Source organism: Vulpes vulpes, chromosome 6, assembly GCF_048418805.1.
Source record: "Vulpes vulpes isolate BD-2025 chromosome 6, VulVul3, whole genome shotgun sequence".
Taxonomy (NCBI): domain Eukaryota; kingdom Metazoa; phylum Chordata; class Mammalia; order Carnivora; family Canidae; genus Vulpes; species Vulpes vulpes.
In genome coordinates, this window is record NC_132785.1 from 122779886 (window position 1) to 122851198 (window position 71313).

General features: G+C 49.2%; 1 protein-coding gene across 2 annotated transcripts; it reads left to right on the top strand.

The window, feature by feature from the left end:
- Positions 1 to 6958: 6958 nt before the first annotated feature.
- On the top strand, positions 6959 to 55591 carry TUNAR (transmembrane neural differentiation associated intracellular calcium regulator). 2 transcript variants are annotated; one of them, XM_072762244.1, is made up of 3 exons: positions 6959 to 7588; positions 7813 to 8163; positions 53149 to 55591. In XM_072762244.1, exons 2-3 carry the CDS (start codon positions 8152 to 8154, stop codon positions 53332 to 53334), a joined length of 198 nt encoding a protein of 65 aa, XP_072618345.1. In that variant the 5' UTR covers positions 6959 to 7588; positions 7813 to 8151; the 3' UTR covers positions 53335 to 55591. The 2 variants fall into 2 exon arrangements, with proteins under 2 accessions (XP_072618345.1, XP_072618344.1); XM_072762243.1 differs by lacking the exons at positions 6959 to 7588; positions 7813 to 8163 and adding an exon at positions 26515 to 26537.
- Positions 55592 to 71313: the final 15722 nt, after the last annotated feature.

The window sequence follows — 71313 nt, forward strand, 5'->3', positions numbered from 1 at the left end:
AAAAAAACAAATTTCTGTTAATAGCGTTGAGCTGCAATGTTGCTCTGCTGGATAAATGCACCTGGCTGAGTCTCTCCCTGCCTTTGGGATCTACCAGATTCTCATCACATTCCGGCAGAGCTAGCTGGGGCTTAGGTGACTAGCTCTTCAAGGGCAGGTGCTCTGCCTGGTTCAAGGTCTGGCACTGAGTTTGCTGAATGACATCCCCAGAGACCCCAACAGAAGGCGAATGCAGCTAAGTTAGCTTATATGGTAGCTAACCCCTCCTAAACACGTGGTAATGTGTGAGCCTCGTGGCATATTGGTGGCCTGGAAACGATCCTCACAGTTATTCATCAATGAATTGCCACGTGAGTGCATCTTTCCCAGTGGGAGAAGCTTGGGTGTAAAAAGATCTCCAGCAGGTGTTCACCCTTGGGATCGCCTGAATTTGCACTTCATCTGTCTCAGATGAAACAGGCAGAGAAAGCTATTGCTCTCTCATCATCAGTCCGGTGATGAAAACCTTACCCCGTGTGGTCCTACTGAGGCTGCCTGATAGATGGATGACTCATCCAAGGTTGCAACTATTGGGATTGGCAGGTAACAAATAAGTCTGAATAATTAATTGAGTCATTTGAGTCATTAACTGCTGGACTTTAAAGGTCACTTGGGCACTTCGCAACATCACTCTTAACAGGACTTCAGCTTTTGCTTGAAGGCTACAAGAGATGGGGAGCTCACCACCTAATGAGGCAGCCCATTGGGTATTGGAGTTGCTCTCACATAGGGGTTGGCAAATTGTTCTGCACTAAACCCGCTTGGCTTACTTAGTAGGCCCTATAGTCTCTGTAGTAAATACTCGACTCCGTTCTTCTAGCTCGAGAGCACCCTAGACAATACATGAGGGAACGGGCAGGAGATGTTCCGGCAAAACTTTGTTCACAGAAGTAGTGAGAGGGGCTGGATTTAACCCATCATTGCCCTGCTGTCATTCTCCTTCATCCCGAAAAAAGCCACTGTCTCCAAGGTGGTCTAGATTGACCCTCTGGAGCCTAAAACTGACTCTCATGGGGGACGCCCTCAGCTTCTGGAAGTTGGCGATGCCCTCTTTCCAAGTTGTCTGTTTCCTTGTCTCCAGATGTTTCCTCTATTCTCAACTATCCTGGTCAAGTCTCTCACACCCTCTTGAGCTTGGTCGCTTGGATGATCTCAGTTTGATAACCACTTTAGTATGGGTGTCGCAAAGGAAGATTTCAGACCCCAAAGCCTCCTTTCCTACACAAAAACGGTTCTGGATCCTCCTCTGGTTCTTCTTACTTGTTCTTTCTGCCCCCTCCCAGGCCGTCCTGTGAGCAGAATGCAGAGGGTTCACCCTACTGCTCAGCCCAGGGTCCACAGCCTCACTGCATGAGCCCAGCAAGCCCCGCTTTAGGCCCCTTCCTGACCAGGAAGGCTGGAGATGCTAACACAGTCAGGTGACATGGACTGTGGGAGGCAGGGGTGTTGGGTGAACCCTAGGAAGTCAGAATTATTAGGGGCTATCAGGATCGGATCACCCAGGGAGTAAGCCCCAGGTTCAAGCCGTGGGGTCACCCAGGTATCAGTGCTGAGGCTGAGGGACCATCTTGACGCAACTCCCTTGTACATGATGAGGGCCAGTGAAACAGAGGATGTGGAAGATTCTGGAAAACCGCAAAGCACTGTAAATAACCAAGATGTCGTTAACAAGCAGAGGTATCCATTTTTATTTTTATTTATTTTATTTTATTTTTAAAGATATTTATTTCTTTGGGAGAGAGAGAGCCTGGGCAGCGGGGACTGTCAGAGTGAGAGAGAAGCAGACTCCTCGCTGAGCAGGGATGCCACCCCACCCCCACCCCCCAACGTGGGTCTAGATCCCAGGACCCTGAAATCATGACCTGAGCTGAAGGCAGACGCCTAATCCCCTGAGCTCCCCCAGACGCCCTGATACTCATTTTTAAAGAGGAGTTATGCTTTGGACTTTTCCTGAACCTTTTTTTTCCCCCCTGAACCATTTCTAAGGAATTCCTTCCTTCTTCCCTCCCAGACCTGATTCCCGCGCTCCCACATCGATGCTTATCTGGCTGGACTACACATGGTTGCTCTCTACGAGTTACGGCTAGGTTTGACATTTCTCAGCAGGCCTTAGTTTTTAGTATTTGGAGTGCCCCACAATTGCCCTGCAGGTCCCTGCCAGGTTCCCATCCCTGTGCATGGAACATTCCCCGCTTTCTCAGTTCTCTCTCCCCTACCACTCCGTTTCACTTAGCTGACTCCCTCCCATCTCAGAAAATTCTCCACCAGGAAGTCCTCCTCAACCCCCAAAATCCAGGGAAGGGCGCCTCTTACAACCACGCAGTCTGAAGGCCCCACAGCACTGACCCCAGGTCCTGCCACACATCCTGCTGACGGGTCTCTGTCCCCTTTAGACTGTCAGGTCTAACAGGAGGGCAGGGGCCTCAGGGTGTTCCTGGCTGAAGCCTGGAGGCTGCAGAGGGCGGGCCACATAGTAAGTGCTCAATACGCGTTTATCAAATGAATGAATGCACAAAGGAATGAATGAGTGGTAGGAAAAAACCTGAGTATGGGTGAACCAATCAGGCCTCCCACGCGTGCCATGTACCCAGTACAGGTGGCCAAGCCCTGTCTCACACACAGTGACCCTCGTGGTAGACTCTGGCCGTACAATGGCCCTGCAAAGTGCTGAAGCTGGCAGGGATCATGACCCAATTGTCCCTAGGAGTGATAGGACACCAAGCATAGCTGGTTGTCTGGCGGCCTGCAGGCTGGGATCTGTCCTCTGGCTCCTTGTCTGCTGTGTCTCCCCACTTGCCACCCCAGGGATCCAGCCCAGTGGGTGGCCTTGCCTGCAGCTCCCCGGCACTTGCAGAGGCCATGGCCTCCTCTAGTTCCTGTCCAACCTCTTGTGTTCCTGTCCTGGGTCTCTCTCAGCCCCAGCCCAAGTGGGCTGCTGTTCACAACGCTGTGCTTCTCCCACCTACAAGCCTCCTGATCCTGCTCTCTCCACTACCCAACACCTACTCATGCCTAGAGCCCCCCCCCCCCCCCCGCATTGAGAGGCCACCCGCTTGTGTGTAGCCAGCTGAGTCCCTGCAGGTAGATATAGTCACTTTTGTCTATGCCTCCAAACGTAGCACTCCGTCATACTCATGTGACCACGCTTCTCAGGGTGCCTGGGTGCCTCAGGCAGTTAAGCATCTGCCTTCAACTCAGTTCAGGATCTCAGGGTCCTGGGATGGAGCCCTCTGCCCCACATTGTGGCCTCTGCTCCCCAGGGAGTCTGCTTCTCCCTCTCCCCTACCTCCACTTGTGTTTTTTTCTCACTATCTCTTTCTCTCTCAAATAAATAAAATCTTTTTTTTTTTAAAAAAAAAAAGATGGAGCTTATCACTTCAAAGCAGAATTGAGGGTCTAATGACAACGACAGTTACCTTTGTTGAGAGCTTAGTCTGTTCTAGGAACTACCCTGGGGGCTTGACACACACATCTCATTTGTAATCCTAAATGTCAGGTAGCCACTTTCTATATTTTTATTGTCCCCATTTTCCTTTAGCCTGGGAGATAAAATAAGGTAATGGCTAGGGACGTGGGCTTTGGGGTCAGGGAGACCAAGCTGGAACTCCCAAGTCCATTGTTTGCCATCTGTGTAACTCTAGGGAATCTATGTAAGCCTTTAAAGCTTCCCTCAAAGAAGGAAGAATGGACCTACCTGATATGCTTCAGTGAGGTTAAAATGAGCTTTTGTCAATAAAGCCGTTGGTGCCTGGAGCATCTGTATGGGTTCAGCCCTCCATAAATGCCCCGGGGAGGACCCAGGGGACAGAGGGCTCATTTGGCTCATCTTAGCATCCCTAGTGCCTAGCACTGTGCTGACTTCAGTGGATGCTGCTTACAAATCTGGGGAGATGTTCCTCCACTGCATTGCTGATGGACATCTCGGAAAGATGTGGCCCTAGGGATTTGTGGGCCTCCTTAAAATCAGCCTCTATGGAGAAAAACATGCACCACAACGATGCAATGTTGCCCCTCCCCCACACCCCATACACAGCCCACAGAGAACCGAACGTGTTCACTTTGGCTACACCATCAGCTGGCGTTTCTCAAATCTTTGTGTCCTGTGCATGAGATGCTCATGCCATCAAATCCCATTCCCCACAGGCTGTCTGCTTTCCGGAATAGTGGAGGCACAGATACTGGTTGCACGTGGAATACAAGCTCTGAGGTCTCATTTGGCGTTGGGAGCACTGGGTTCTGTGACCCATTAGGTATCAGTTACACTGGCACGTTGGGAAGTGTGTGTGAGGAAGGAACCTGGTGCCACCATGGCACTGGGACACCGTCCTTCTAGAGTCCAGTGGGCCAGCTATCTGGCTGTCGTCAACCATAATAAAAATCTAATTGGGGATTTAGAGGTGTTGCTTCCAACTTCACTAGAAAATGTTGACTCTCACTCCTAACTCTGGGAAACAAACAAGGGGTGGTGGAAAGGGAGGTGGGCGAGGGGTGGGGGTGACTGGGTGACGGGCATTGAGGGGGGCACTTGATGGGATGAGCACTGGGTGTTATGCTATATGTTGGCAAATTGAACTCCAATAAAAAATTTTAAAAAAAGAAGAAGAAAAAAAAAGAAAATGTTGAATCTCAACCATTGCACACGGCTCAGATGCAAAGTGGTTTTCCCAGGAGAGCGTTGCCTTTGACCCTGGTTTCTTAAGATACAGGCTTCTGTTTGGATGGGGTTGCAGGGTTTTTCAACATGAGTTACGGCATCTCAATGATGATGATCATGATGATGATGATGACGATGATCGGAGGAAGTATCCTGTCACTGGGCCATCAAAACCCACTCAGGGGATCCCTGGGTGGCGCAGCGGTTTGGCGCCTGCCTTTGGCCTAGGGCGCGATCCTGGAGACTCAGGATCGAATCCCACGTCAGGCTCCCGGTGCATGGAGCCTGCTTCTCCCTCTGCCTGTGTCTCTGCCTCTCTCTCTCTCACTGTGTGCCTATCATAAATAAATAAAATTAAATTAAAAAAATAAATAAATAAAAAAAAAAAAAAAAAAAACCCACTCAGGCCTGATATTACCCGAAGCCCCTAAGGGAGGGATCTGCCCTGTGGAGATTCAGAGCTGGGGTATGGGTTGTTCTTGGGTAGGTAGGATCCCCCTCATCCTCTGTAGGGTCCATCTTCTGCTCCTTTACCCCCACATCCATATCAGACAGGAAGAAAGGACAGCAGGGTGGGGAACAGGCATGAGCTTGGTCCTGTGGATGAGGTGGCAAGTGGTTCCTATTCTGTAGCAGGAATGGGAGGAATTCTGGGAGCAGAGAAGTGAGTCTCCCTGCACCCAACTGTTGAAGAGGGGCCAGTGGGAGGGTATGAGAGTCTGGAAACCAGGAGGCCTACGTTTGGGCCCAGCTCTACTTGGAAGCATCCAGTGGACTTGGGCAAGTTACCTTGTAAAAGCAGCAGTCCCCGCCTGCTATGTCACAGCACCACATCCTGGGTGCTGGGGTGTACTTTCACGAGGTCCCAGAAGATCAAGAGATGGGCTGTACGTGCCTTACAGCAGACACATGTTCTCATTCTTGGAGCACCTTAGATGCTAATACTTAGGTAGGAGTTTTGGGGACTCCCAGTTTATTTATTTATTTTTGGTTTTAAAATTTTTATTTAAATTCAGTATTTTTATTTTAATTCAGTATTATTGGTTTCAGAAATAATTCAAGGATTCATCAACTGTATATAACACCCTTTGCTCATTCTGTCACGTGTCCTCCTTAATGTGCATCGCTCAGTTACCCCCTTCCCTCACTCCCTTCCCCTCCAGCAACCCTCAGTTTGTTTCCTATGATTAAGGGTCTCTTATGGTTTGTCTCCCTCTCTGATTTTGTCTTGTTTAATTTTCCCTCCCTTCCCCTATGCTCCTCTGTTTTGTTTCTTAAATTCCACCTACGAGTGAGATCATACCATGGTTGTCTTTCTCTGATTGACTTAATACGCTTAGCATTATACCCTCTGGTTTCCTCCATGTCGTTGCAGGTGGCAAGATTTCATGTTTTGATGACTAATATTCCACTGTGTATATATATATATATATTCCACATCTTCTTTATCCATTTATCTGTTGACAGGCACCTGGACTCTTCCCATAGTTTGGCTCTTGTGGACATTGCTATAATAAATATTGGGGTGCAGGTACTCCTTCAAATTGCATTTGTATCTTTGGGGCATGTAATGCAATTGCTAGGTCTAGGGTGGCTCTATTTTTAACTTTTTGAGGAAACCCCATACTGTTTTCCAGAGTGACTGCACCAGCTTGCATCCCCACCAGCACTGTAAGAGGAGGGTTCCCCTTTCTCGGCATCCTCTCCAATGTCCGTCCTTTCCTGACTTGTCAATTTTAGCCATTCTGAGGCGGGGTGTGAGGCAGTATCTCAGTGCAGTTTTGTAGTTCACTGACAAGCACTCCAGGTGAGTGAAGATGTTAAATAGCTTAAGGAGCATCCTACACACTGCAGACAATTCAAAGAGCCCATATGCAAACCCCAGTCTGGAAGGCCCCAAATGCAGACCCGGGAAGGTACCCCAAGGCAGGGTATAGGGTCTCCAAGGCGTGCAAGGGCACACGGGAGGTGGGGGGGGGGGGGGAAGCATCACCAAGGGCCCAGGAGGGGACCTGGTGGTGGCGGTTTGATCGCCATGCAGATGCCCAACCTCCTGTTCTGGGAAGGTAGGAGGAGCTCAGGGCAGGGAGCTGAGCGACCTGTGCTTCCATGATAAAGGGACAGTCATCCGAGGAGCAGAATGTCCAGGAAGGAGGGAGGGAGACCAAGGAAGGAGGAGGCTCCTCCTTCACTCGCGTCCTCAGCTCCCCATGCACGCCACGTGGGTGGGAGCGTGTCACACACACCCACGCGCCCACAGCCACGCTCGCCGCTCTCCCGCCCCGGCCGGGCCCATCTCCGCGCGACTCGGGGCGCTGGGCCTCAAGCCGCCACGCCGCCACCTGCTGCTGCTGCGTCCCCAGGGAAGGCGAAGGAGCATCTCCGCGCCTCCCGGGTCCGCGCCTGCCCCCTGCGCCCTGCGGCCCGGCTGAGGCCGCGTCTTCCCGGGGGCCCCCTCCCCAGCGCCGGTGGGGAGGCGGAGGGAGGAGCTCCGGCCGCAGCCGCCCGCCTCCTCTCCCCCTCCCCTCCCCTCCCCTCCCCTCCCCTCCCCTCGGCTGCCGCAGCCCGGCTCGTCGCGCGCGTCAGCGTGGGCTCCCCGGAGCGAGTCGCTAGGTAACGGGGCCGGCTCCGCAGACCCGCGGCCGGGGAAGCCCGCGCGCAGTCAGCAGCGGCGCCGCGGGGCGCGGGAGGGGCGCACCGACCGCCTCCCCGCGGGGCTGCAGACCCCGACCCGCGCGCCGCCCCTCCAGGGCCCCCTCCCCCCAGCCGCGCGGGGCGCCGCCGCCCAGGTGCCCCTCCCAGGCGCGGACCCCGCCGCCGGCGCCCCCCTCCTCCCCAGCCGGGGCGCACCGGGTGGGCGCCCCCCGCCGCGGTCCCCGGGCGCCGTGGCCGCCGGTAAGCTGGGCTGGGGGCCGCGGCGGGGAGGGGGCGCGGAGCCGGGCACCTGCCGGCCATGTGCTAAAGTTTCTGGGGCTCTGCGCCCCGCCGGGCGCGCAGCGGGGCGGTGGGTGGGGCGCGCGGTCCTGCGGGGCGCCGAGCCCCGGCCCCCGGTGCAGCCCTGCGCGCTCTCACGCTCTCTTTCTCTCTTCCCCTCGGCGCTGCCCCCCCCCCCCCCCCAGGTCCTCGCGCCCAGCCCCTGCGCGGGGCATGAGGAGCCCCGGGGCGCCGCCCGGAGACGGAGAGGACCCGGCTGCGCGCACACCTCGCCAGCGGCGCACGGGGACATGAGCGGCGCGCGCGGGCTCCAGCGCCCGGCGGCCAGCCCCAGCCCGCGGCGGCCAGCGGGTCGGCGCTGCCCGGGAGAATGAGGCAGGAGCCCGCGGCAGCCTCCTCCTCCTCCTCCTCCTCCTCCTGCTGCTGCTGCTGCTGCTCTTCGCCTTCCTCCGGCTCCGGCGCCCCGGGCCCCGGCCGGGCTGTGGCTCTGCTGCGTGCCCCGCGCGCCCCCCGCCCGCCTCCGGATGCGCTGCTCGGTAAGCCAGGCCCTCCGCCTCGGGAACAAAGCCCCTCAGCCCGGCCCGGAGGCCTCCCCTGAGCCCCCTGTCCGGCCCCCACCGAGAGCCTGGGAGCCTGCGGGGCTTCCCGTTGAACCCCCTCCGTTTCTTCTATCCCCAAAACCCTGCCTGGGAGGCTGAACCTCCAGGGCGCCCTCGAGACCCGGGGCTCTCCTGTGCCATCGGGGAGGCCGATGCGGGCTTGACACGCAGGCAGGAGACCTGTTTGGTCCAGGGAAGGATATATGCATCTTGGTTCAGACTCCCCTGGGGGGCGGGGTGGGGTGGGGGGGACACCTCATTTGTGGGGGAGACGACTCGTGTATAGTGGCTACGTAATGGGTGTCCGAGTTGTGCTGGGTAGCGTGCCTCCGAGACACCCAGGGAAGTCGGCTCCCCGCGTTCCGTGGCTCAGATTTGGAAACTGAGGCCCGGAGAGGTTGAATGACTCAATCAAGGTCACAAGGCCAGGAGGCGAGAGACCAGGGTTGGAAATGAGGGAACTCTTTCTGCCAGCCTGACCCCTTTGAAGCAAGCACACTTGTCCCAGTTCTACTAACTGCCTCCTTCTGGAGTGGTTGCATGTGTGTGGAAGCACTTGTGCCGGTCAGTATCTGCTTGGGGGGAAATAAACTGCCCATAGCATGTATTTTTTTTTTATCCCTTCCTCCATCACGTGGCTAACCCCTCATGTGAACTATAAGCATAAGATTACTTCTCTTAGTTAAGGGGGGGGGGGTGGATAACATGTTCCCTGGGTGCTCTCTTTCCTGTGATCCTGTTTCTCTCTGGCCTCTTCAAGGAGGCCAAGGGCAGGCTTTGGTTCCTCTCCCGAGTCCCTTCTAGGCTGTGCCTGCCGGCACATGCTCAGCCTCAGAAGCATGTCCTAAACCTTTCTGTGGGGTGAGGGCTAATCAAGGCTGCCTGCCCCTGATTGTGTAAGTCTTAGAGATGGTTACTTAACAAGCACTGGGGCTAATCCCAGATGGCCACCGTTCCAGAGCCGACCCCAGCCGAAATTCTCTCTCGGCTCACGCTTGCCAACCCTCTGTGGCAGCAGAACTTCACACTGGCCAGCCCAGAAGAAACAGGGAGGGGACTTGATGTAGACATGGGGCTTTCTGCCTGTACCCAGTTCTCCAGCTTGGAGCTTTTCAGTTTGCTTAAGTGCCTTTGGGCCGACACTGAAGGGGGGAAACCACCCAGAATTGTTTGGTCCAGGTCTGAGCGACTTGTTTAATCGGTCACATGTCCAAGTGTTAGGCTTGGTGGTGGTGGTCTCCACGACAGGTACAGTGTTGGTATCAGTGCAGGGAAAGCCTGTAGCAGACCGGGGGCTCAGTTTCCCCATTCCCCAGAGTCGGACTGGATGACCTCTCAGTTCTTTTCCAACTAAACAGTCCTGCAAGCCAGAGGAGAGTGGGTTACTGGCCTGAACTGGGATGTGTGAGCTCATGAGACATAGACATTTGGACGAATAGCTCTGCACTGAATAAGCTGTTGATTTCCAAGAAGAGGACGTGGTCAAAGGGGGGAGCTGCAAGATTCAGGTTCCACTCAGAGGAAAGGAAGGCTGAGCGGTGCTCTGGTGGGTTATTTATTGGTCTAAAGCATGGTGGCTATAAAATGTCCCAAGGTGCCAGATTAGGGTTATGGGATAGGTTAGGCTTTTCATTGGGAGAAATGACATTGGCCTCTAGGAACTGATAAAATACAATGCATCAATTAGAAGTCCAGCTGGCTAGAAAGTGGCAAGCTGGTGAGCCTGCCTGTCCCTTCCAGCAAGAATCCATCTTAGTTGAATAGGGAAGGCCTTCTCAGCCTAAACAATTAGCCACGTAAATGAAGTAATTTTTAGAATCCCCCCACTCCATTGATTGCTGGTTATATTAGTGACAGGTGCAGCCCACCTCAGCAGGGACACAGTGGGACTGTGACAAAAAAGGTGGCCATAAGGATGTTTAGACTCTGCCTTGCTCTGTGCCTGTTGCAGCTACATCCATCAACTTGACCTATGGGCCCTTGATAGGGTTGTCATAGGTCTTTTAAAGATGTGGATTAATGAGCCTTTTAAAGTGTTACTGAATCCCAAGTGAAATGGGCATGTCTCACCTTTTTCTCAGAAACTAAGCTCCCAGTGGGTTTTGTGACTGCTTCAGATTCACAAAACGAGAGCAAAGCTTTTATTTTGACAAGCTCATAGGGTCTGCAAACAGCAAGTAATGCATCTCATATTGGGCTTAATCTCCCAGCATGGTGGGTGTTGTGTGTTTCAGCTCAGAGTAGCTGGCTGGGCAGGTTTGTATAAACAGGAATGCAGAGAAACAGTCTTCGTTGAGTTACTTTTGGAAATGATTGTGTCATTATGAAAGAACAATTTTTATGTCGTAATTCACACTACTGACACCCAAGGCCAGGTTACACAGTAAAACGTTACTCCTGTTCCTGATAATTTTATTTTTAATTCATCACTTCTTTCCCATTTTTTTCCCATTTTTTTTTCCCCAGCATGAAAATGTACCATCAAGAATAAATTCTCCCTTTTCAATTTTGGGTTTGCCTTAAACCCATCTCTTTTTTGGGAGATCTTTAAGGCTGAGCTCGTGCACACCATACATACAGAGGCTTCATGTGCAAATATATTTTGGGTGCCTCGGTTTCTTTTGGGATGACAGGATGGGTTTGTATCACAAAGGCATAACAATGAGGCATTCTCTTGTTGGCATCCCATCTCTGAATCGGGAGTCTAGGCCATGACGTCTTGCTCAGAGCTGACATACCATACCCAGCATCCTGAGAACCCAGAGGGTGCTGGGGGTTTGTGCAACGTTAAGGATGTATGAAGGTACCTATGGGACGTGCAGGTGAAAGGAACATCGCCAGAGGCCGGGGAATGTGAGATTTGTTCCTGGCTCTGTGACTTTGAACAAATGTTTCAGGTTCTCAGGACATCGTTTTACATACCTGCAGTGAGTGTGTACGTTTGCATGTGTCCATGTGCAAGTGTCTGTGTGTGTGTGCGCGCGTTAGTAAAAGGTGATCTCTCCAACTCTGAGCTTGAACAATCCTCAGATTGGGATGCAGCTGGTTATTAATAGCTCCGGAATGCTCCGTACTTTAAGGTTATGTAACGATTCCAATTAGACTTCCATACACACAGTAAGGAGAACTGGTCATGATAAAACATGCTCTTTATTACCCTAAGTGAGGACTCTGCCTTCAATGTGTGATGATGGGGCTTTCATGCTCAAGGCAATTAGGCCAGTGTCCCCAGCACCGTGGAGCCTGACACCCATCAGAGAGGGCTCCAGTGAGCTGTGACCCTCTCTAGGGTCCATGTGGCCGGAGCCGCAGGAGCCTGTATGTAATTTGGGTCATTGGGGTAGGAGGAACATGACGTTCTGCGTGTGTAACTTGAGGTCCCGGAGACTCTGAGGCTCTGCCTCCATCTCAGGCTGTTCCTGGAAGGTAAGGAGGGGAAGTATGTAATTACTGTTTGCAGTTGTTTTGAAAATGGAAAGTACTTTAATTAGAGCCTTGAACTCAGCCGAAGCTGAAAGATGGTGAGAAGTTCGTAGATTTGGCAGGGGTGTTTTTGCCGGGTTCTCTGTGCGGGCTTCCTGGTAACACTTGAAGTAGTCTGGTGTCTGAGGTCGGGCTCCTTAGCAGAGCCGCAGTCACCAGCAGGTACAGAGGGTGGGGAAGGAGATGACGGGGAAGGGAACCAGCAGTCCTCAAACACCCCATCTTCTCTGCAGAGGAGACGTCACCAACCTCCCGTTCTAGATGAGGAGCCCGGGGCTCGAGAGATCGTCCCCTGGAGTGTGTCGCTCAGACCCGCACAGTTAGTGAATTCCAGAACCACACAGGATTTCAAATTAAGCCACCCGTACCACCCCTTGTTTGTCACCATCACTGCAATGTGCCTGGCAACCAGATTGTGTCCTTTCATCCCAAATTTCTAAACAACACCATGGCACTGAGAAAGCATGCAAGAATTTGACGCGGGTGACCTCTGGGGGTGATTTGACTATTCAGAGAATTTTGAATTTGCTGGGATTTTTGTTAGGATTTTTGCTGGGATTTTAACTCCGTGCCAGATGTGTTAGATTGCGGAGGTGTTTAGAGATAAGCCAAGTGTTACCCAAAAAAGGGTTAGCGTTGGTAGTTCTTTGGGGGAAGCTAAAATAACTCCCCTAGGTCTTGTGTCACCCTGGGATTCTGTGGGAAGTGATCACACGCTGGCACGTAGGACATTTCGGAAGGCGTTGCTAGCCTGCACCTCTTAAAAGGGCCCCAGAATCAAAGTTATGTAAGAGGAGCTTTTCAAAGGAGTGTGACTGCTCCTCCAAGATGCCACACAGGTTAATCCTCCCTAAACAATGAGCCAGAAGGAAATAGGAGGAACATATACCAGAATTTCAAGGTTCGGCTGCAGCTTTTAAGAATTTCCAGGACTTGGAGGAAATGCAGGTTTTGAAGAACTTTTCAAGCCAGCAAATAGAGATGCCTTTGTCACAGGCTTTTCCAGCGGCCAGAAGTCCACACAGGTTTGTAGGGCTGCTGCTGGCCTTTGCCGATCGGCCTGCAGATCTGGATGAGTGGCATCTGTACCCAAACAGGAGGCACCAGACACAGGATTTCCAGGTCGTAAGGGAGTCACCAAAGTCACCTGTCCCTACATTCTAGTAACGATACTCAGGCTGGTTCTCTTTGTCCTCAGTTTAAAATCCTGCCAGCCCTGACGCTGGCCTTGCCCGCGTCATGTGAGTGACGTCTTGACAAACAAGACCCTCCCTCTGTCTCTCCTGGATTACGGAACTGCTTATCTGCCAAGAGCTTCCAAGTTTCCTGATAGTTGATTAACGAGATAAAGCAGGCAGAATGTGTTGGAAGACTCCATTGTGATTCATCTGTCGTCTGTAAGATACCAAAGCATCTTTGTGGCCAGCACAATTTTTTGATTCGATGAATTAGAAATAACATTGCATGGCCCCCAGGAGACCCATAGAGTCTGTACCTTTTGCCCCCAAACCTTGAGAGAACAGATGCCCAGGATTTTCAGCTCCGGGCCAGATTTCTAGTACATATATATGGCCGCTAAGTGGCAAAAAATGCAAAAGTAGCCATACAGAGGCATCGGGGGTAGGGCGAGAGAGAGGCCACCAAAGTCTGTGACTTGCGATCTGTGGTTACAATGAACAGTATTTAGGACGTGGTCATAGGGATGATTTAACGTCCATTTGCAGCTCCAAGAATCCAAGAATAAAATCACTAAAGAGTTTTAGATTTTTCTATGCCGTCTGTGTTGGTGGCTTATGATGAGCTCCAGTGACCAGGGAACTTTCCGTGGGGTTAAAGCCTACACTTTCGCAGGCCCTCCTGGTAGGCGCAGAGCAGCATGGCTCAGAATTTGCGAGGCTACCTGCTACTGTGATCGAGCATTATTGAAGCCTGAACTGTGGGGTCCGTGGTGCTGTTTGGGGGTGGTCAGTGCTTTCCCACTTGGTTCAGGCTCTTGATAATCTGTGATGAGTTAATATGTGCCTCCCTTAGCATCCTGAAGCAGAAAAGCAAACGGCACGTCCAGGGCCTTGGTCACCCCAATTTCTCAGCCTGTGTCTGCTAATGTGGTCTGAGATCCTGGCCAACACCCGGCTTCATTCTGCCACAGGTCGACTCTTCTAGCTCATTATGGCCTCGATGTGACTCCCTCCTCCCCCCCCCCCCCCCCCGCCCGAAGGAGGCTCGATTTCCTTTTAATTCAGAAAGTAGATGATAACAGCCATCGGCATCTTCTTAACGATCAATATTGACGAGTCTTATATTTCTAAGTAAAATGAATGGGGCTTCAGAGCACAATGCCCAAGCTGAAGATGATTTATGAGTGTGCACAGCTCCGTTCACTTGCTGAGAGGGCGTTATCGAGTACTTCTAAAGACGTAAGCCTGGCTGTGAGATGTGAAGCCTGAGGGTAGGCATGGAAGTCTGCGCCCCGTATTCTCCACCCAGAAAGCTGGAGTGGAACAGTCCCCTCAGCTTCTAAAACAGAATGCTGAGACCGTCCTCAGCCAGTTTTACTGACAGTGTTGACATTGCCTCGGTCCTGAAATTCCCTGGAGATGCCCGTGCTGCTTCTGCATCAGGGCTGCGTGTCCACGGGCCTGCCCCACGACATCCCTGTGGACTCAGAAAGCTGCTCTGTCCATCTGCCCAGGCCTGGCACCGTCTCCTCTGGTCCAGTGTGCCTGTCTCTGCTTCTGCCTCAGCCCTGGGACCAGCCCCGTCATTCTGCTGCCTGACAGGTGTTGTCAACAGTTGATCACAAGTGTACTGAGCGCCAGCTCTAGGCCCAGTGGGGATGGGGGCTGCCGTGGGAGACAAGACAGCCGCAGTGTGTCCGTATGTCCATACACGGCTCCTATTCTCTGAGGCCTGGGATGCCACCGCCTGCCCTTCAGAAGTTTGCTCAAAATCTGGAACTCCTGGCTAGTGGGGTGGAGCAAGGAGGCTGGTGGGGGGAGGCTGGTGGGGAGAGCCTGGGGGGTAGTCAGGCGCCTGTGGGTCAGGCCTGCCTTCTCTTCGTCCCGCCTGGGTTCCTGACGACAAGCCTCTGCCGCACTCTGTTCCTGCCCTGGCTTCCCAGGCTGTCAGGTGCAAGGACTGGGCCTTGCAGGGTTTTTCCCAAGTGTGGTTTGCAGGACCAGTTCCATGAACACACCCAGGAGCTTAACGAAAGCACAGACGCCTGAGCCCTGTTGCAGACCCGTTAAATCAGACCCAGAGTCTGTATTTTTAACACCTTCCGTGTAATTCTTATCTCAGGCACAATGAAATTCCAGATCCGCTGGTTCTCACGGCTGGTTGATCACTAATGGCCCCTCCTGCTGCAAAATCTTCAGAATGTGACACTCCTCCCGTGCTGGCCACTCTCATCAGGTCCACCCAGGCCACCCTCCCCTCTCTAGCCACTCTTCCTGCTTCCCTCCTGCCCTCTATAGTTTGTTTTCCAGCGGGTCCCCAGAGGCTCACAACCCTCTTCTGTTCAGAGCTCCCCAGTGTTGCTGTCTCCCTGAGAGGGGTGGCTGAGGACTTGGGAAGACCCCATGCACTGCCCGAGGTGGTCTTGAGCCTGCGTGTTTCTCCCGCCTCCAGCCCCTTGCTTCTGCCCTTCTAGCCACACTGGCTTCTATGGCGTTCCTGAAACCACACAACTGGCAGGCACTCACTCTGCGAGAGCCCGTGAGAACTGGGAACTGATGAGGCTGGGTGCCCAGAGGGCAGGGAACACCCCTGAGGAGCAACTACTTTCTGACCCACCATTACTGTGAAAACCCATGCAGATGGATACGCTTGAGTGCACTGGGGCAGATCTCAAGTTTCCAGGCCTTCTTCCAGAGTACAAGTTGTTTTAGGAGCAGCCCTTTAACTGGGCTCCATATTTTAGGGGTACCTCTTTACTGGATGGGATTATCAAAGTGGATATAGAAATCTCTTTCAGAAGAAGTTTCTAGAAATAGGCTGGATCTCCCCCTGCCTTGGGCTGGACAGTTCCTTTAGCTGCCATTAATCTTAGTAGTCCTTCCATCCTGCCCCCCTTAACTCTGCAAATGCTCAGGGAGCACCACCTCTGTCCAGGCACTGTTCTAGGCTCCATGAAGCTCCAGAGAAATGGCAGCTCTAGAGGAGCAGTCTGCTTGGTTTTCTACTCTGACTCCTGCTTTGGCTTTCCTACAGATGGGAGCAGTGAGGCCTAGACATTATTCCTTGGGCCCTTATCTTCTCCCACTAGGGAGGAGGAGCTCCGGGCTATTCATCAGGAGTGGCTGTCCTGGGTTAAGCACAGCAAACCGCACTCAGAAATATTGATCGCATGGTGAGTGGGAGTGAGAGATGGACCATCTTGGAAGATTTGCCTCCAAGGCAAGCTGAGGGAATAACTGGGTAGAGATACAAAAGATATAAGGAGTCTTGTAGATGGGATATGTGGTCAATACAGGGCACTGGTTTGGGTCCCCTTGAAACCAGCCCGCCCAGCAGTATAGCAACACAGAAAAGGCCGTGAAAACTTCAGATCCTTCTTTCTGGGCCCTGCCCGATGCAGATGCTTCTCCTTGAATCTTACAGAAGGAGACACTTTCACTCTGAGCTTTGGTACTTTTTCAAATTCCTGCTGTGTTAGCATTGACCAAGCCTCCACTGAGAGTCCATCAGGCAGAGTAGTGTGGGGGATGACGGTGGACAAAGTGTTCCTTGTCTTTAACTGACTCTCAAGATAGCCGGGAGATGTGTTATGTAACTACCTGTAGCTCGTTACAGTGGTTGGTATGAGCTAACAGGCAGAGGTGGGAATGGTGTGTTTGGATGCGGGACGTTGGGGCCATCTGACATCAGCCTTGAGAGACGAGTAGCAAATTGTCCAGCAGAGATGAGGGGGAAGGACATTCCAGAAGGGAAGGTATGAGCACATGTGCAGAGGCTGGGCCGCCAGGGATGGGTGAGCAAGGAGGTGGCGTGGGGCTATAGTGTCAGGCTACGGCAGCAAGTGCATCAGACTTGGCCTGTTGGGAGTGGGTCTTGAATGCTAGGAGGAGGAGTGTTCCATGTCCTCTAAGTGATGAGGAGCCATGGGAGGTGTTTGAGTGAGGGTGTGGGTTTTGAAAAGCTAGCTGGTGATCCTGTTCCATGCTCCCTCTGTAACTTCTGTGTTATAGTGAACGTGTATGAAGTGTTCAGGGAGACACACTGTGTGGATGTAAGCATGATTGTCGGGGGGGGGGGGCGGGGGGACCTCCAGGCCATTTAATTGTGCTCCACTTGTCTCTAGTTATTGAGCGATCCTCTGGGCTCTGCTGCCCAGACCCCAGCTCCACTGACCCTGCTGGGGCTGGGAGGCAAGGTGAGGGAGCCGCTGGCTCAGGCACTTGCTGCCCAGCCGTGGTGGACTCTGGCCAACAGGAAATGGAGTGGGCAGTGTCCCAGCCTGATGCACCGAGCTGTGGGTCTCCCTGCGCCTCTGTGAACACATTCAGGCTGCTCCTGGCCTCCAAACAATGCTCCCAGGCCTACATCCACGGCTGAGAGATTCCAGGGAATGCATTCGCCGGCCAGCGTCCCTGAGCTTCCCCCTGCAGTGGGCTGAATGGGTGGGAAACAGAGTCAGTGCCAGGAGCCGAAGTGTGCCACTCGGTGCCCGTTTGCTTTGAGATCATCATGCTCAGCAGGGTGTTGACTTCTGCACACCTGGTGGGGCACATGACACACAAGGAAGGTTCCAGGGGTCACTGGTGTTTATCTCACCTCGGTCCTCCACCTCCACCTTCTCATTGTTCAGGGGGGAGGAGAGAGAGAAGAAAAAGAAGCATGTTCCACAGGCCAGTGGGTAAATTCTTAGCCGATTCTGGGGAGTTGGCCCTGGCTAAGAGCCTTTCCTTAGGACAGGCCGACTGCCAAATCATGCCAAGGGCAAAGCATTCTGGGGCACTGTGAAGAGCTGCCGTGGACCTGAGAGTTCACTGCCCCAGAATGTGGGCCCCGGAAGGGAAGGCAGCTCCACCCTGTCATTGGCCCCATTTATAGGTCAGCAGACGAGGCCCAGAGAGGTGAGGCTGCTGGCCCAAGGTTGCACAGTGGGCTTGTAGCCGAGCAGGGCACCAAATCATTCCGGAGTCAGTCATGATCTTTGAGGCTGGCCAATGCCCAGCGTTGGCAGGTGTCCACGTGGCAGTGGACAGTTTGTACTCACACTGCCTTGCCGCCAACCAGGCAGGGAGGACGTGGCTTTCTCCTTGTTCCTCTGCCTTTCCTCTTGGAAGCCAGGGCCAGAGCCAGGGTCCTGGGTGACCTGTGTTGGAGGGGACTGGGCATGACACCTACATCTCTGGTCCCTTCTTCATGCCTTTGGGTTCTGAAGCCTGTGTGGATATTTAATGCAAGAAAAGAGCAATAAGGGAGGAAATTAGGACGGTTCTCAGGGTCTGGGCAGGGAAAGAAATGAGGCTGAGGTCCCTGGAGCTCTGGGTATCATGAAAAGCCCTGTCAAATGTCCCAGGAAAGCCTGTGACACTGGCTCTCAAAGCCCCATGGACGTCGCCAGATGTGGCACAAACTGCCCTGTGGCATCACCATCCGTGCCTCTTGTCTCCTTGCAATCGTGTGTCCCCTGGATCCCCAGCATCAGGGACAGAGCTGGCCCAGTCCTGGCTGCTCCAGGCACCTTAGTGGCTAGTGAGGGGTGCTTTGTGGGGAGGGGCTTGTTCGACCCTGACCCAGCCGAGCATCGGGAGCACCCTGGCTCTCCTGGCTGCTTCTGGCCTTATCAGGCGGGTTCTCCCGGTGGTGATGGCAGTCCTGCAGGCTGCCTCCAACACAGTAAAACCTTCAAGGCTTTATTAGGTAGATCTGTGAGCGTAGTTCCCGTTCATAAACTGTCACAGCCCAGCCTGCCGAATGTGGAGGCATAGTTTGCAAACTTCCCCAGGTTTATCACCCCCAGACTTAGTAAACACGTGCATTAGGTGAATAATCTCTGGAGGTCCACACGGTGCTGCAACTTGGGACAAAGGTAACCTGCCCGCTGGCACGTGTCGTAGGTGTCACCACTTTAATGACTTTTGATAAAAGGGGGGAGCAGAGCCATACATGGTGGCAGGTGTGTGGCCGCCTCGCAGGTAGGCAGGGGCTGCCGCTGCTGAAGCCACTCTGAGCACCTGACCTCAGTGTCTCCTGTTTTTCTGGTCAAGGACCTGGCACCTCCCAGGTTGACTGTTCTTCAGTGACATTGTGATGACGGTCACAGCCACTTCCAGGAGCATGCACTTTTTATTTGAAGCTGTTCTCAGGGTCAGACCGTGGAGCATCTAACTCACCGTGTGATTCTTGGGCGGTTTGCAGTTGTCCATTTCCGCGGGTCTTTCTGAGCCCCGTTCTCTCCTAACGGACGATGGCCATGATGATGAGTGATAATCGGAGCTTTTATGTACCAGCGCTTCCTCTGGGTGGAGACTCTGTGCTGAGTGAGGGCTTTCCCGGGACAGCTTCATGTGATCTGAGCAACAGCTGGATAAAGCAGGTGCTTTTATGGTTTCCATTTTACAGACAAGCAAACTGAGGTTTAGGGAGTATTTTTTGCTGCCTATAAAATATTCCAGAGAGTGGCCTCAAACACTAGTCATTCATCATTTATTATGCTTGTTACTAGGCTTATTATTAAGTCCAGGGGCTGCCTGGGCTTGGGTAGGGAGTGCTTGTGGAAGTCGTCACGTGACATTGCATTCAGACTGTGCCTGGGGTTGGAATCTTCTGGAAGGCTTCCTCGCTCACATATCTGCCTCACCTCCATCCCAGACTGGGGGCATGGGGAGGCTCCTCCAACCCTGTGTGGCCTCTCTGTGGGGTTTTTCCAGCACAGCTGGCCAGGCCAGCCCGACTTCCAGTACACCTGCTCCAGGAAAGAGGGAGCTGGACGTCTGTACCTCCTTCTCCGGCCCTGCCTCAGGAACCACACACCGTCCCTTCTGGCATATGTTGCTCCTTAGAAGCAAGTTCTGGAGGCCCTCACTTTGGGGGGTTGGGCAGTTGGACTCCGTCTTTTGATGGGGGAGGGCCGGGGTATTTGCAGCACATGCTGAGCCCGCACAGAGCGCGTTGGTGGCTTGCACAGCGTAGGCGACGGCTGTAGAGTGGGCTGTGGCTCTGGTGGTCGGTGCACATCCTGTCACCCTCAGACATTTATAAACAGCTTGAGCACCTTGCTCCCCCCCTCCCCCCACACACACCTTTCCTGTTCACCTGCCAGGCATCTCCCCCCCAAAGAAGCAAGTAAAGCCGTGTAAGAGCACAGGCTCTGCTCCTTTGGCTCAAAGAGGCACTGGTGGTACAGACCCCACGTAGCCAGCTCCCACCTCCCCCCTTCTCTTCCCCCCTTTCCTCCCCTCCTCTCCCCTCCCCTCCGCTTCCTTTTCCTTCACCAGGGCCATGACCTCACTTTCTGGGTCCTTAGGCACTCTCGTCTCCATGGGCCCTTTCTTCCTTAAGAAAGTATTAAAAATCATCTGACGATTAAGCTGATATAAAGATGAATATTTTAATGGCATATGTTAAAGTATTTCCTTATAACTAAAATTACTTTTCTTCTTCTGATTTTAAAAGAAATGGAAGCATCTTCTTCATGGGCCCTGGGTGCTGTGCTTATGACCCCTCGTGGAGATGGCGGGGCTGCTCGCACCTCCTCTCCATACCCCCCCTCTCTCCCCTGCCCCCACTCCCCTCGCCCTCCTTCTTCCTCCTGCCCTGTGTCCTCCCCTCCTTTCCTTGCCTGCCCTCCCCACCTTGCACTACAATCTTTATTTTGGTCCCCATGTCACAAGCCACCCCCCTCTCCTGGACTGTGAACCCCAGACTCTTTTCTGTGTCCCTTGGGCTGGTCTCCAGACTGGGCACAGGGTGTCCCCACTGCCCCTGGGCCTCTTCTTGCCTGGCCCTGCCCTGGGGGTGGACCCTCTTTATGGGGAGGGATGTAAGCCCATGAGCGGTCACCACTGTCTGGTTTCTGGCTTGTCTCTGAAAGTTGAGCCTGGGGGAGCTCCTCACTCTTTTCCCCGCAAGCTCAAGAGAGGAGGCTTCCCCCCCGGGGCTGCTGCCAGCACGTGGTGGGGCAAGAATCAGAATGCCACTGTCCAGCTTGCACATCATCCTCTCATCCATCTAGAAGCTTCGTTGAGCACCTATGCCAGCAAGACTTACCAGGTCTCTGTCCTCGTGGAACTAGAGGTGTACGAAGACAGAACAATCAACACATGAATTTTATAAGCAATGGGAGATATTTGAGCAGTGAAGTCTGGCTTGGCCAAGGAGAGATGGTCACAGGAGCATCTGCAGCAGCAGCCAGGACACCTTCCTTCACATCCACCTGCAGGGTCCTGTCTCACCACCTGGCCCTGGCCATGCTACCTTCACCCTCAATGCTGGCCATCTCTTCCTGCACTTCTGAGCATATAGCCAACTAATGCTCACCCCAAAACGGCAGCCTCAGCCCTACTGCGGACTGACCTCCCAACACACGTCCTCTGCTGAGGGCCTAGGTTCGCAGGAGGGATGCTGAGGGGAGTGAGGCTGGAGTGGGGGGCCCCTTTGGTCTAAACAGCTGTGGCCGGGTGGGTGGCGTCATGTGGTGGGTGAGCTGCCTGTCCTCAGAGGCCGTGGGGGGTTGCTCAGGGACGGGGTGCTGGGGCGTAGAGAAAGAAGCAGAGCCTTCACTGCACCACGCCTCCAAACTGGCTCACCTTAGGGTTACAGTGGCCAGCCTTTTGATGTGCAGAGGTGAGGAAATTTATTTAATCTAAGAATTGCATGAAATTGTGAAACTTTAATTTGTCCTGCGTTACCCCCATGGTATGGTAAATAATAAGAAAAATGAGGGGTTGGGGAGGGAGGTGCCCGGCAGGCTCCAGCCATAGAGCATGTGACTCTTGATTTTGACTTTGTGCGTTGGAGGCTTGCGTTGGGTGTGGAGACTACTTAAAAATAAAATCCTGTAAGAGAAAAAAAGGAAGACCTTAACGTCAGAATTTTCAAAATAAGCTTTTCAGAAAGGCTTTTACTTATTTGAGAAGATTTTATTTATATATTTGAGAGAGAGAGAGAGAGAGACCAAGCAGGGGGAAAAGACAGAGGGAGAACCAGACTCCCCACTGAGCAGAGAGCCTGACGTGGGTCTCCATCCTTGACCCTGAGATCATGACTTGAGCCTAAGTCAGCCTCTTACCTGCCTGAGCCGCCCAGGCATCACCCCCCCCCCAAATTAGTTGTTTTTAATTAATTCATTTAATTAAGTTTAATTAATTAAACAATCAATGTACGTTGTTCGTAGCTTTTTCATTTTGCCAAATGCAATTAAGACTTTGGTGGTAGACCTCATTCAGTCTAGGGATGCACACTGGGGGCCCATGGGCATTAAGGAGTCCGCAGAGGTGACCTAGTGGCAGCGCCATGCACACTGAGCAGCAGGAAGGGCTGACACGTGCCAGCACCGGGCTCCCAGCCTGGCGTGTGCCATGCAGTCCTGAGCCTCCTACAGGCCACTCTTCCTGTTTGTACCTTTGCAAGCTGGAGATGATGTGGCTCAGGGAGGCCACCTGCCTTGTCCAAGTGCATAAAAGTGAGAGCAGGAATGAGTCCTGATTCCAGGTTGTTGACTGCTCTAAACTGTCTTCTTAGATGAAGGAAGTGAGTGGGGTCCCATCATCTACAGTAGAGGCAAGCTGTGATGTGGGGGTGCTCACAGCAAAAGTCACCAGCTGTTTGGAGTCTATGAGGAGCAAGGGGCCCAGGAAATTTCCCTGAAGAGGTGTTGGCTTGGGCAGGCCTAGAATAGGACGGAGGCATCCAGGCCAGGGATGGACATAGAAGCATGGATGCAGGTCTGAGTGAGTGTGGAGAGCCCAGGCCAAACTTTCCTATTGGGGCCAAGCAAGGTTGGGGTAGAGGGAAGCGTCATGATCCCATCGGGATTTAGAAAGACAGCCCTACTGCAATATGGAGGTTGAACCAACATTTGCAGATGAGAAATCTGTGCTGGCAAACACTTAAAAGAGCAAAAGTTTGGCATATGCAGATATTGTCAGATTGATTGATTTCTGAAAACACATTCCCATTTGGAAGTGACACCAAGGTCTCACCTTCTCTGGCTCTCTGTTGAGCTGGGGTGGAGCCCTGGCTGTGGCCACCTTCCCAGCCTCTAAAGACGCGGCAGGGGTGGCCATGACAATGCCCTAGACTTTGGAATGTAGATTCCTTTTTCAGAGAAAATACTGGCCTTTAATTTTTTTTAAAGATTTTATTTATTTATTAGAGTGAGGATGAAAGAACAGGCAGAGGGAAAGGTTGATGCAGACTCCCTGATGAGCAGGGAGCCTGACACGGGCTTGATCCTAAGACCCCAAGACCATGACCTGAGTCAAAAGCAGACACTTGGCCGACTGAGCCACCCAGCTGCCCCAAACGCTGGCTTTTATAGTTAACTTCCACCCTCTTCCATGGGGTCCCCTAACTCAAATAACCAGCTTTATGTATGAAGCCCTATCATGGGCACAGTCGAGTTTGTGACACTGGGCAATGTGGGGCAGGGCTTGATGGGCTGAAATGACAGATGAGAAAAAAAGCTCAGGCCACCTTTGGGGGGAGCCCAGGGTCACACAGGTGGAGCAGGAAAGCGGACCAGCAGACCAGCATCTCTCTGCTGCCAAGTGTTAATCCCCCAGGACTTCATACCCTATTATCATGCAGGACATGTGCGTGTGGGAGGGTTTTTCCAATCTTGGCTCCCTGTTGTCATGTGTCCTTGCTGAGTGCTTACTTCCGTAGGCTGCATAACCGCGCTGCTAGCTGGGTGGCTTAAAACAACTGAAATGTCTTCTCCTGCTGTTCGTGAGGCCAGAAATCCGAAATCAAGGTGCTGGCAGGGCCGTGCCCTTCCTAAAGGTTCTAGGGCACTCCTGGTCCATGCCGCTTCCTGGTTTGGGGATGCCACCAGCAATTCCTTGGTGCCCCCGGCCTTGTGGCTGCATCTCTGCAATGTACATGTTCCATTCTCCCCATGGCTGTGTACAAACCTCCCTCTCCTTTCTCTTGTAAAAGACCCCACTTGTTGGATTTAGGGCTCATCCTAATCCAATACGATCTCATTTTCACTTGATTACATCTGCAAAGGCTGGATCTCCATATAAGGTCACAGGTAGCAGCAGTTAGGACTTGAACTCATCTCTTGAGGAGACACAGTTGAGCCCCCGACACCGAGAGGCTTCCAGGGGCAGGTCCCTGGTGGACCATATTCTTCACCGGAAGGTTCCATGAGTAGTTGGTGCTGCTGGCCCAAGGGATCTCGCCTGTCTCCTGCTCAGGTTAGCTTGGCACATGCCCCCAGTGGGCTCTTGTGTCCTCTGGCTCCTCTGCCAGGATGGGCGTGAAGTCAGCTGCTGCCGGAGCTCAGGGGGACAGGTTGTGCTGCTTTGGCGTCTGTTTGGGATGCTGCCAATGCCTGGATGCAGCGAGTAGGTGGTGGCTCGGGCACATGGTGTGTTCCGAGGAGCAAGGCCACCCCCGGCCGGTGTAGCATCCTTCGTCCAGGCTCCTGACAGCACCTGGCACACCAGCCTGTCAAGTACCGTTCCGACCTCTGGGCGCCCAGAGACAGCTGTGTCTGGGAAGGTGGCTCCCAGCTTAGACATTTGAGCCAGTCTGGTTCCTCCCCAGAGCGCAGACCTCTCTAGGGCAAGGACGTCTGGCCATCTCTGCCTTCGCTCTAGCCCAGTTCGGCACGCGTGGGAGCTGCCCCGTGTTTTCAGAATCAGGCCCCATGTGGCTGTACTTGGAGACTGAGATTCCCCTGGGCGAGCCTCAGTGCACGTGGCAGGGCTGCTGTGCGACTCGATGAGACCGTGTATATCCATTAAAACCATGCACTTGAGAGATGCCAGCTCTGGTTACGATGGTACGATGGTTGAAGGAAGAAGCGTCAGGGCGTGATGGAGGAACAGAGCAGAGTCAAAGACGGTATCTGGCTACTTGGCCGCAGGGATGGGTGGCCGCCCCGTAGGATGGCCCAGGGGGCGTCAGCTCACGTAGCAGAGGGCGCTGGGTTTGGACAGGGAAGGTGATGCCCCGTGGAAACCTGTTGGCCATTGCAAGTGAGTGCATGACCTGCTAAGTCTGCAGTGGGAAAAATGTTCTCACCGCAGGAGCCCAGAGAGCCAGAGACAGGGCCCGCTCGAGAGTCTTGTTAGGATGCCTTCTGCCAAGGGCTGGAGGAGACCAAGGCCAGTGCAGGGGGTGGAGGCTGCGTGGGAGCTTGGGCAGGGACAGTCTGTCCTGTGGGCAGCACCAAAGCCGCCCTGGGAAGTTTGGATTTGGGGGCATGGGGATTTGGGGTCACAGGAGACACAGGAGTCTGGAGCACCCTGGATGGGCATAGGGTCAGCAGACCTGAAGATTCCATCTGCCTGCCCCCCCTTTTTATTTTATTTTATTTTTTAAATTTTTTTTAAAGATTTATTTATTTGTTCATGAGAGACACACAGAGGCAGAGACACAGGCAGAGGAGAAGCAGACTCCTGTGGACCCTGGGATCATACCCTCAGCTGAAGGCAGACGCTCAACCACTGAGCCACCCAGGTTCCCCTCTCTAGTCCTTTAAGGAGATTTTTGCTGCCAAGAAGAATTGGAAGTTCTTAGTTCCCTAAGTGGGCCTTCAGGGAGGGGGCCATCCCCCACGAACTCCCTATAGCTCTCAGGGTGCAGGTCTGCTCTCATCCCACGTGGGGCCTTCATTTCTCGAGCTCTGAGGGCAGAAATTGCTTTGGAAAGGCCACGATACTCACCACACACATGCCCCCCCGGGGCCCCCCGGCTGCCAGCAGAGTGTCTGGTGCATAGTAGGTGTGTAGTTAAGATTAGAAGACCCTCTTCTTGCCTGAGGCATCATGCTCAAGTGCTGGGATTCTGGGAGCATCTGAAAAATGCAAATTCTCCCCAACACCACACTGCACATTATGGTTCAGCTGGTGTCAGCTGGGACCTGGGCACCAGTACTTCTAAAAGCTCCACAATGACACCACACCCAGGGTAAGGACTGCTACCGGGGCTGGCCTTGTCGGCTTCACCACTGGGTGCATGTCCCGCCTTGCTGGGCCTGGCTCATTATCCAAAAAAAAAATGGCCCAAGGAGCAGCCTTGTGGGCCTGATGCTATGTGGTGGGTCAAGCACAGTGCCTGGCACACAGATGCCCCATGTGCCAGGCTCATTTTGACCTATGTTGAGGGTGTCTGAGGGCAGTGGGTCTCTTTTTGGTAAAACCAGTGCCATCTTTGTCATTGTGTCCTCTGCTTGGGAATAAGGTTCCTGTTAAGGAGCCCCATCTGAACAAGGGGTCGGGGCCCTTAAGTGAATGAGACGCATTAGACCAAGTCCTGCCCCGCTGGGCCCAGGGCGGCAGAAGGGCAGCACCCCAGCACCATGAGGCATGGGTGCGAGGCAGAGAGGACAGGGCCTGTGGGCCACTGGCAGCAGTCGTGCTCATCGAAACATTCTTTTTTTCTTGGCGTAAACGGTTCCCAGTCGACCAAGAGAGGAGATTTGGAATCAAGCCAGTGACCTTCTGCAGGTGCTGAGCTGTGGATCTCTGGACTATTCGGTTTTTACATTAAAGAAAAAAATATCCCTAAGGCCGTGCCTGAAAGAACAAGCCTCTCACAACTGACCTGCTTCTCTTTGCACCATTGCAGAGCTTCGAGACATCCTCAGAGACGAGCTTCCGGCCCCCTCAGCAAGCCTCAGCTGGCATTGGCATTGCGGCCAGGTATAGATGTAGTTAGGGCATAGGGCAGCCAGAGGACCCAGACTCCGGGGTATCCTCTCCTTCAGAAGGGGTGCTCTCGGAGTGGGGTGCGGGTGGCGTCCCCGTTAGGTGGGCTGTTCAACCACATGCAGCTCTGCCGAGGGCCTCCTCTCTGCTGGCACTGGGTTGGAGCTGAGGCCCAGAGATGGATCAGTCAGGCTGTCCCCCCTCTTGGGAGTCAGGTCAGACAGCAGCGTCTCTAAAGATTTGTGACAAATGCTGACAGCCAGGTAAGTGCAAGGAGCGCAGAAAGCAGGCGATGGTCAGACAAGGCCTCCTGGGGAAGGGACCTTGGAGCTGGGTCTTGAGGCGTAGCAATCAGCCACTTGAAAGAGCATGGTCCAGGCATGAAGAACAGCTGTGTCTTTTTTTTTTTTTTTTAAGATTTTATTTATTCATGAGAGACACAGAGAGACAGAGGCAGAGACACAGGCAGAGGGAGAAGCAGGGTCCATGCAGGGACCCCAGTGCGGGACTCGATCCTAGGACTCCAGGATCACACCCTGGGCTGAAGGCATGCGCTCAACCGCTGAGCCACCCAGGGATCCCCATAGCTTGTCTTTTTAAAAATTTTTATTTAAACTTAGTTAATTAACATATAATGTTTTACTGGTTTCAGAGGTAGAGGCCAGTGATTTATCCGTAGTATATAACAACACCCAGTGCTCATCACCTCACGTTTCCTGCTTAATGCCCATGACCCAGTTACCCCATCCCTCCAGCCCCTCCCCTCCAGCGACCCTCTGTTTCCTATGATTTTGTTTCCTATGATTAAGGGTCTCTTTATCTCCTTCTGGCTCATCTCCTCTGAGTTCATCTTGTTTTATATTCCCCTCCTTTCCCCTATGATCCTCTTTTGTCTCTAAATTTCACGCAGGAGTGAAATATAATTGTCTTTTCTCTGCTTGACTTAATTCCCTTAGCATCATATCCTCTAGTTCCATCCATGTCATTGCAAATGGCAAAATTTCTGTTGTTGTTGTTTTTTTTTTTTTTGATGGCTGAGTAGTAGTCCCTTGTATATATACATGCCACACCTTTATCCACAACAGCCCTGTGTCTTAACTGGGAAGGGCATGCCAGGGAAGACACGCTGGGATTTAGCACCGGCCTGCAGGAGGCGGGACACTAAGCCTGGGGCTAGAGAGACAGAGTCACTTGCAGCTTTGCTTTGGTGGGAGGAGCACTGGGACCGCCAGTCTCGCTCCATGTCCAGAGAGTTTAGTTCCAGCAAAGTGCACACGTGTGCCCATGTGTGTGCATGCGTGCATGTAGGGATTGGGGTGGGGAGCTGTCGTAGGATGACGCCAGCCAGGCAGTTGGATGGTCAAGTCACCAAGACAGTGTGCTTCATGGGGTGGTTCGACATGTATCACAATACTAGGTCCCAAGTCTCAGGTCCCGGCCCCAGGGTCATGGTTCCCTAAACCTCACATTTCTTTAAAGTAAGGACATTGGTAAATTTCTGCATTTACCAATGTTTGAGAATCCTTACGAGGGACTGTCAGGGCTTTGTACACCTAGCATGGTACCTGTTCCCAGAGAGGTGCTTCGTAAAGTATTTGCTAAGTGAATTAATGAATCCTTGAGAAGGCCAGAGCTCCGTGAGGTTAAGAAATGTTCCTAAGGTCACACAGCCAGTAAGTGGCAGAGACGGTATTCAGCTGTCATTTCTCTGGCTCCACACCCATGCGGATCCTGCTGCACACCCAGCTGCTTCCTTTGCCAACCTGAACAGTGCTGTGGCCAGCAGTGGGAGAAAGGGCACTCTGAGAGGCTGGTGTCCTGGAGAGAGGGCACTGGATGAGCCAGGCACAGTGTCAGGGCCTCTGTCAGGGCCTCTTCATGGGGAAACTAAGGCAGAAGCCCAGCAATAGACATCAGGCTGCTCCAGCTAATAGGGGAAGCATCAGGCCTTACTCTGGGCCTGCCCCAGATGGAATCTTAGGCAGCAGGATTCATTGTAGCCCCACCTTCTGGCACAAGGTGCCCCCTACCCTCTTTGGCTCAGAATAAAGCTGGGACTTTAGGGAACGGTCTGGGGTGGGCCAGAGTCAAGCCAGGAGCTGCATCACATCCTCTGGCGTCCGTTTTGAGCCTCCATTGTTTCTCTTTCCATGGAAGCAGAGAGAAAGCCTCTGCATGCATCGTTTGCTTTCCTGGGCATTATAATGTGGGCGGTGGAGTAGCAGTTTGAACTTGCTTGCAAGTCATTTTTAAAAAGTACCCGGGCTCCCCAAAAGGTAGAGACTTGTTTTCTATTTGTAAATGATAATAATGAGGTAAATAATAATAATAATATTCTGTTGTGTGGATATAATGCAGCAGTAGAGGGATCTACAGTTTGCAAAGACTGGGGGCATGCGAAGAGCAGAGTGTCCTCCCAGGCTCTCCGTGGGAAGCCTTCCTCACCGAAGTCCCCCCCTCCAAAGACACACACCTGCTCATTTTTTGGGCCACCTGTTAACCCAGTGCAAATTGCCTTGCTCAGTTTAGCTGTCCCTAAAATAGTTGTCATACTTTACGTCCAGATTCGGGTTCACTTTTGCATAGGTTTCTTCAAAGTGCTCTGTGTGGCAGATCTTTTTACTGAACACTTAAAGTTCTTTTTTACTCAGTATTTGCATATCGTGAGGCAGGGGTAGGCACAATAAAATATCTGCTGTATTTCGAGTCCTGCGGATATTACTCCTCTAAATTCATGTAATCTGCAACGTGTTCCTTTTTCAGTTTTCACATGAGCCACGATTCCCACCCAAGTAGTGAATTTGTCACCTTCAGGTAGCTGTGGCTGATCTAAAGTGAAAAAGGAAGACATGACTCCTCCTCTGCCTGTTTTTATTTTTATTAAAGTACTTTTAGCAGTTAATTTTTTTCTTAAAGATTTTTGTATTTATTATTTTAGAGAGAGAGTGTGTGTGTGTGCGCACACACCTGGTGGGAAGAAGCAGAGAGAGAGGGAGAGTCTCAAGCAGACTCCCCACAGAGCACAGAGCCCGATGTCGGGCTCAATTCCACAACCCTGAGATCATGACCTGAGCAGAAATCAAGTCAGATGCTTAACCGACTGAGTTACCCTGGTGTCTCTACTTTTTCATCTTTAAATAAATGTTCTTCTCCATCACCTTTTCATGGTGCTTCTGTCTCCTCATTTTCTAGGAAGAGGTGATTAGTGCCCATTTTTCCTGCCTTTCCTCTTGCCTTTGGTATCACACACCTTCAGCATTAGAGTTGATGTTACATTGGAGCTGCTTATATTTACATCTTGTCATGTACTTTCTACCATATGCTTGTGTCCAGAGCTTGATTCTAGGAATCAAAACTGGTAGGTGACATTGATCTAATTACTGCTGTATCAGAAGTGTCTAATGCTGCGTGAAACAGTATGCTGGGGATTACACTTCCTTCTGTAGGCATCAGCTTCTCAGCTCCTGAATTGCTCAAGGCAGAATGTCCCGGAACAGAGTCAAATGCATTCTAGTTGCTTGCATGCCATCTATTGCTTAAAATCATGCCATTGATTAGTTTTGTTTCTGTTTAGATCATGAGTTGATTAAGTGGGATTGTGTGTGTGTGTGTGTTTCCTGGAATTTTTAATTGCCTTTGTTTTTTTCTTCTTGCTTTGTCTATCTTTATCATATTTTTCTTTTTTTTTCATACTACCTGTTCTCTTGAGCTCCTCCTTGGGGTGTGTGTGTGTGTGTGTGTGTGTGGTTTTGGTTTTGATTTGTTGTCCTCTCAAGACTGTCTTTGTTCCTGTACCAAGTTGCACACCTCTTCTACACACCTATTCTGCAGAGGCCATCCTGGGCTCATCCTTTATTGTTTCCCTGGGTTGGAGCTTCGTAAGAAAGGATACATGGATAATAAGCTGTCAGAAAATGTGTGTGTGTATTCTTATCCTTACACTGAAGGTAGATTTCCAGGTTCAAAATCTAATCTACTTTTCCTTCAAAATTTTGAAGACTTTGGAACTTTCCGTGTTGCTGAGAAGTCTGATTCTAGGTCCATTGTAGATGTTCTGTTTCCTGTTTTCCTTTTCTGGCAGATTTTAGGAATTCTTCTTAATCTTTGGCCTTCTTCTATTACATGAAGATACCCTTTAGGGGAGTCTTCATCCACTCTTCTGGATACTTAGTGTAATTAATTTGAAGATGAGTCGTCATGAAAATCTGCATTTTTTCCTATTGTGCATTTCTGAACCTCTTATTTGTTGGGTCTTATACGTTCCAGAGTGGGCCTATTTACTTCTGCATTTTTCTCTTATCTTCTCATTTCACTGCTGTTTTGCTGTTTATTCTAGATTTTGTCGACTGTCTTCCAGTCCACCTTTTTTGTTTACCTTCAAAAAACATTTTGGCACTAGTATTTTTAAGATTTTATTTATTCATTCATGAGAGACACAGAGAGAGACAGACACATAGGCAGAGGGAGAAGCAGGCTCCCTTTGGGGAGCCTGATGTGGGTCTCGATCCCAGGAGTCACACCCTGTGCCGAAGGCAGACGCTTAACCACCAAGCCACCCAGGCACCCCGGCACTAGTATTTTTCATTTCTAAGAGGTTTTTCTTATTCTCTGGTTGCTCCTTTTCCTAGAATCTCATTTGGTTTTATAGCTGTTAACGTACCAAGTAGTGAAATAGTGGTGTTTTTGTTTGCTTGCTTTTCAGCCATGAATTATTTCCCTCTTCTCTAAGGTCAGTTTTGTGTTTGTTTATTTCGATCTTTCCCTTTGTTACTTGCTTCCTTGTGTGCCTGCTCATCCAGAGTGAAGAGAGGCTCTTGAGTTTCTTCATTGGCCAATAAATAGTCAGACTCCGAAGGACTGAATCATTGACCAAGGTTACACAGTAGAAATGGTGCAGCTGGTCAACCCCAATCTGGGTTTCTGACCTGCTTCTTTTTTCCTGACAGTTCTGCTTCTCAGTAGCCCTGGGATACTTTCTTCTCAAACATGGCTAACACTTCCCACCAATACACTGAGTGCCCCTGGGGGCAGGCCTGCATCTTTAATGCCGAAGTGCCCTTCTCTGGCATCCATTCATCCTGGAGATTTCTGGGACACTCTTTGTCAATTTTTCTATTCTGCTACCTCTGACCTGTGCTTCACAGACCATATAGCCTGATTTTGAGGTTTAGAAAAACGGCAAATTTAGGGCATCCATCCCCATGCTTTATACCTAGTAGGCCCTCGGTGTCTGTGTTCTGCCTGAAAGACTTAACTGGTTTTAGGTAGACTGTAGGCCCAGATTCATCTGCTTTACTGACTATATGAAGACTGGAATGTTCTTTTTTTAAAAAATATTTTCTTTATTATATTCATGAGACACACATACAGAGAAGCAGAGACATAGGCACAGGGAGAAGCAGGCTCGATGTGGAACTTGATTTCAGGACCCCAGGATCACACCCTGAACCAAAGGCAAATGCTCAACTGCTGAGTCACCCAGGTGTCCCAAGACTGAAACGTTCAGCAAATAGTAGGCTGTGGGATAAGTGTGACACCGGCGTGTCAGTACGAGGACAAGCAATCTGATCCACAAAACCCCAGAAACAACAATTTCAAGTGAAAAATGGCAACTATGTTAAGTTTTTTAACCACCCTCCTCTTACCAAATACAGGTTTTCTTTTTAATTTTTTAAAGGGTCAAAATAATATATTCATTAGAGCAAGCAAAGTGACTATCAGACACAACCCCAAGAGATACTGATTCTGACACAAAGAAGTTTATTTCTGATGCATAAATTGTCTTGGTGAGTGTCCCTGGTTGGTAGACAACTTCCTGCATGCACAGAGGTACAGGGACCTGGCTTCCCATCTTTGGCTTCATCGTGCTGTGGACCCTCTGGCAAGAGAGAGACTTGGCCACTTGCCCACCCAAAGCATTTTGCTCACATTCTTCTCTCAAGACCAGTCATGCAGCCACATCTAACTGTAGGACTAATGGGAAATATAGCCTGGCTGTGTACCAGGGAAAGCTGGGGTGTGGATTTGGTGGGACAGGTAGCAGTCTCTACCCGAGAGGGTGTTTTAAGCCATCCTGGTAGGTCTGTCACAGTCCCAGCCAGCCAGCCAGCTAGCATGTATGGTGTACCTGTGGCATGCCAGCCTCTGTGCCATGTGCTGGGATACAGAAAGGAGTAAGACCCAGGTCTCTTTCTCCAGCGTGCAACAGGAGAGGTGGAGGGTGGTCAGAGAGTGTCGCCAAGATGCAGTGTGCTCTGTGCAGTACCAGGTGAGACCCACTGGCTCAGAGTCTCTGCAAAGGAGGAAGAGATATTTCTGTTGGCAGATCCCAGTGGCTCCAATAGATGCCTGGCTTTCTGATCCCCTCGTACACTCGCATAGATTTCCCAATGTAGGCTATTGAATGATGGGATGTAGGAGTAGGGAGCAACCCCAGAGATTGTCATTCTGTCCACTCGAGTCCAATTTAAAGGTGGGGACGAGACAGTGAGTCCCACAAAGGGGGAGGGATCTGCCTGAAGTCACACAGCTGGCCAGTGAGCAGACCAGGTGCTTTCCCTGCCCCATGTAGGCACAGATCCTTGGTTCCCACCTTTTCTCTAATTTCCTCTTGGCCTAGTTTCAGAATCCTCATCCACTTGTCTCCACTGCCCCCATGGGAGGTATGCTGGAGTCCCATCTGAGTTCATGGTTGTCAGGGGGTGTGCAGCCCCATCCTGAGATGGTTGCTTCTCCCCTGCCCAGTGTCCTTACCAAGGGCTCGCCCCAGGAAAGACGTGGGCTCGTCCCATGCAGGACAGGAGAGCCTCCAGGTGGGGGATGTTATGTGGGGAGCCCAGTGTGCTCACTGGCTGCCTGTGGGGCAACATCCCCACGGAAGAGTCCTGGATCCTGGAGCGGGGTGGGGGGGCGCTTCCACCTTGGATACAGAATTTGAGCAGGTTTCTGACTCCAGACAGATGCAAAACAGAAAAACATGGAATAAACATTAATGTAGGTACTCTAGCTCATTTACCTTCGTCTTCTGCCCCTGAGAACTTCCTCCTTTGAACATCCCGGCTTGCAAGGAGGACATCGTAAAATCACTTAAAGGTGTTAACAGCAGTCCTCCAGCTTCGGGAAGCTCCTCAGATCCCACAGGATCTGAGACTGAGACATTCGCTGGGAGCTGTTATTTGTCCTTGGTTTTTCTCATTTGCTCAGCTAACGTATCGGAAATCTTCCTGCAAGCACAGGACTGCTCAGGGCCAGGGGTGTGGAGGACGCAGAAGCACTTAAGACCTAGTTTCTGCTCTCAGCTGAGTCTTAGCCTCTGTGAGCAGCAAGCGTTGTGTTTCTGGGTGTCACCTCGGAGGGGGCAGGCCATGGACCTGGGGCGGGGTGGGGAGGGCAGAGGCTGGGAAGCAGGGGACTTGCCACTATAAGGCAAATGGGTTTCTTGTCTGGTGCAGGGCACAGTCCCTGCTTTAGGCACAGGGCTGTTTCAGGGAGTAAATGAGCCAGCCAGGACAGGTGGTGAGGGGCATAGTGCCAAGGACGCAGTACGCACTTAATCCATGGGGGCTGTTACCATGTAGGACAAGGTGGCTAAGGATCCAGGCGCAGTGAGTAGTTTGGAGGGAGAGTGGTCTTGGCCTGCACTGTTGGCATGGATAGTAGCAAAAGGGAAAGACGGTGCTTGCCCTTAGAGTGAGTCCACCTGGCCCAAATTCCCATTTTATGGACGGGCAAACAGAGGCTCATGGAGGGAAAGTACGGCCCGATTAGACAGGAATGAGGACATGTGCTAAAAAAGTGCCTTGTGATTCTTTCTTTCTGGCCTTCTTTACCTGTCTTTGAAGAGCGAATTTTTCCCTTTTTCTTTATGTCAGTGATCACTTAGTGATTCTCTCTTCTGTTCTCTGCCATAATGTTTGAGACGGTAAGAGGTGGTTCAAGAAATTGCTCCAAAAAGCAAGTGTTTAGCACACAAATAAGCAAGCACTCTTTGGCTGGGCTGAGAACTTGCCCGGTGCTGGCGCTGACCAGAGAGCCTGCTTTGCAGGAGGCGGGGATCAGAGCAGCCTCCGGGGTGCCCCAGGGGCAGAAATCTGGGCAGCCAGGCTGCAGGAGTGTCACAAGGATGGGCTGAGCACCAGGCCCCAAGCCGATGGTAGTGGAGACCTCGAAAGAGCCAATGTGCTTGGATGGAGTCAGAAACAGTAAATGTCACAAATGTAGGATGTAGGGGTTAATCCAATCGATTTGGGTCCGTGACAACCCGAGGGTTGATACCTCTGGCTCCTGGCTGTGCCATCGTGAACAAATCACTTACCCTCAGGGATCCACAGCTTCCTGTTCTGGAAAATGGGCACTTAGGCATTCCCTCAAAAACAACTTACTGTCTCTGTAATGTGCTTGGCGTGGAGTCTCCCACAGAAGACAGGATTGCTGTCATGGGCTTATCTTCAAAGTGGGAAGGGGTGGTGAAAAAAATAATATACCTTTGAGTTGTGATCAGCACCTTGGTGAAAATAAAGTAGGACATGTGGATGAAGAGTGAGAAAAGGGGGACCTTTATCCATAGGGTGACCAGCAAGGCTTTTCTGATGATACGACACTATCGGAGCAAAGCCTGAATGCTACGAGAGAGCAAGTCAGCACAAAAGTTGGAGCAACGTGCATTCTGATAGAGGGGGCAGCAAGTGCAAAGGCCCTGGGGTGATATCTTCAAAAAAGATAGAGGGTGCTGGTATAGTTGGTAGGAGAGTAACTGAGAAAGGAGGTAGGAACGTGGGAAGGTAGGCAGAAGCTGTATCCTGTGTATTTCTTCAGTGATGACACCTTCTAGCAAAATCCATTTAAAACGATTTTTCCCTGTTAGTTTTGGACAAACATCGGATCGAAATTGTAACCCTGACTTTTCCCTGTACGTCAGTAGCAGTTTTCTTCAAAAATGCTATCGCTCAGACGGATGGGGTTTCCAGCCTGGACACAAGCAGACTTGGAGAGATCCGTATGCAGAGATGAGGCTTTTGGATATCAGGAGAAAGGGGAAACCCACCCCGCTGTCTGGTTGTATGGGGAAAAAAATCACATTAAAATGCAAATGCTCCTGAGCAAGTGAAATGTTGATGGGTACAGGCCTCCAAAGAAAAATATTCATGAAATACAGACTGTTGATCTACAGCTAGCCAGCTGAGCCATTTGCTCAGCAAGACATGAGCGCTAAGAAATCTCAATTACAGGAGCTGTTCTGAAACCCTGGGATCTCCCTAGGGGTGTTTGGAAATGGGGACGCACAAGTGCCGGGGAATCATGGGGTGGGCTTTTTGGAGGGACTTTCTGGCTACCTCCCTTCCCTATTCGAGATGGACCTCTCACCGTGGAGCTTAGGGGGAGGAACAAAAATAAAAACTGATGAATCCATACTGCTAAGGGGGGAAGGTCCACCATCCTTCATACTTGTTCACTTCTGTTTGTGATCTGATCAAGATCTCCAAGTTGGATTTCCTTAAAAAGGATGATCCTTCCCTTGTGGGACTTTGGAAGAAAAGAAAAAAAAAAAGGAACATACATTTTTCTTTCATAAATATGTTTTTTTGTTTGTTTGTTTTTTTGCCACTTTGAGCCTTAAAGAGTGAAGATGGAGAGAGAGGGAGAAACGTGCCCAGGCACCATGAATGTCTTATTTGGTCCATACTGCAGCTGCCAAGTGGGTGTTATCACATCCTGCAGACAAGGAAACAGGCTCAGGGATGGAGAAGGGACGTTTGTGTCCACTTGCCGGCAAGCTATATACTGGGGCCCCTGGGAGTGTGGGCCCAATTCAGATGTGTGGGTTCGAACCCCAGTTCTCTGGGATCTGCCAGGGAAGGTCCCTCCGCCTTGCCGACCCCACTTTGCCCATTTATGGATGTGATGGTAGCACCATCCGCCCTTCATTCATTGTGAGGATTAAAATCCTCAGTGCTCAGAACACCATCTGACCCCATGAAGTGTCCAGGGACTCAGGGGCTCCTCGGACTGCCTTCACCATATCCCAGATCGCTGGGCGAGCAGGAAGAGAGGGATGGTGGCACAGCCAAGCGGGATTGTCCATGTGATGGATGACCAGACCCAAAATCCAGAGACCTTGACTGATTTTCGGGATCCGTGAATACTCGGAACTGGGGTGCAGTGACCACCCGCCCAGCACCCATACATACACACACAGTGACACATGGGGACAGAAGCACAGGGACAGCCAGCTCGATCCGTCGTCTGCCTCACACGGGGCTCATCTGACTCCTCAGGGAACCACGATCCCCATTGTACAAATGAGAACATTCATAATCTTCGCTCTTCCCCTAATAGGCTCTGTTTGCCTGTTTATCAGATTCTTCTGCAAGAGGTTCTGCTTGAAGAAGAAAAAGCCTTTCCTTCAGGAGATCTCCAGCAAAAGCCTCTGCAGCCAGGGTCGTGTTTACCTATTGCTATTTTAACAAACCAGCCTTAAACTTAGTGGTTTGAGGCAAAAGTTGTCATTATCTCTCTCTGGTTCTGTGGCTGGATGGGCTTAGCTGGGCGGCCCTGACCTGGGGCCATCCTGCCCGGGAGGCGGCTGCTGGCCGGGACTGGAGCTCTGAGGGCTCCCTGCTGGGACATCTGGTGCCCGTGCTGGCTGGACTCTGTCCCCTTTCCTCTCCAGGAGGCCGGCTCAGGCTTCTTCGTAGCAGGCGGTCCCAGGGTAGTTAGACTTCTTACATGGCACCTGGCACCCCATCCCGGGGTGGAGAGCTCCAAGAGACAGGAGGTGAAAGTTGTCAGTCTCCTAGGGCTGGACCCAGCAACCACCCAGGGCCACTGCCACTGTGTGCTGTCACCCAGAGGGAGGGGACGCAGATGCTTGCTTTTGATGGGACCAAGTGTCAGAAGATGTGTTGTCCTCGGTGATCACCACAGCTGGAGGGGAGGGTTGGGCAGGCTCTGTGGGGTCTGAATGCATTTGGCAGCGTATTCCTGTGTAACCTAGGTTCTGCTCTGTCCCTTAGAGGCTCTCAGGTCTGGAGCCTTGCCTGACGTACCTGGAGACAGGCCGCATGGCCTAGGGGATTGGCTTAGACTGGGACCTGCCTCTTTTGGAAGCCGGGACAAAGTCTGGCACAGACAGAGGCCAGACAAGCAGTTGATGCTTAGGATCTGTGGGGCACAGGGCAGTGGGGGACATGCCAAAAGATAGGCTGAGCTAAGGCGCAGGTTTCTGGGGTAGGAACTCACAGCCTGCACAGCCGGAAGCCTGGTCCTAGGAAGAAAGCCACAGATGTCTGCTGACAAAGCCTGGGTATTAGCCCCGAAACACAGAATCTGAGGTGACTGGAACCCAGGACCCTTGAGACTCTGCTCCTGAGAGACGGTGGCCTCAGATCTTGATTGCTTCTGAGAACCAGGGTGGGCAGGGTCTGCAGAGGGGTCCAGGAATTGGAGAGAACCGCACGGGGTCTAACTATAGACCCCTCCCCCTCAGGACTCCAGTCTTGGCTCACGACATTGGACAGAATGTTCCAGAAGTTCCCTTCAGTTCCAGAGATCTCTGTAGCCAAGCATTGACCTGAAGCCTGTGACCAAACACCTCTGGAGGCTTTAAGACCCTTGAGCATCTGTCCCCCTTCCAGCCCTACAAAGGATTCACACTGAAGTAGATCCTAAGTAGGGCCTGGGGGGTTGGCGTGTTTATGAAACACACCTTATATCTTTTTTTCCCTGAACAAACACACCAATTTAGACTTGAAAGTTACAGAAATAGTCCAGAAGGTTCCCCTCACCCAGCTTGTCTGCAAGTCCTCAGCTTGGATGACCGGACTGTGGTCAGCAAACCCAGAAAGGGAGCCCCGTCTGGCATGACAGACTCAACCACATGCCTTGCTCATACAGGTTTCCACTCGTGTCCCTTTCCTCCCCAGGACCCCATCGGGCCCCACAATGTGTCACCCAGGTCTCCTGGCTCCCTCCTGCCTGAAAGGGCTGCTTGTTCTTTCCTGGCCTCTCACGCCCCCGGTGCTGCTGGAAAGTGCTCATCTGTTATTTCATATCGACTGTCCCTCAGTTTGGGTTTGTCTGACGTTTCGCCAGGAGTAGCCCAAGGGTGTGCATTTTTGGCAAGAACCCCACAGAGGTGACGTTGTGTCCCGCTCACGCCTCCTGTTGGGGAGTCCTGGTGTCCATGTCCTGTTGCTGGTGATGTTGACCCTTCCCTGGCCATCATTGCATCTGCCAGGCTCCTCTACCATGAAGTTCCCATCTTTCCTCAGTGGTTACAAATTCCTGGGGGAAGAAGGTACTTTTGTAAATCCTGTTTCTCCTTAAACCTCCACCCATTCATTTTAGCGTCTGTTGGTGGGTCTTGCTTCCTACTGTTGTTGCCGTGGCGTTTGCCTGATGGTGATTTTTGTATTTCCTGCTTTCCTTCCACACTTACTGCTTAGAATTCTGCTGGAAGAAAGAACTAGCCCTTCTCCCCCATATATGTGTTTATGATGACCTATGTGGATCAGGATAGACTCCTGGGTATTTACTTTTTTCTATGAATTACAATCTGATACAATGGTTATTTATGTTCTGGCTCAGATTATTCCAGGCTTGGCCTAGTATTAGATTCTCTTTCAGTTTAGTGCTTGTGAATGTGGCCAGCCCATGTCTCCTTGTCTTTTCGGAGGATACTTCCTTGCTTTCTCAAATCACAAGGTGTCCAAGGCTCATCTGTATTTTCCCTTCCCCCAGACCCCAATCAGCCACTCCTCTAAGGAGCCCTGGGTCCTGTCGCTGGAGCATGGTGCATAGAAACCAAGGTCTGGGAACTGGTGTGCTCATTGCTCCTGGGGCATCACTGCTCTCAGGCCCCTTCAGGGGACAGAGCTGGGATGACATGGGTGTGTACTAACACATCATGTGTGTTTCTATGTCTTCCTACCTGAACGTACATTGAAAACCACGAGTCTGGGCTGAGATCTCAAATTCCAGTCCAACAGCAGGAGCTCCAGGTTTGCCTTCCCCCCTTTCTGTATTTACAACTTCCTTCTCCAACAGGGAGAGACCAGCCCTCAGTAGCTAAAGTATATTCACTTAATTCAAATACACGTGAGTTCACCCACACATTGCTGGCCTACACCACTGTGACAAATGCTTTCCCCGCTGGTGAGAGCATCTCTGTTCAGTGTTTTGTCTTTGGCCTTCCACTGTTGGGTCAGGGTTCTATTTCCAAAGTCTCTTAGTTGAGTGTTTTTCTTTCCCACACCTTTCTGTGTGGATACACTGTGTATTTGTAATGGTTTGGTCCATTTGTTGGTGTTTATACTTCACTTGGGGTTTCCCCTCACCTTTGATTGGTTATCGTCATTTTGCATGTGGGGGTGTATGAAGATCACATGAACATTCTATTGCTTTTTTTAAAAAAAAGAATTTTATTTATTCATGAGAGACACACTGAGAGAGGCAGAGACATAGGCAGAGGGAGAAGCAGGTTTTCCATGGGGAGCCTGATGCTGGACGGGATCCCAGGATCCCGGGGTCATGACCTGAGTCAAAGGCAGATACTCAACAAGGTACCTGAACATTATATTGCTTCTAGTCAGATCTGTACTGAAAACTATGAGAAGCAGCACTCCCTCCGTCCCTTCCATCCTAATCCTGTCCCCTCCTCTGTCCAAGTCTTTATCACTCACCTCCTCTAGGGAGCCAGTCCATCCCATAACTAATTGACTCTTGCTGTACAAAGAGCAGGTTATAGATTTTTGTCTCCCTTCCTTACGTGGATGGAAGCATACCGTAAATATTCTTCACTCTTTGCTTTTCTGATGGGGTAAATAGTATGTCATGGAACTTTCTTCAAGTCTGTTCACATCATGCCTGCCTTCTTTACAGCTACAGAGTGCTCCATTGTGTGCAAGCACCAAAGTTTATTAGGGCACCCCCCGCCCAATGTCTAGGCATTTAGCTTGCTTGCCATTTTCTTGTGTTTACAGATGATGTGTCAGTGAATAAACTTGCGAGTATGTTGTTGTAGAGCTTGGGGCTATCTTCGTGGCAGAGTCGGGGGGAGTTGGGGTTGCTATGGTGGTGGGCCAACGCATATGTAATTTTGTTAGGTATTACCTTTGTTAGGTATTGGGCAATACCTAACTAACTTTTTGCTCAACTGTTGGAAAAATATTTGTTTCTTGTTGAAAGTCAACAATTTGTGTCCATCTTGAGGCAATTACAGATGTGGACTGATGGTGGGTGGGGATCATGGGTTTCAGTGACACCTCTCACAGGAGGCCAAATAAGAACCCAAATCTAGCTTTTCAGAGCCCCAGGCTCCTTCCGTACTTCCTGCTTGTCCTGGGAGTTGGGGGTGGAGTCTACAGGCAAGTGGGGTGCATGGCCACGTGGGTGCGTGGCAAGTGGGTGTGACATTACTGGTGGGCCTGGTGGACCAGACCACAGGCCCGAGTCTCGTTTTCATTGCTTGGTTTAAGCAGTCTTGCCACAGAGCTACCTCATGACTCGTGCTCCTTAGGGAAATCTAGGCTAATAAAATTAAGTTTTCCAAGAACTAAAAAAATGTGTTCGCACCTGAGCAAGGGAAATACTGATTAATTTACCCTTAAGTGTTAGTATAGGGCGCTGTTTATTCTCTTTGTATCAATGTTTAAACTTTTTTTACTCCACACTCAGTGAACTGGGCTTCCTTTCTGCCAGACTTCAAGTCTCCCAAGGCCCTTGTACCTTACCATCTGGTCCCTGCTCTCATTGGTCACATGGACAAACTGAGTCTAGAGAGATTTACCCAGGCTCTTTCGCAGGTAGGAGCAGAGCAGGAAGGTGGCCCCCCCTCTGTCCAGGGCTCTGAGTGTGACATTTGCGTGTGCAGGAGAAGGAAGAGGCTGGTAGCTGCTGGGGCAGGAGCGGTGCCTCTGAGCTGACCTCACAGCCGATGACCCCTTGCTTCCCCCACCTTACCTCCCCACCCACCCCTACCCATTCACTAGCCCAACCTGCCCATCCTGGCTGACCCCTGCTTGGAGAGTCAGGAAAGAGGGCATACACATTCAATGAAGGTTACCCTCACTGCTCGTCTTTCCAGTGGGGTCCTTCCAGGTGGGCTGGACTGTTCCTACCATGCACTTCGCTGCCTACCACGACCTGCCCTCCCCTGACCTGGAAACTGGGCTCCATCCCCAGACTCACTTGTGGCCTGACTTTTCATTTTTTCACTTACCCAGTACACAGAGCACCATTGGTACTGCAGGCACAGGGGCAGGGGCAGGGGGACATGGAGATGAGTCCGACCCAGGCCTGTCCCTCCTTGAGGAGCTCAGTGTGGAAAGCTCCAGATAAAGGGATAGTTACAGAATCAGGCAGGAGATGCTCAGATGCAGCCTGCAGGCAGTTTCCTGACATCAAAAGGGGGGTCCTTGGAGATGCTGTCAACCGAGCTGGGCCTGGAAGGATGAGCGGCGGTTGTCCCAGCCAAGAAGGGAGCGTGAGCAAAGGCACTGCGGCAGAAGCTCAGTGGGGGCGGGGGGTGGGAGGGTGGTTGGATGGGGTGTGGGGGACCCTCGAGGGCAGGCAACCATGAGTGTTAGGGCCACATGTAGCTGGAGAAGCAGCTACGGTCCTCCACACGACAGAGGCCTCGCCTGCCCAGGCAGATCCAGCATCATCTCAGCAATTCACGACAGATTGCACTCAACTTGTCGATAAGAAGAATCATGAACTTCTGTTGAGCAAATTAAGTGCTTTACCAATGTCCTTTCTCTTCAGTGATGCTTTGAGACTCGTAGGAGTAAAACCTGGTCCCCCAGCAAGCAACCCCAGGGCTATCCTGGCTGCCACCCCCTTGAGTAGCCAGCCCGTGGCACCCAGGCTATTCTGTGACCACCCAGGCTGGGCACGGGCGCATGCAGAGGAATTTGTCCTCTGGAGACCAGACCAGCACCAGCAGAGGACCTCACCCCGGTGCAGGGTACCTGTCCCTTGCAGGGAGGCTCCCAGCGGATTTCTGGGGGCCCCAGAAGGCATTCCCTTTCTGTAGAATGGGGGCAGAGCTGGAGACCACCCAAGCCAAATGTCCCTTCTGGGAGAGCAGGTCACTAATGTTGACTTAGTGTGGCCTGAGTTCAGGAGCTAAATGGGCTCTTTACATTTAGGACGAGGTATCTGAGGCATCCAGAAGAGTACACACGTGTACCTGTACCACTGAGGAGAGAAACACGAAATGAGCTTCGTGGACGTGTGTCGTGCCTACTGGATAAATTCTAAAAGTCTTTTTTGTTTTTAAAGATTTTATTTACTTATTCTTGAGAGACACAGAGAGAGAGGCAGAGACACAGGCAGAGGGAGAAGCAGGCTCCCTGCAGGGAGCCCGAGCGGGACTTGATCCCAGGACCCCGGGATCACGATCCCACAACCCTGAGATCACGACTTGAGCCAAAAATCAAAAGCCAGACGCTTAACCCAACTGCGCCACCCAGAAGCCCCCAGACTGGTATTATATTGAAAAATAAGTTTCTACTAGAATTTGGTGAAACCAAAGCTGGCTCCTTTCTGCCTGGAGGACAGGCAGTTACGGATGGGCCGTTGGAACCTTCTCACCGTGGCAGCGCCCCTTTGCCAGCTCGCATTCCCACTTCTCGAGCAGTGAGAGGTGACACACACATGTCCCCTAGCATGCTGGCAGTGGACGCTTTGTTCTCGTCCCTGAGGTGGTGAGGTTTTCCAAGGATTATAGGGGAGAGGAAGTACATAAAACTAGGAAGATTTCCTATGTTCTGCTTTGAACATATAGGATAATACCATTAACTGCTTTCTAGAAGATTTCTGGATTTTCGCCCCCAGGCATCTTCTCCTGTACAAGTGAGGCTTTAACAACATTATTTCCAACCCTAAGTGGACCCAAACGTTAGCCTGTGTTTTTTTTCCCCTTCTCAGAGTGTGGGCATCCTCCTCTGTGCCACTCGGGCTTCGTCACCATCACGTTTAACTGCTGTGCCGTGTTCAGTAGGTGAAAATCCCATGATTTTTTCGCCTTCTGTTTCCTATTGACCATTGAGTTGTTGAAGACCAATGAGCTTGTTGAAGGAAGCTCTTTGACTCTTATTAAGTATGGTTTTGGGAAGTTGGTGTGGAGAAGTAGCAAGGAGGGGACCCCGCAGGCCAGTAGAGGATGGAGATGGTGCCAGGACCCTGCGTGGATTCCTGAAACAGGACATCCCTTGGCCATGTCCATCCCTGCCCAGGGGACCTAGAAGGCCTAGCTGGACTTCACAGCATCTCATCGAGAAGATAGAGGCATGAGGGCAGGAGGAGAAGACAGACAACAGAGTGATGGCATCAGGAACTTGCTAACTAACAAGTTAGTGTTAAGTGGACACCTGATCAGAAATCTGGAGGGAGTCCTCTAGACCCCAGAGGAAGGCCATGCACACCCAGTTTGTAGATTATCTGAAGGGAAGGGACTGTGGGAAGGCAGGTTCATCTAGAGCCAAGATGATCTCCAAGGGCTCCAAGGGAGCTCTGGAGGGTTCAGTCGGTTAAGTATCTGCCTTCGGCTCGGGTCACAATCCTGGGATCTCATGATCCCCGGGTCCTGGCATCAAGCCCCACGTTGGGCTCCCTGCTCAGCGTGGAGCCTGCTTTTCCCTCTGCCACTCCCTCTGCTTTTGCTCTCTCTTGCTTGCTCTCTCAAGTAGATAAATAAAATCTTAAAAAACAAAACAAAACAAAACAAAACTGTGGCACAGTGGGCAGAAGTCAGCCAGCAGAAGTGCAACACATTCCAGATAGCCCTGTTTCGGGGTTTGAAACACATTCACTTTCCTCCGACAGGAAGCGTCATGAATCCACAGCACCACGTGGCGGCCCCAAAGCTGACGTGGCTCTTGGCAGGATCAATGGGCGTGCTGCTTCAGAATGAGGGAGGGGGTGGCCTGTCCCCTTCGGGATGGGGAAGCCTTTTGTGGAGTAGCATTTTCTTTACACATGCTGGGATTTTTAGGAGAGGCCTTTCCAGGATGGGGATCATGATTGGGAAGGGCCCCAGGGACAGGGGCCTAATGGAGTGCTTGGCTGGCAAAAAGCAGCTGGGTAGTTTACAGCCATTATCTCTAATCCTGCAAGCTAATGATTCCTTCCACTTTATAGATGAGGAGACCGGGTCTCAGGCTTCCCTGGTCCCACAGCTGGGGAGCCCCGGAGCCAGGATTGGATCCCTGATGTATTTGAGGCCAGAGTCGTCATTTGTCTCACTGCATGTGTCTTTCAAAACCTGAGTGTTGCTCAGCAGAAGACAATGAGGGTGTGTTTTTGTTGAGCACCCAGGTAGACCCCGGGGCTCAGTGGGTGCAGGCTGCAGTGTTTTAAAGCAGAACTGTCGGTGGGTAGAATGAGCCATCCTGACAGCGCTAAGTCCCGGAGCAGCAGGAGGGATTAGGAGGCATTTAGTGGAGCTTGTCTCCGGGGGGATGCAAAGGTCAAATGAGGAAGCAAGCAAAATACATCCTGATGTGTCTTCTGTGCCAGTAAAAAAAAAAAAAAGTTCCTTGGTTGTAAGTGGCAGATACCGATGCGAAACAGGTTCTGACTGCTTTCAGAGAAACCACGCTGTTTTTCAGGGTAGTTGTAGAAGGTTCTTCGTGGGATCAAAGGGATGGTGAACAGCATCTGAGAAAGGACAGAAGTCAGGTTGGCTCCAGGCACCCAGGTGGCAGCAGCCCACGGAGGCTCATTCTGGAGCCGTGGCACGATGACCTGACATTTACAGCCACTCCACCCTTAGCGCCCTACCCCAGGTTGGGCTCCACGGGCGTCTGATGGGCTCAGCCTGGGTGGAGACAATATCAAAAGAAGGGCATGGGAGCAGCTGGGTGGCTCAGTGGTTGAGCATCTGCCTTTGGCTCAGGTTGTGATCCCGGGGTCCTGGGATTGAGTCCCACATAGGGCTCCCTACAGGGAGCCTCCTTATCCCTCTGTGTCTCTGCCTCTGTGTCTCTCATGATTAAATAAATAAGGTCTTAGGAAGGAAGGAAGGAAGGAAGGAAGGAAGGAAGGAAGGAAAAGAAAGAAAGAAAGAAAGAAAGAAAGAAAGAAAGAAAGAAAGAAAGAAAGAAAGAAAGAAAGAAAATGCATGGACACAGGGCTGCAGTGCCTGCTGGCCCTGACCTACTGTGACTTCCAGGAGCCACACTGAGCCCTTGACTTCTGTCCAGGCTCTCCCCCACTCCCCCCCGCCCCAGGCCACACCCAGCGCTGTGTACTTTGTGGCTTTTTTTCCCCAAGGCCTTATGTCCCAATTAGGCAAACTTCGACAACCCCTCAGGTGTGTTATTCAGAAGCAGACCCGCGTGCTGGAAACCGTGCTCAAAAAGCTGTCTGTGCACTGGGTGTTATTCTGTATGTTGGTAAAATGAACACCAATAAAAAATAAATTTATTATATAAAAAAAATAAAGCTGTCTGTCACCTCTGCAGTCAGGACGGCCCCCTTCCTGGTTACAGAAAGCAGCGCTGCTTCTGGTCCTTAGCACGGCATTCAGTGCCCCCAGTCTTTAGGCTCCTGTAGTTGTGATTAATTATTTGTTTTTATCACTATTGTTTTATTATCAATCATTCTGCTGTAATACTAATTTGTTAAGTGATTTATTAATTGTTAGTTAACAGAAGCACCTTTTTAAAATGTAATGTATAAGGAACAAACATACATGTGTCCACTATCCAGCTTAAGAACTGTTTCCAGTAGTTCTGGGGTTCCGTGAGCACCCCTCCCTGGCCTCATCCGCTGTCACCCTCCACCCAGTAGTGCTGGCTGCCCTGCCTTTGTGTTTATGATTCTCTTGCCTTTTCTTATAATTTTATCACATTTATATCTCTGGACACCACATTGTTGGACTTTCCATGTTTCTGAACTTCCTACAAAGGGACACCCCCTTCGTGTGGACTTTGGCGGCGTGCCTTCTTGTGCAGTGCTGCCTTAACGATCCATGCGTGCATCTTCTGGCTTGTTTGCTGCTGTATGTTACTTCCATGAATGAAATAGAACAGTAGGTCCAGACCACTGGGGATGGACATTTGTGTCGTCTCCAGCATGTTGCTCACTCTGTCCATGAATGTTCTGGGCTGCATAACCTGGTACGTGGCTGCAGGTGTATTCAGGGCGAGTACCCAGAGGTGGGATGGCGGGTCACCGGGGTCTGCGTATATTCAGCTTTGCAAGGTGATGTCATCCTGTTTTCCAGAGTCACAGCAACCAGCCTGTATTCCTGCTTCAGAGTCTCAAGTTGGCAGCATTGGGTGGTTTGTTAGATCTTTTAGGTCTTGCCAATCTGATGGCTGTTGGGTGGTAGTTTATTGTATTCCAATTTGTATTTCTCTGATTACTGAAGTTTATCTTCTTTATGGTTAATCACTCTTTTGAGAAATTCCTGAATATGGTTTTGCCCAATTTTCTACAGGAAGTGTGTTATTTCCTCACTGACTTGACTCTAAAATGAGCTATATGATATATATATATATATATATATATATATATATAGTATATATACATATATATATATAGTATATATGATATATATAGGATACATGTATATTCCAGTTTGTGATTTAACTCTTCACTTTTTATTTTATTATTTTTTAAAAGATTTTTTTAAATTTATTCATGAGACACAGAGAGAGAAAGAGGTAGAGACATAGGCAGAGGGAGAAGCGGGTCCCTGTGGGGAGCCCTATACGGGACTCTATCCCAGGACCCAGGACCATGACCTGAGCCAAAGGCAGATGCTCAACCATTGAGGCACCCAGGTGCCCCTAACTGTTCACTTTTTAGTGGTATTTTTTGATAAACACGAAATTTAATGTTATTGACTTTCTGAATATTTTCTCTGATAGTTTGAGCCTTTATGTCTTACTATGATAACCTCTATCACAGCATCATAAAGATAACCACTTATATTGTCTTCTAAAAGTTCGTAAGTTTTCTCTTTCACAGTTGTCTGTAATCCATCGGGAATGGATGAACCACTAGTTCAGGATTCCATTTTTCCCCCTTCTTGATACTTAGTTATTCCAGCACTGTTTATCCAAAGGCCCACTTCCTCCCACTGATCAGTGCTGTCCATGCATGTGAAGTTCTGTTTCTGTTCTGTTTGCCCATTTGTCTCAGATTTCATTAGAGCGGCATCATAATTCTTGATGCCTTTTGAGGCACATCCCCCCACCTTATGCTTCTTTAGTCCTTCTGCACTTTGAAGTTCATTTTAGAATCACCAAAAACCTTGAAGAAACCGACTGGAACTGCAATGGATCTGCAGATCAGACTGGGAAGAACTGGTGCTTTTAGGCTATGGTGTCTTACACTTCATGAAGATGGTATATCTCTCCCCACACACCTTTTTTAAAGATTCTATTTTTAAGTAATCTCTACACTCAGCATGGGGCTCGAAATCACAACCTCGAAATCACAATCAAGAGTTTCATGCTTCACCAACTGAGCCAGCCGGGCACCCATCTCCCTTTTTATGTTGGTCTGATTTTATGTCTGTTAGTAAAGTTTTCTGATATTCTTTATAAAGATTTTACACATTTTTGTTAGATTTATTTCTAGATATTTTGTCTTTCAGATACTATTGCAAAAATGCTGGCATTTTAAAATAGACTTTTCTGGGGTGCCTGGTTGGCTCAGTCAGTTGGGCATCTAACTCTTTATTTCAGCTCAGGTTGTGATCTCAGGGTCATAAGATCAAGCCCCACCTCAGGCTCTGTGCTCAGCGGGAAGTCTGCTTGAGATTCTCTCCCTCTCCCTCTGCCTCTCCTGCTTACGGGCACCTGTATGTGTGTGAGTGCTCTCTCTCTCTCTCTCTCTCTCTCTCTCTCTAATACATAAATAAATCTTTAGAAGAATAAAACAGGCTTTTGAGATATCTTTACATTTTCAGTAAATTATCTTAAATAAATCATCATTAAGATATAGTCTGCAAACCACAAAATTCACCTGTTTAAAGTACGTGATTTAGTGGTTTTAGTATCTACACAGAGTTGTGCAACCATCACCAAAATCTGTCTTAGAACATTTGTATCACCCCCTCAAAGAAGTGCCTTTCCCATCAGCAGTCACTTCCCATTCCCCTTCCACCCAGTCCCTGGCAGGAGGGAGGAAGTGATGGAGGGAGGGAGGGAGTGACAGAGGGAGGGAGGGAGTGAAGGTATCCTGAGCAGCAAGCTTCATGTCACTCACTGCTCAGAACCAGCCTTTACTTTCTTTCTTTCTTTGATTTTGTTTCCCCTCCCACATCTATTGCTGCTGTGGCTTCCAAGCTCACCTCCTGCTCTCTATCCTCACACTCCAGCCAGACAACTTTTTCCAAAGAAAAGAATGTTCCAGACACTTGGGAACGCAGCTATGCTGCTAGCATGGTTCCTACAGGGAGCTTCAGGCTGATGAATCAAGCACTGTAGAGACAGGCCTTGGGGTATAAGTTCCATGGGTCAGAGAAGGCCTCTCTCCTGGGCCCTTGGTCTGCTGCAGAGGCCTCAGAAAGTAAACACAGCCGACCTGATTATTCCCCTCCACTTCCTCCTGAGTCAGAGCTATCTCGGGTTAACTCAGGGAAGAGGCTAAATTAAGCCTTGAAACCAAGCTGCCTCGGTGACAGGCACTTTGTTTTGCTTGAGTGACTGTGATGATGGGCCTTTGCTTTTAAGGGCAGCGCTAATTGCGTCTCTTTAGACCAACCGTGGCGATCCATTCCCTGCCCTGCAGAGACGGGGAGATGCCAGGTCCCTCCGCAGTACCCACTCATTCATTCCCCACACTTCTCCCAGCGCCTGCCCCGTCCGTGCCAGGCATCGTGCTTGGAGGTGGACACTCAGCAGCTTGTCCTCTCGGGGCTCAAAGTCTAGCCAAAGAGACAACAAGGAACAAGACCACCCACAAAGAGATAACTGGTACTTGGATAAGATGTCTGTCCAGAGCAGAGAAAGCAGTGGATTTCATTTTTAATTTTTTTATTTTTGTAGAATTTAGTGTTTAATAAAGGACAAACTCCAATACAAGGATGCTGCTTATGCGATCAGCCTGCACTTCAGCAGAATTGTGAAAAATAAATTTCATACGATATTACCGAATGATGGGATTGCAGATTATGATGTTTAACAAAAATATTGCGAGCTCAGAAGTGCAATGCTAGAAAAGCTTGAGTCCACGTAAGGCGTTTTTTACATCTCCAAAGGCCAGAAGGTTCAGCTGAACCCATCACTTGATTTAGAGGTGAGACAATGAGGCCAGCAGTTGACATAACTTGTCCTGAGTCAGAGACAGTGTGGGGAACCAAGTCTTCAGGGCTTCTCTTCCGGGACAACAGGGTGTCCCCCAAAGTACTTGTACTTTCTCGTGGCTTCATGCAGGGGCTGGGCCATGGAGTCAGCAGGGGAAAAGAGGTGATCTCTCTGGCACTCACAAACAAGCAAGCAGACATGGCCCCTCTGAGAAACTATACACTAATAAACAGGTTCACGTGTGCACCCCATACGCCCCAGCAGTTCCTCCTCTGGGGGTAGGTAGCCAATGCAAAATCACACACATAGAAGCTTTATGTCTAAAGAAAAAAATTGCAAACAAACATTGAACTCTAGAAAAAAATTGCAAACAAACATTGAACTCTAGAAAAAAAAATTGCAAACAAACATTGGTGTATGCATGCTGCAGTATTTAAGGGGAAGTGTAATAATACTTGCAATTTACTTTGAAAGACACCCAAAAAGGGAGATGGATAGGTATTTGATGAAGAAGCATCGTAACGTGTTAACGGTGGAATTTAGATGGTGTGTGTGCGTACCGGTGCTCACTGTACATTTTTTTTTCTTGCTGTATGTTGAAAAATTTTATATAAAACATGGGGGAAAGTGCAAAGCAGACATGCACAAGAATGTTCAGAGCAGCATAATGGCTTCAAACTGGAAGCAACCCAAATGTCCATCAGCTGTACGTAGAGATCTACATTGTGGGTCTCGTTCGTAGAATGGGATGCTGTTCTTAATAAGAATAAATGAGCCGCAGCTACACAACAACACAGGCGAATTTCACCAATGTTACCACTGAGGGGGGGAAACCAGACAGACTCAAAAGAGGACGTGTATGATTGTATTTGTATTCCATTTGTAAAATCTACAAACATGTGGAACTCACCTCAGGTGTAGAAGCCAGGATAACGGTTCGGGAGTCAGGGTGTGGGAGGAAGGATAGTAAGTGAAGGAGGGCCTCCTGGGGCTCTGGAAGGTTCTGTTTCTTGATCCTGATGCTGGCTAAGCATGCGAACATTTATGAAGCTGTACATTTAAGGTCTGTGCACTTTTCTGTATGTGTATCATGCGTAGTTAAAAACTGTACTAGGAAAAAGAAAGCCAAATAGATCCACCTGGAAGCTTTGCCTAGCCGAGCTACAGGGTAAGATCCCGCTTGGAGCCTGTGTAGTATATCAAAGCTGTGAATGAAATGAAATTTTGCTTTATGACACTCATTCATTCCTTTGTGCATGGATTCATGCTGCATTAATTCCCCTAGTTTCCAGTGATTGTCTCTGTTTCCTTTGCACACACGTCTGCTTGCATATACTGTGTTGCAAATCTAGACTTGATCGCATGACCTGACCCAGCCCTTTCAGGGGTTTATGCGCCCAGAGGAATGGGCATACAGACATTTCACTTTGCAGCCACCCCTCCCACCTTCCTGGGTTCCTGTTTGGGAGCCTTTCTGGATATCAGCCCCAATCAGTTCTCCAGAGAAAAAGAAACAGTAAGAAAGATGATAGATTGATGATAGATGGGTATAGATAAAAAGAGATTTATTCTAAGGAATTGGCTTATGTGATTATGGAGGCTGGCAAGTCTTAAGATCTGCAGGGTGAGTCAGCAACCAGGAGACTCAGGAGAGCCCATGGGTTAAGTTTCAGTACAAAGGCAAGCAAGCTCAAGACCCAGGAAGAACCAGTGTTACGGTTTGAATTCAAAGGCCCGGTAAGGCTGATGTCCCAGCTCAAAGACAATCAAGCAGGAGAAATTCCTCCTACTGGGTCCTTTTGTTCTATTTAGGTCTTCAACTGATTAGATGAGGCCCACCCACTTTAAGAAGAGCCGGTTACTTCTCTACCAATTCAAATGTTAATCTCATCCAGGAACATTTCAAGAGACACCCAGAATACTGTTTGACAAATGTCAGGGCTCCCCGTGACCCAGTCAAGTTGATGCACAAAATTAACCATCACAACCGCAGAGCATGAAACACTTTCTGGCTCTAAAGGAGGAAGTGCAGAAGGCTCCAGCTGCCCACCAGGTCACCTGGATGACCATGTTTATTATCTTAAGGAATAAAAGGAAATGATTTTAGTTACTGCAAAATTCACCGTGCAAAAAAATCTGAAACCTATGAACACAGTGTAGAGGATAATGATGAAAAATGAGCACCCGCGTGTTCCCCACCCAGCTTAACCAATGGGAAATGGCCAGTGTGTTGAAGGCTTTTGGTGCTCCCTCCAAATGGCCTCCCACTTTGTCCTTCCCTATGAGACACCTGTTTTCTGATTTTAACCATTAATCATTCCCTTGCTTCCCATAAAATCTAAATATTATGTCTCTAAACAGCATATTGCTTGGTTTTGTCTGTCTTAAGTCATTGTGAATGGACTCCTGCCGCCCAAAGCCTTCTGCGTTTTTTTCTTCCACTCTGCATTACATGTTGGGGCTTCATCATGTTGTCCCATGTACCCTCAGTCCCTTCATTTCATTGCTGTATAAGAGCCCATCACGTCGAGCCGCGTCTAGCGCTCATGCCCATCTGTTCTACACTTGGTGCACCTTCGGGTAGCTTCTAGTTCTCTGCTGCCACAAAGCTTGTAGGCATATCCCATCCACCTCCCCAGGTGCACAGATGCAGAGATTTCTCTACGGTAGACACTTGGGAGAACAGGTGCCCCTCCCAGTTGTACTATATGTGTCTCTTTGCTTTCCTAGGTAATGCCAGGGAACTTTCCAGAATATACCCAGTTATGCTCCTGCTAGAGGCTAGGCGGGTTTCTTATGGCCCTTTCATCCCCTTGCTGCCCTCTCTGGTCCCAGTAAATCACCTTCCCCAGGTCCCGGCCCCCTCTGCCCACCCTGCAACCAGTACGTCTGTAGCATGTAGTATCTAGTGTACCTTTTTTGTACGTATGCAGGCCAGCACATTTCTTGGGTGTGATCTAGTACGTGATGTGTGTAAAACACCCACTGCCTATATTTTAGTTCGATTGCTAGGCAGGGCTTTCGGTTTCTACTTCAAGGAAATGAGGATAGAACAAGCTCAGAAGAGTCAATGCCCCCCCTCCCCGTCCTGCTGGACCCCTGGGCTGACCTCTTCCTGCCAGTGTCAAGACAGTTGTCCTTGAAAATGATAAGCCACACACTCTGCTCTTTCTCCGCGGCCCCAAGCAGTGTGTCCCCAAGATTGGCCCCGCGGATGATTTTTCGCTCCCACACATGCTCTAGTGCCCAGGCATGAAATCGCCTCCCACACCGGGTCTGCCCTGCTATGGGGAGGATGCTAGTAAATGATAATCTCTTGTGCTGCCTCTTTTCTATTACAGGTTAGCCTGGGGCGGAAGATAAAGACATTTGCCACCAAGATGGTAATCACGAGTGGAAATGAGGAGGACAGAGAGGGCCAGGAGAGAGAGAGTAAGGAAGAGAGTGTCTTGGCGATGCTGGGGATTATCGGGACCATTCTGAACCTGATTGTTATCATATTTGTATACATATACACCACTCTGTGAATGGCCCAGAGGGTGCTTGGAGGCCTCGGGGTGGCCGCAAGATGGGAGTCCTGTGTGTCGACAGATCCGTGATCGGACGCTGCGCAAACAAGCAGGCTTGACCTACACACGCTGCTCAAGCAAATGCACCTTCGAACTTTATAAAAGGTCACAAATACAAACCAATCCTGCTGCAAGGAGCAGACACTAAAGCACAATGAATCCAACAAAACTCATTCACACGACAAGGAACTCAGCGTCTTTGGCCCGGAGCCCGAGAGAACACTTGGAAGACCAGCCTTTGACGCCATCGGTGAGCAGATGGGTGCAGAAACTCATGATCGCAGATCTCTGATGGATGTCACGCCTTGGGAGAGAGGAGCAGGGCGGCGCGGCTTGTGGGTGCGTCTCCCAGGACATGCGCTTCACCGTCACTCAACGAGCCGTTCAGGATGCGAAACCACAGGGGCAGCCCTTTGACAGACATCCCATCCATCAAAAGTGTCTAACTATTTGATACTGGGGAGATAACTTATTTTTCTTTTTTCATTGGCTTGACGTGTGTACCTGTTCATATCAAGGTTTATAAATCTATATTTTTAATAAATGTGCTCTATTTTTTAGCATGAACCAAATATTTGGAGAGGCACTCCTGGAGTCCTAGAGCTTTCCTTGGTTTTATCTGCTTCGTCCCGTAGACTGCAGGTGTTCTGTGGTATAACCATCCTAGTCCTGCTTCCAACATCTTGAGTCTTTTACCTTCTCTCTCTCCTCTCTTTCTCCTTCTCTCTCTCCCTTTCTCTCTCTCGGGCCTGGAGGACATTTTCCCATAATACCAGCCATGGTCCTGGTCGATGCATGTTTCCAGATTGTCCGTTGAGCGGCTTTTTGTTGTTTATATGGGAGATCTAAACTGATCGTGGGCATGTGGACCTCAGTTGCACCCATATCCTTATTGAGAATTTTGCATGAACAAGGGCCGAGTGATAGATCAGCTTCTCAGAAATGTAAAAAGGACAATCGGAAGGAGAGAGGGCAGCTGTATTGACAGGTCAACTCTGGGACGGAATAGTCAGCTTATACTTGTTGGCAGCATTATAATTTCGTTCTTGTGACCATTCGTTGACCAAATTCTTATTTTAATGGCCACATACCGTGCAAGATGGGGGGAACGGGTAAAGGCCAGTACGAGTGCATAATTCCCCCCTTAGCGCACTGCCTGGGACCTTTTACAATGTAGGTGGGGTGTAAGTAGCACGTGGGCTCCCCACCATGAGAGCTCACGTGGGTGTTTCAGGCTGCAAGGACCCCCTTGTGACAGGTGACTTTTTAAGGACACAAGAGGGGGACAGAACGATCGCCCCCAAAAGATTGCTGTGCTTATTTTAAAATCTTCTGGTTTATACCCACATGGAGCTACGTCCTCCCTGGTAGGGATGGGTGAATATAGACAAATCTGCCCTGTTCTCGCAGCTCCGTGAGACGGGCCTTTGCCTGGCTGTGGCAGCGTGTCCTGATGAAGAGGGTCGCAGTTCCTTTTGCCAGTGCCAGACTTTTCCGTGGATGAAAAAAGCAGCAGCTTGCCTCGCTGGGTTCAAATGATGCCCAGGAGGTCTCTACCGCCAGATCTCTCCCTCCCCTTGTTGTGGCATCTGAAATTCCACCATTAGAGAGTCATTTCTTGTGCTCTTCTAAGGGACCAGGTTCTTTTATAAAGCAAATGCCCCTGAGCACCTGGCTCTGACATTATTCGTCAGGTGTCTTCTCTTCCCTACCAGAAGGAAGCAGACCTGCATTTAGGGCACTCTGTGTGCTGGGCGCTGTGCCAAACACTTTGTATTCCTTAGGTCATTGAATTCCCCCTGTAACCCTATGAGGTGTGGGGTGGGTCTTTTCCCAGGATTGTAGAAGAAAGGGGGGCTCAGATCATGTGGCTGAAACCCCCGATCTGACTGATTCCTTAACCCAGAGAGGAAATACACAGGAGGGGAAGGCGCAGGAAAGGGCCCTCGGGGTCAGGTCACAAATCTGATGGCTTTGCTAAGGGCCAGCTCTGTACACCTCCCTCCCTCTCTTCCATAAAAATAAATAACCCTTAGGAACGCCTTGGACAGAATATCCTACAAATAAGGATGAGGGACAAGAGGCTGGTTAGAAATAAAATGGGATGTCGGGGGAGGGAGCTATCTACCGGGTTCTTTGTGATTCTAGAAAGACTGTATGAAAATTCTGAACAGTGAACAGAGTGAACAATAAAGGTGCAATGGATTAAAAAAAACCTCTCCATGTCTTTTTTTTTTTTAAACTTCACTGTCATTCCTTTGGCTGTTCTTACCTTTTATTTAAAGAACACACACACACACACACACACACACACACACACACACACAAATGCAACTCTTTTCAACAGAGACAGTTTTGTTTGGGCCGCAGAAGCCCCAGTGATTTTTCAAGTATGCTAATTCAAAATGTATTGAGGGGAAAAACTGCCTTTCCAACCCTCTGAGCCGCCTCCCTCCCATTGGTTCTTCTAGATTATTTTAATCCACAGCCTGCAAATAAAGCGCCCAGCCTGTTGGGTGTGTGCCGGGCGAGGGGCCGCACTCTCCTGCGTCTCTGGCACGCCCGGTCTCAGTCCTCCTCTCACTTGGCAGGACCCAAGCACACACGCTGCTTACACTCGCAGCTTCCCCGAGGATCTGGAGGCGTCTTCAGGGAATCCGGAAGAGACTGCCAATGGCCCTGGGTCTTCAGTCCTAAGTGCTCCGAGCCCAGCTTTGGGACGCGAAGCGCTAAGCACAACCACACCAGGGATTTGTGCTCTCCCCAGCACTTTGCCCCCATCCTGCAGGAACACCTCACAGCGATCCCCATGAGATGTGTGGGCTTATTCCCGTTTTACGAGGTGAAGGAAAAGGCTCTCTAGAAGGCTGATTTGTCCAAGTTTGCACAGTTAGGAAGCAGCAGAATCAGGCCTTTGGCTCTGCACCACTTGCCATGAGCACCTCGCATGGCCCGGGCTGCGGGGCTGGGCGCCGCTGGAGTCTGGCTGGTCCGGGCTCAGAGCACACTGATCCCCGATCCCCCATCTCCTGCAGCTGGTCCCCCGGGCAGCGTGGCGGAATTGATGCATCTCATTTCTACCCCCAGGAAAAAAACTCAGAAGGCCCAGTCCTGGCAGCAGAGGAGGTCTGGAGCTGCAGAGTGCTTGCCTGGGGCCCAAATCCCACTTTTGGCTCTTAGGAGTGGGCAGTCCGCACCACCTCTGCTGGCCCTGGTGTTCCTCACAGGGGCGATAATGGTCCCAGAGTCCGTCAGGTGGATATGTTTACGTCATTTAACTGATGCAGGAAGTGTGATGGGCAAGGTGAGTCTACTGGGCAGAGGCCCAGGGGATGACTGTGAGCTCGCACAACAAGGTGCTGGACCTAAGTTCTAGGGATGGCTGCCCGAGAATGGCATTGAGACCCCCAAAGAAAGAGCCCCGGGGAGCCTGAGGCTCAGTGGAGGGGACAGGATGCCTCAAACACCTTCAAATTCACTGTGAGGGACCCAGACTCCGTGAAGGCAGAGGGAGGGGCTTGGGGTCCCTCGGATTCTATGGGATGGGGGGGGGGGTGCAGGACAGAGACCCTTTCCCTAGGATTTTTTTTCTTTTTCTTTTTTTTAACCCATAAGCCACTGAAACCCAGACAAGATCAAGTCCCTTAGTCACATAACTCGAGAGTCCAGAGATGTCAAGGGAAGTCTGGTGAAAGAGAAATCTCTATAAAGAGAAATTTTTTTTTCTTTTAGAAAGAGCTTCCTGGATATTGGCTGGACCCCAAGGCTTTTTCCCAGTGCATGTTCTGTGATTTCTATGCAAAGCGAGTGGCTTCTCAGCAAATCCTGAGCCCCGTACCCACCTTGTCCTCCGGAATGTACCATCCCAACCCCAGAGAGCACAGCTCTGGGGTGTTCTCCTGCAGGGAGGGCTGAGCCTCTTTATGCTCTAACAGAAAGGACCTTTCATTATTACTTGTCTTCTCATGAGTCACAAATGCATGGTCACAGTTGAAAAGAATTGATACTTAAAAAAAAAATTCTTGGGGATCCCTGGGTGGCTCAGCAGTTTGGCGCCTACCTTTGGCCCAGGGCGCGATCCTGGAGTCCCGGGATCGAGTCCTGCATAGGGTCCCCGGCATGGAGCCTGCTTCTTACTCCTGTGTCTCTGCCTCTCTCTCTCTCTCTCTCTGTATCTCTCATGAAAAAAAAAATATTTGCATTTTTCTAAATTAAAATAATCTCCAGATATTGCCACCCAGAATCAAGTTGAGTTTTACTGCATACATATAGACCAGGTGGCCCGCACAGCTGTTTGGTGAGACCATTTTCCTTGCAATATTAAAATGCTGTTGCCTTTCGGCAAGGCACACTGACTAGGACATCATCCCGACACTCCCTGTTATAAAGGACAGCTTCCCTTGTTTCTCTTACTTGCTGGGTCCAGAGGCATTCTAGATGCCCATCCTCAGCAGCCATCCAGACTCTTCCTCGTGAGTAGGTTGGATGTTGTAATTTACACAAATGGAGCCACGCTGTGAACACGGCTCCCAGATACTTTGTCATTAAGGATCAAGACTGTCCTCGCATATGAGTGAATCTTGGGATTCTGTTGTTGAGAGGTGCCCTCACCGATGTCCCGGTTTTCTTGCTGTTGGATTTTTAGGTTGTTGACAGTATTTACTATGAACCACTCAGCTTTCTCTTTAAAGCATCCCAAGCGTTCTGGGAAGACCCCTTCAAGAGGCGTCGGTGGCTTCCTTCACGACAGCTTCAAGGACACTATCTGAAGAAGTCACTCTCCCAAACTAAAGTGGCAATGGGGATCCTCCGGATGCTCAGGCAACGTGTACCCACTCTGGTCCCAGCTCCAGAGTGGACCCTCACTGAGTCTTTAGAGACTTCCAGGTGGTCAGGCATGTTTGCAGGTGGTGTTGCAGTTGGAACCCCTGGTGATGAGCTTGGCCAGGACCCCGGGGACGCAGGTGGTTGTGCTGGTCTTAGATGGACCTCACCATCTCTTCAGCTGGGTTTCCTCATCTGTCAAAAGCTGACGGTGACACCCAGATCCCAAGTCATTGGAAAGTCAAATGAGACAATGCAGAGAGAGCTCCCAGCAGAATGCCTGGGAGAGCAGATGTGCTGTCTTGACGCCACTGTATACATTGAGGGATGGCAAGTCATAGGAAGTCTTTCAGTTAAAGTGTCAATCTCTCACTGTTTCCCTCCCCTCTCCTGCTTTCCTCTCTCCCTATTTCTCTTTCTCCCTCTTTTGCTCCCTCTCTCCCACCCTCCCTCTCCTCTTAGCACCTGGGCCTCAGCCCACTTTCCTGTGAACATTGCCATCGGCCATGCGTGGCCTTGGGGCTCTCTCTTCCCATCAGCTGCCTGCAGAGGATCAGAAAGCCCACTGGCGGCCTTGTTTCCTTGTTCTCTGCAGAAACAACCCCATCCATGTGTAAGCCCCTTCCTGAGAGCTACTTAGGGCGCCCAGACTGGCTTCCATAATATCACACATTGGGAAGAGAAAGTTCCAGAGGCCTAATTCCTGATTCCCACTTTGAGAGTGCTCTCTAGAAGACCTCCCTAAAGGCAGAATTGCTGTGATGAGACTCCCCAGAAAGACCCCCTTGTGAGTTGGGGCATGGTCTGACTTTACTACATAATGATTCTTCCCTTTCATGGGAAGCTTCCACCTCCCTAAAGGCAGAATTTCTGTGATGAGACTCCCCAGAAAGACCCCCTTGTGAGTTGGGGCATGGTCTGACTTCACTACATAATGATTCTTCCCTTTCATGGGAAGCAGATGGAAGGAACAGACCACTGATATTTTCCATTGTTCGTAAACACATTACACAAAATTGTACACACTTCTGGAAGAAAAAGGGCTACATATTGCTGTGAGAAGCAAGATCACAAAATTTATCTGTAAATTTTTCCCTACAAGAGTCTTTGTTAAGGGGCAAGTTTACTAGACAATAATGGGGGAATTCAGCAGAATAAGAGTCAGATTCAGTGCTTCCACAGCAGAGTAATCGAGGGTCAGCGCACCTCCCTGCCTGGGATAACAGCCTGCCAGGTACGTAGGCTTGGCCTTAAAGCCTGGACCTTCAACTCTGTTGCCTGTCCTTGTCACTGAGAGAACAACACAACTCAATGTCCTGTTCAGACAGTAGAGGCATCCCACCTCCCAGCCAAGGGCAGGAAGCAGTAGGATAACAGCTGAACAGTCCTAAGCATTACAATTAGTTAAAAAAAAAAAAAAAAAAAAAAAGGAAAACGTCTCTAACTAGTCTTTGTCTTATTGGGACTAAGGAATCAAAGTTAGAACAAACAGAGAGGTGGGTCAGCCTTAATTCTGATCAGATCCAAAGACCCCTCCTCAAATCCTCCCTACCTGTAAGACACCATCTTCCTTTTCATCAGGAAGGGGTCACTCCTGTCATGAAAGGCCAAAGGCACAGAACAACGGTGATCCATTGGTGTGGACCAGCTACAAATTCAAGTTTCTGAGGTGCCTGTACATCACTTAATTTGTGGGACCTCCAGCCCAGGAAAGGTCAACTTCAGGCACTTCCTCACAAACCTGCGTATTCTAGAAGAAACTTGTAGGTTCCACTGGAGTCCATACATGGTTAGCTTACCTAACCCCTCGGTCAGCTCCCAAAGAGACTCATGTCTCTCCCTTAGAGAGAGAGACTCATGTCTCCCTTAGAACAGGAGTCAGGAGACACCTCACAGCACTGTTGTCCTTCCTGTGGTTATCGCCCTCCCCCTCTTCTTGCCATCTGAGCCCTCTATTGTCCCAGCCTGTGAAGTCATGATCTGACCTAGGCTGGCTATGTTTTCGCTTTGGTCACTTTGTGCTTCGTTCTGAGGAGTTTATGTTCATGTTTTTAGCTCTGAAGACTCTGCTGTAGAACTTGGGATTCTGAAGTTCTAAGATTGCTTCATTATTAAAGAGATGTGTGAACTCAGCTTCAGTGGAGCGCTCTGGGCTGGTGTTGGCTGGGCCACCAGAACTGGGCAACAGTTCTTTTCTATCCCACCTCCCTCTGGAAAACTCAGCGGGTAAGTACATTGACTTGGGTATTTAAGCAACAAATGTGTGCAGAAATCCCATCAACTCACTCCTCACCAGTGAGTATCCCCCTAGCTTTTTCTGAGAGCCAGGAAGTCATCCAGAAATGAAGCTGGGGTACAGGACCTGACAAATAGGTGTTCCAGTCCCAAATCTGCTACTGATCGATCATAGACCTTAGGCTGGAAACTTGATGTTTTAGAACTTCGATTTTCTAGTCATGAATTTAATAAATCTGCTCCCTCAGTGTAATTGTGTAGATTACATTTCTATGTAATATCATTTGGGGAACTAAAGAATGTAAGCTTCTATGAGCTATTAACAGCAATTAAAAAGTATGTGTATTTAAAACTTTTTTTCTACTAAGGAATGATGGTAAGGATACAAAAATCAGATTCAGTAATGTTTCAAAATGCTTTTTTTATTTTTATTTTTTAAAGATTTATTTATTTATTTATTTATTTATTTATTTATTTATTTATTTATTTATGATAGACATAGAAAGAGAGAGGCAGAGACACAGGAGGAGGGGGAAGCAGGCTCCATGCTGGGAGCCCGACGTGGGACTCGATCCCGGGACCCCAGGATCGCACCCTGGGCCAAAGGCAGGCGCTAAACCGCTGAGCCACCCAGGGATCCCCTGAATCCTTTTTTTAAAAATAAAGATTTTATTTATTTATCCATGAGAGACAGAGAGAGAGAGAGAGAGAGAGGCAGAGACACAGGCAGAGGGAGAAGCAGGCTCCATGCAGGGAGCCGGACCTGGGACTCAATCCCAGGTCTCCAGGATCATGCCCTTGGGCTGAAGGCGGCGCTAAATCGCTGAGCCACCCGGGCTGCCCTCAAAATCCTTTTATGGACAAAATTAACTATGTAGCTTCACCTGGGATCATGGCAAAGGTCTATTTAATTGAAGAAATTAAATATGAGGGATTTGGAAGTAGCTACATATTGAAGTGTGAGCACAATGAACTCTTCATAAGGAATCTGAGATTTTAGCTCTGTCTTCTACTCACACACACACAAAAAAATGAGCACAGGAAAAATTTTAGGACGACAAAGGTATGGGTGTTGCAAATAACATGGCAGGATGGGAAAGTGTTTATATTTCCTGTATAGACCGAACTTGTCATATACTTTAACCCCTGTATTCCAGGCGATCATCAGAAGAATCCTTGTGGAGTGGATGGGGCAGGAGACCAACTGTCACTCAATCGAGAATTAGCCACATCCTTCTTGAATCCCTAGACCAGTGTTTCTGTCCCCTATGCTAGGAGAAGACAGAGCCACAGTCATGGCTGCTAAAAGGGGTCACCACAAGGGCTCTTGGTCAGCTATAGTAGATGGCACGTAGATTCCTGAGGCATATCATTTCTCTGAGCTTCAGCTCATCTGTAAAATTGGATGATACTTTGCAAAGATCTGGTAAGGATTTCTAGATCATGTTTGCCCAATGCCTATGAGGTACTTGGCACATAGAAGGTACTTACTGAATGGGAGTTACTACCATTATTTCCCTAACACATAGGAATAAAGAACTTGATTCAGCTCCTTTGTGATCGGCTTCAGTAACCACTTCTTCCAACACAGCATTCTAGATCCTTTTTCCTAAGTGATCTCACATTGGAAAATGTAAGGAGTTGAAAGCTTCTACTATCTACTAGCTGTATGACCTTGACACAAATGACTTGTCTGAGCATTTTTTTTTTTAGAGGGCTTATTGCTACCTGAATAGAATCTTCAGGAATGGATAGGGACATACCAAGATTTAGTGTTTGTAGCCTACTCTTGTTAGCTAGTTCCTATGCCATATGGTTGAGTAGATATTTTATTTTATTTTTTTGAGTAGATATTTTAGATGATCACTTTGCCTCCATCTGTTACCTTATCTTCAGGCTTCCCACAAAGGACCAGTACACTCCTCCACCTCTAGCACTATATCCCCAGCTTCTGTCAGCCCCCACTGCCTGCTTCTTTCCAGGTAGAAGAATCACTGAGAAAAATCTCCTGCAAAAGTTCTTTTTTTTTTTAATTTTTATTTATTTATGATAGTCACAGAGAGAGAGAGAGAGAGAGGCAGAGACATAGGCAGAGGGAGAAGCAGGCTTCATGCACCGGGAGCCCGATGTGGGATTCGATCCCAGGTCTCCAGGATCGCGCCCTGGGCCAAAGGCAGGCGCTAAACCACTGAACCACCCAGGGATCCCCCTGCAAAAGTTCTTATGATTGATCCAGCACTGATCCCTATCACAGGATATGCCATTCACGATGCTGTCCGTGCCCAACTTCTCTTTCTAGCTGAGGCAGTCTCACCAATCGTACTCTATACAAAGCAATACCAGACTCTTCTTGGCTCAGGGATAGCCATCCAAAGTCCAAGGATGGACACTTGACCCATAGGTAGCCTTTCCACTGACAGGACACTTGCTTCATGTAGCCTGACTCAGAAAGTTGGACTGGGCCAATGTAATTCCCAAGAGATATAAATAGGAGTTTCTGATGAATGGATAAAGAAGATGTGGTCTATGTATACAATGAAATATTACTCAGCCATTAGGAATGACAAATACCCACCATTTGCTTTGACATGGATGGAACTGGAGGGTATTATGCTGAGTGAAATAAGTCAATCGGAGAAGGACAAACATTATATGGTCTCATTCATTTGGGGAATATATAAAAAATAGTGAAAGGGAATAAAGGGGAAAGGAGAAAAATGAGTGGGAAATATCAGAAAGGGAGACAGAACATGAAAGACTCCTAACTCTGGGAAACGAACTAGGGGTGGTGGAAGGGGAGGTGGGGGGGGGGGTGACTGGGTGACAGGCACTGAGGTAGGCACTTGACGGATGAGCACTGGGTGTTATTCTGTATGTTGGCAAATTGAACACCAATAAAAAACAAATTTATAAAAAAATAAATAAATAAATAGGAGTTTCCAAGAAAGACCCAGTCAAAAAGAGAAATATATTGAGAGCTTCCATGAACAGACAAGGCTAGGAAAATCTTAGGAACCGTGTACACAGCCTGAAGGCTTGGGTACGGTGGTCAGAAGAGGCAAATGAAACATACGGACAGTGTGATAGATTGAATTACTGCTTTTGATTCTTTAGTCCTATATGGTAGTGTAATATGCTCTCTTTTCCCCTTCCACCTCCCACAGTTAATGCTTCAGCCTTTACTTTGGGTTTAGCTACATAACTTGCTTTGGCTAAAAGAATGCTAGTGAGCATGATCCAAGTAGAGTTTTAGAATTTGCTTTTGCCTTTGGGTTTTCGCTTTAGAGCTTGTGACATAGTCATGAGAGAATATACTCTGGGTATCTGCTGCCACTGCAACCTGAGTCGGAAAATAAGCCACCAGGATCAGAGTTTCCCCAGCCACCCTGCAGCCTGAGCCACCCTTGTCAATCTGAAGACATGCGATGAGAAATAAGTCGTTCCTGTTGTATACCACTGAGCTTCTATGGTTGTCTCTAATCAATAGCTGATTAATACAGGCAGAGCAAGGTGGTTATACCGTGGCAGAGAGAGAAGCTTTTATTTCTGGCACTTCCATCGTGGACTTTCCCTGAACCTGGCAGTGCCCTCATTCTTCCTCTTGGATTTTCACAGATCTCTCTCTCTCTCTCTCTCTGTATTTGTGCATTAAATTCTTTTTTATGGTTTTATTAACCTGGATACAACATGCACATAAGCTGTCTATTCATTTTCTTCACTGTGCAGCCTGGCATTGGGATTAGTGATTCTGATGACCAGCTGGGCTGTTCTTTCCACAGTGGCTTTGTGGTTCTTGGAGGAGACACCATGACCAATCTCTACACAGTAGATTTGTTGCAGATCAGCAGCACTTCAAGTTCCTTGACATTGTCAACTAGGAGCTTCCAGAAGCCACTGGGTAGCATTGTTTTCTTGTTGCTCCTGTAACCAGTATTGGGTGTCAAGATCTGGCCCTTGAATCTTCTGCTCACCCTATTGTCAGTGCTTCTGGGTTTCTGCCAGTTGCACTTAATTTTGACATATCGGTCTGACTTGTGCCAGATGAACTTCTTAGTCCTCTTTTTTTTTTTTTTCTTGGTCCTCTTTTTAACGATCTTGGGCTTCACCAGAAGTCTGAGGGTGGCCGTGATGCTGACTAGGAGAAGGTTGCAACCTCCACAGGCAGCACCAAGGAAGTGAGTATAAGCTTTTATTTTTATTCAAGAAAATAGTCTTGTGAGAGACAGACTCAGTTTGAGGGTCTACAGTTTCTACAACATGGGGCCTTCCTTGAGAAAAAGACACAGAATTACAAACACAAAGCTAGGTGCTGACATAAACCCTTATTTATAATGATAAATACATCACAACAAATTACTGGATTTTAAAAATCTGAGCAGACTTCTTACTTCTGGCCAGATGGAGTAACTGATACCAGACCAAGCCTCTTGCCATAAACAATTAAAAACTAGACAAAATATATGAAACGACTGTCTCCAACATCATCAGGCAACAGGCAACACAGGGCTGATCCCTAAGAGAAGGGAAATACATGAGATGAGCCACTACACACCATTGTCTCTCACTAACATAGATGCAAAATCCTTAGAAAATTCATAGATCACATTCAGCAATATATAAAAAGAATAATAAGTGGCCACAAAGCAAATGTAATTGTTCTCAGAAATGTAAGGTTGGTCTTACATTTAAAAACCACTCATTGTCGTTCACCATATTAACAATAAAAGAGGAAAAACATGATCCTCTCATCCCAATAGATGCAGAAAAAGCAGTTGGCAAAATTCTACACCCATTCATGATTTTTTGAAAAAAGATGTTTGTAAGTTAGGAACATATGCAAACTTTCTTTTTTATTCTTTAAAGATTTATTTATTTGAGAGAGAGTGTGTGGACAGGGAGGGGCACAGGGAGAGAGGGAATCTGAGTGTGGAGCCCACTGAGTGTGGAACCCAATGTAGGCCTTGATCTCCTGATCCTGAGATCATGACCTGAGCTGAAATCGAGAGATAGATGCTTAACCAAATGAGCCACCCAGGAACCCCATAAGCAAACTTTGTAAAGGTGTTAAAGGATGTATAATAAAATCCATTGATAAAATTACTAATCAATGGCCAAAAGCAATGCTTTCCCCCTAAAATTGGGACAAAATGCCAATGCAAAAAATATTAAGTAATCAAAAGTAAATTAAAAAATATGGGCAACATCTGCTCGTCGAAATGACAGGTGTTTGCTAAAAGACATTTCAAAAAATCTAAATAAATGGAGAGAGATTCCACATTCATGTATTCAAAGAGTAACATTGGTAAGATTTCAGTTTTCCTTATGTTTGACCTGTCATTCCACACAGTCCCTATCAAATTCCAGCAGCCTTTTGGGTAGTAACTGACAAACTGATTCTAAAATGTATATGGATATTCAAAGGACATGTAAAAGCCCAAATAATTTTTTAAAAGAAGAATAATTCTGAGGATTTACATCACTCAATTTCAGGACCACTCAAAATTACAATTAACAAAATGTTGTGGTCTTCCTATAAAGTGCAACAAAGGGATCAACAGAACAGAGTAGAAAATCCGGAAGTAAACCTGTAGGTCAACTGATTTTTGGCAAAGGTGCCAATGAACTTTAGTGGGAAAATTTAAATCTTTTTATGTGCTCAATCAATTGAAAATCCATATCGGGAAAAAACTTGAACCTTGACTTTCTATCTCATACAAATAATACAAAATTCACTTGACATGAGTCAAAGGCCAGTGTAAAGACCAAATCTATAACACTTCTACAAGAAAACCCAAAGGAATATCTTTCCACCTTAGGATAAACAAAGAATTCTTGGAGAGGGCACATAATGCACTTACTAAAAGCAGTAAATTGATAAATCATACTTCATAAAATTTAAATTTTTTATTCATCAAAAGACACCAGTAGAAGATGAATAGTCAAGACACAAACTAAAAGGAAATATTCATAGTACATTTATCTGACAAAGGACTTGTAATCAGACTATATGAAGATCTTCTACAAATCAATAATAAGGACAACTCACTTTTTAAAAATGGGCAAAAGGCTTGGACAGACATTACACAAAGGAAGACATACAAATAACCAATCATTATGAAAACTTCCTTAATCATCAGGGAAATACAAATTTAAAATACCAACCACACACCCACATTTTGTAAAAAGCTTTCCCATATTGTTTGTGTCTCCTGAGCCTCCAAAAATATTCACCAGGCTCTCTGAGATGTCATCCACAGTGCAAGGGTTGTACAGTTTCATAAAACATGGATTTTTTCTTTGCTCCTAAAGTCCAAGTTGTCATGTGCACTTAAAACCACCCAACCATGAGACTCTGGAAGCTTGAAAGAATCAAAATTCTGCAGATAAGCTTCTTTTTTATATATTTCAAACCGTATTTCTCCTCCATTATTAACCACATGCATCTGGTGCTGGTGCCATAAGTCATGTTCATATTGGGAATCCATCTCTGGCTTTGCACTTTTCGTCATAATGCCAGTTAAGTCAGTTAAATGAGAAGCAATTTTCCTGGAAGCTCTTCCTGCATCGGGCAAGCTAGTAATAGCTTAACTATATATGGAAGTAACTATGAATGACATACATTTATCTCACAAAACTAAAAATAAATGTGTCCCTAACTCAACATCCTTTTAGCCAGATACCAAAAATGTCCACAGCCACTCCAATGTCACCTCATACAGAAGGAGATGTGACAGAGGGGAAGTCAGATTGGAAAGAGACAGCAGCACTAATTGTGGTTAAAATATTTTACTTTTATAAAAACATATGGCCTGGTGAACACATTGTTGGCACCTCACCAAGGGCCTTATAAAAAGCCTGTTAGTTCATGGGAAATCTGGATCTTACAGTGGACACCTACTATCTCGTAGGCAACCACCCGCATGCCCAGCATTGAGTGGTCTGGGTCACCTGACCCAAGTGGGGACAATTAGAACTAAAGATCCATCCTTTCAATGGCACAGCTGTGAGATGCCAGCAGAGATCATCATCATCAGCAGCAGCAGCAGCAGCAAAATTTACTGACCACTCCATAGTATTTGTAATACTATTTATATTTTATGCAACAGGCTTCAATATCATCTGCATTATACAGATGGGAACACCGAGGCTTGAAGAGGTAAACAGGCCTGCTGATGGAAGAGAGCTAGTAAATGGAAAAGCTGCAATTTGAGGGTTCCATGCTTCATTGGTGCTCTACACTGACCCTTTGATTTCTGCTGTGGGAGGAAGCTGATCTGAAAGAGTAGAGCCCACGTGCAATAAGACACAAAGATAAGTAGGAGGCCTTCAGGCGCCTGGGCTGTGGTTCTGGGAACTTAGAAAAATTTTGTGTTACTGTCCACCAGCAATCAAACCTCTTCTCACACTCTGTCAGGGTCTATGTGCAATAGGATAGGAGGAAGAAAAGATACGAACCTATCCTGAGATCCTGATGACCCAAACATTAAACATTACCTTCTCGTCCAGCCATCCTTTACTTAACACATCTGGTTACAAAATGCTGATTTTGTTTTGCTAGATGCTGTGGACCTTCCTCAGCATCTGAACCCCTCTCTGTCCAGCTTGCAAGGACCCGTGAATTAACAATTATGTACACACAGCTAGCGGACCTTCAGCATCCTCTAGTCCACCCCTTCTGTTTTACAGTTGGGGAGACAGGCTCAGGCAGGGGAAGTGACTAGCCCAAAGTCACACTCTGAGTAGGTGGCATAATCAGATGAGAACTTCCTACCTGCCTAATGACACCAGGTGAAAGGGCCAGACCTGGTGTGGTTCCTACTTTGCAGGCTGCTCTGGACTACTGGCTGGCTACCTCTATAGAGGATGTTGTTGCCAGCTGGTGGAAAGAAGACACAGCCCATTTGCCTGATGTCACTTGGAAATGTGGCATTCCTTCCTGCCAAGTAATGTGAAATATTTATTTTCTTTGTTAACAGCTGGCCCCTAGTTTTTATGCCCTTGAGTCCCCATCCAAGTGGAGAATATATATTGGCTTCCTAAGTCTGGCATGCAGACTGTCAGATGTATAAAGAACCAGATTTGTTCTAAAACCTAGACTTGTGAAAACCCTTCTAAATGTCCATCCATGGACTATAACTCCAAATTTTTGGCACAATCCTCCTCACAGGGCTGTGTAGCTTGTCAAGCTACAATGAAGATGGAATTGAGTGTAGAGAATATGGCAGGGAAGCCTGGGCAATGCCAGCTGACCTCAATTCAAGGGGCAGGTGAATGGAGCTATGACTGATCAGGAGATTGTAGAGACCCCCAGAGGGTATAGAGGACAGTGAAGACAGTGATTAAGACCAAGGTCTTAGAGTTCAACCCCTTGGTTTAGATCCTGTCTTTACTATTTACTAACCAGAAAACCTTGGCAAGTTACTCAATCCCTTTGTGCTTTAATGATCTTGCTTGTGAGGTGAGAGTATTAACAATACAGCCTGTTGCATAGCTGTGTTATGAGAATTAAATGAGTTTTTGTACGTGTGAATAACCAAGAACAGTGATTTGCTGTTATGATGAAGGACCTGCTATGGCTCTATGCAATTCACAGCCTCCTTGAACCTTAATCACATCCCCATGAAATGCTTCTAAAGTCATAGTAATGAAAACACAAGGACTCAGGAATGAGGTACCCTTCCTTGCCCGCCATCCCGTGGGCAGACCTTCCAGATCTCCATCATTCATTCTGATCCTCTCTAAGGTATCTTAGCTTTCAGGTCAAGCTATCTTAGAGCTGGCTTATTTCCAACTTTCCCCTGTAGCTACTACACAAAAATTATATAATGGGACATCTAATAGCTTTGACTGAGGCACCAAGGTACACTGTTGTACTTTGGTACATATTTGATGTCAAAGTGGGTGTTGAGACAGCCCCTTGCTCACACTGGGGTATGAAAGGGCCAAGCATGGAGCTTGGGAAAGAGTCTGCATGGAGTAGGTCTTTGGGAAGGGACGAGGGGTAATGCATCCCATTTTTCTGGAGGATGAGCAGTGTCTTCCTCTTCAATTAAAAGAGTCTTCAAGGATATGACTCAGAGAGTAATGGGAGTATCTGCAGGCTGAAAGTAGGTGACACAGAAGACTAGTGTCTTAAGGACAACTGTTTAACTGGCCATTGGTACACACCAACAGAGTGTGGTTATGTTGGGACTGGCTGCATTCAAAGTTTGTCAGGACATCAGAAGTGTGTTTCCCATTGGCTACTTAAGTGACATTGGAATGACAGCCGGGAGAGCCCATTTCCAATCCTGCCCAAAAGGACCACCTGGAGGGGCAACGGACTTCTACGAAAGGAGTCTTATGGAGGAGATTGCCAAAGATAGAAGCTAGGGACAGTTAGAGGAAGGTACTTTGGTGGGGGAATGAGAGGTAAGTGGTCTTTCATACTGGAGTGGGATGAAGTCTCTGAAGAATCCACAGAAGTGCCCTCTGGGAAGAAGAATCAGGTTTATAAATCCTCCAGGCTCAGCAAGCATGAACCAGCTGTTTCAAAGGCCAGAGTCAGTTAAGAGAAACAAAACAGAATGGAGCAGGAGCTCATGACTAGGAACAGTGCAGAGCTGTTACCTCCTTTAGCCTGAAAGCACATGGAAGGGAGAAGTCTCCAGAGCCCAGATGGAGTAGCTGCAGGGGATGGCTGCTTGACAGGAGCTGTGGAGACTCAGACCACCCAGGCAGTATAGCAGGGAGGGAGCTGGTGGTTCTCCTCTTCACTCCTCTCCCACTCCCTGGCCTCCTGCTGAAACTTCCCATGAGGTGGACCAACTAGAAGTCAGAAGACCAGGATACCTGTTGATGGTCTATGCAGGTCAGTGAAGGAATTGGCTGGAGAGTGAATCTAGGAGGCCAGTGGAAGATTCTAGCACACACAGCACCCTTGGCCTGCTTCCTTGGAAGCCTGTCAATCTATCACTTCTAACCTCAGCAGGGTTTTGAAGGTCATGTGACCGAAAGAGAAGCTCAGGAAAGGTAGAGACTTTAAATGTCTGGTATATACTGGAGCTCTGGCACCAGGAACAGTGTCTGCCATACCATACAGTAACCATGGATTGAATGAATGAATGAATATTCTCCCTCATGCATGGAAATTACCCCTAAAGCTGAAGGGATATGGTGTCTAAGACAAATAATATCCACAATATCCATAATATCCTCAGCTGGGAATGAGGATCCATGGGTAGATTTTAAAGAAGGGTCGTGGCTTGGTCTGAGTTGTGTTGTAGGAACATAACTCTTGCTGGAGCATGGAGATGGATTGAGGTAGTAGGAATCAGGCCCAGGGAGGTAACTCAGTTCAGAACTTAGTTGAGGTCAAAGACACTCTGGACATAGTCCAGGACCAGAGCAATGAGAATGGAAAACATTGAGGGAAGAGTGAGAAACATGGAGTAGCCTGTTGACTGGCACTCTGGGAATTCCTGGAGAGCCCTCTGCATGTTGTCTGGGAAATGATACCCTGAAGAGTCCTCTCCTTGATGTCTCTGACTTCAGGTACAGCAGCCTGAAGCCATATTATTCATTGTGGAATATGTGCCCAGTGATCAGCATGTATAATCTCATTTAAGACTTGCGGTAGCCCAGAAGGCTAGATATGATTATCCTTATGTCACAGACAAGGAAACAGAAGCACATAGAGGGTAAATCACTTCCCAAGTGAGTGACAAAGCTGGAGCTTGAACCAGGATTGTCTGATAGCAAAGGCTTTGAGATTTGGGGGACCTTGGCTTCATGTTGCTAAGAACTTCCACTGTTTGTCCCCTGAAATGTAAAGCAGGAACGGACTGACCTCCCAGGACCAGAATCACATGTGCATTCCAGGAAAGAGCCCAGTGGCCC